Raw genomic sequence first — 71837 nt, 5'->3', positions numbered from 1 at the left:
TGTAACCTCTATCACCATGGTATGTGTGTGGTTCTCTTCACCTCAGAATAAGGTGTGTGAACTTTATCACTTCAATTCTCTTTTACTAACTTCAGATCAAGCTATGCATCAAACAGTCATTACAATGATTGTTGAACACTTTCTTCTGACCGTCAAAATAAAGTTTATTTGGCTTTGACGATGTCTTCCCAATCTCTGTTCCAGTCAAATGATGTCCAACGATGACTTCCAGAACACCTCTGTCCCTGCTCGGCTACCTTCTCTGTTTCTTGACGCCGTAGCATGGTGACCCTCTGCTCCAGCCTCTCTGACCTCTGTCTGTCTTTCGGAGGGTTCGGGAAACAGCAGGTAGTAGTAGTTATATAGTACCTGACTAGGATAGTGTTCACTGAGCACGTAACAGATGAAAAGCGTTTCTAGAACAGGGAGATACTATCTGACCTTGTTGAATAAGAAAGCTCAGTTTCATTTCCTGTTGCGCAACGTGTTGACGGGTTTTGTTTCGGTGTGCCTGACCCAGCACTCAAGTGTTTTGATTTGGTCAAAGGGGCCACTGCTGGATCAAGAGGCTTGGGCATAACTGACACACACACACACTCATTGTATCTCCCTGTGTGACAGGTTCTGAGATGCAGGGGGTTTACCTAAAGTCCTGGGAAGTCATGCTGTGGCTTTTTAAAACGGTCTACAAGCAAAACCACAACATGGACGTCTTCTCTCAGGTAAAGTTGTTTATCAGGATTTCAGTGGTTCCTATGAATCTTAGGGCCAGGTTCCCGGACAGAGGTTACATTTGTCCTTGACTAAGATACACTTTCAATGGAGCTGATCAAAGATGCACAAAGAAACGGAGGGGCGAGAAACGTCCCCATCCACATTGAGCTTCAAGTTCCTCGGTGTCCACATTAGTAGTGTGCGGGTCAGCTGTTTCTTCACCTGCACCCACCTGTAATTGCTAATAACCCATCTGCAACCGTCCAACTATAAAAGTGATAATTTGATGCCCGCAACCGACCCTAACCCACTTATATAGAAATTAGCTGTAGGCTACAGTCCGAGACGGCGGAACAATTTTTTGACAGGGGGTACAGGACTTTTTTTTGCCTGATTTAGATATGTTTCTGCTTATAATTTCCAACATTTTGGAAGGCTATTTGTTAGTCAACTTACATGCAACGTCTCTTCTTTCACTATACAGTGCCTTGACTTTTTCCACATTTTGTTAAGTTACAGCCTTATTCTAAAATGTGTTAAATATTTTTTTCTTCATAAATCTACACACAATACCCCATAATGAAAAAGAAAAAATAAATGTTTTTGACATTTTTGCTAATTTATAAAAATAAAAAAAAGAAATATCACATTACACATACGTATTCAGACCCTTTACTTATCACTTTGTTGACGCACCTTTGGCAGCATTACGGCCTTGAGTTTTCTTGGTTATGACGCTAAGTTTAGCGAACCTATATTTGGGGAGTTTCTCCCATTTTTCTCTGCAAATCCTCTCAAGCTGTCTGGTTGGATGGGGAGCGTTGCTGCACAGCTATTTTCAGGTCTCTCCAGAGATGTTCGATCGGGTTCAAGTCTGGGCTCTAGATGGGCCACTCAAGGACATTCAGAAACTTGCTGGGGGAAATATTGTAAAATATTAACCAAGACAAACGACATGCAAGATTGCAACATCTGTAGCGTTTTAGACATTCTGAAAAAACTCTCTGGTAAAAAAAAAAACGAACTGTATGTTAAGAGAAAAATATATGGTTATTGTTGCACTTTTATTTTTTTGAGCTGCAAAAATATATACATTGTAGCGAGTTTATATTTGCATATTCAGCTGTATTCTTGAAAGTGAGCAAAGGTACTTACATTTCTTAGGTTTAATACTATAGTTTCTTTATACTTCTGTGAATATTTGTTGGTGTATTTTATCCATTAGGATGTTGAGGCATTGGGACATTTCAACAGTGCTCTGGAGCAGGTTTTCATCACGGAGCTCTACGGACAACTCATGGCTTGGATTTTCATGGCTTGGACATGCACTGTCAACTGTGGGACCTTATATAGACAGGTGTGTCTTTCCATATTATGTCCAATCAATTGAATTTACCACATGTGGACTCCAATCAAGTTGTAGAAACATCTCAAGGATGATCAATGGAAACAAGATGCACCTGAGCTCAATTTCGAGTCTCATGGCAAAGGGTCTGAATACTTTTTGAAAAAAATACATTTTCAAAAACGTCTAAAAACCTGTTTTCACATTGTCATTATGGGGTATTGTGTGTAGTTTGCTGAGGAACATGTTTAATTTAATCAATTTTAGAATAAGGCTGTAACTTAACAAAATGTGGAAAAAGTAAAGGGGCTGAATACTTTCTGAATGCACTGTATGTTGACCTAGAAGACGAAATAAACTGCTCACCAGAATAATGTTATAAAGTTATTGAATGAACGCTTCAATCTAGTTGATATCGTAAAGTTTTCTCTGTCATCTCTGCTTCTTTCGCAGAGCAAAGGCGTTTAGGGACTGGGGAGAAAATTCAATAATTTAAAAAAAAAGTAGAAATATTTTCTATGCAAAATGAGAAACAGGTGAAAACAACCCAACATATTTCTGATAAGACTTCAGTTCAGCTTGAATGCATATTTTATGTGGTTGAAATACTATCAGTTGTGATGATGCTGATAAATATAGCACCTCGCATTCTCTCAAGAGGCTGAAAGAAAGAAATCATATTTTTCGACTAGGGTTGGGCTGTATCCAGATTTTCATACCGTCATACCATTTCTGTACCATACCAGGCTATACAGTATAACCAAATGTGCACACAAGGGGAGCTATTTAAACAACAAAAAAATTATACAAATATTTGCTTCTTCTTTTTTTAAACGGTATTAAAAATCCTACCACCGGTATACGGTATAAACGGTATATCGCCCAAGCCTATTCTCCACTCCTTTTCCCAAGTCTAAATGTTGCCTACATTTGGTGAATAATTTTACTGCAAGAAATGCTTAATTCTAGAGGAGTTATTATTAAGGCTATGTGAGAGGTTATAGATCTACAGTCAGTGTCCAGATTTCAGTTTCCATTTAATCCATCTGAACAGTAAGCTATAGTTCCTTTGACGTGCCATAGGCCTATTTGAAGTCCCTGTCTTGTGACACTAGAATTTCTATAGTGCATAACAATCATCACCAAATCTTTCCCAAACATTACTATCAGGAATCAAGGTGAGACACAGATGTAGACTGCCGAAGTAACAATGTTTATTGTGGCAACAGGGGCAGGCAAAGACAGGTCAAGGCAGGCAGGGGTCGAAAATCCAGGGTAAGGCAAAGGTACTGGACGGCAGGCGGACTCAGGGTCAGGGACAGGCAGAGTTCAGTAATCTAGAGGTGGAGCAAAGGTACAGGGCGGCAGGCAGGCTCAGGGGCATGCAGAGAGGTCAGGCGGGTGGGTACAGTGTCAGGACAGGCAAAGGTCAAAAACCAGGAGGACGAGAAAAGAGAGGCTGGGAAATGATATGAGCTGACAGGAAAACGCTGGTTGGCTTGAATGAACAAGACAAACTGGCAACAAACAGACAGAGAACACAGGTATAAATACACAGGGGATAAAAGGGAAGATGGGCGACGCCTGGAGGGGGTGGAGACAAGCACAAGGACAGGTGAAACAGATCAGGGCGTGACAGTACCCCCCCTCTAGGGATGCCACCTGGTGTTCCACCTGGGCGGATACCTGCTTGACTGGGGTGCTGGGAGTGAAAGTAGGCAATGAGGGCCGGGTCCAAGATGTCTTTAGCGGGAACCCAGCACCTCTCCTCCGGGCCATAACCCTCCCAGTCAACCAGGTACTGGAAACCCCTGCTCCGTGGTCGAACCCTCAGGAGGCATCTCACCGTGTACGCTGGCTGGCCATCGATGACACAGGGGGAGGGATGGGCCTAGAAACAGAAGACAAGGGGCAGTCGCCGCTTGGTACGGCATCTGCAAGGCACCCGACCACAAGGCGCTACACAGTGTGGTGAGTACGGCCCAGTACATCACTAGGACCGAGCTCCCTGCTATCCTGGACCTCTATACCAGGCGGTGTCAGAGGAAGGCCCAACATTTTTTCAAACATTCCAGCCACACAAGCCATAGATTGTTCTCTCTGCTATCTCGAGGTAAAGCGATTCCAGTGCACCAAGTCTGGAACACACAGGACCCTGAACAGCTTCTACCCCCAAGACATAATACTGCTGACTCTCTCGACTCTATGCACACACACACATACTGACACCCCGACACCCCAACACACACACAAATACACACACACACACCAGTGGCGGTCGGTGCCGTTTAAGATGAGGGATGATTTTTTTTTTTTTTTAATGAGCATGGCCTTATTTCTATTACAGCATATTGGATGACTGTCATTCATATTCCCTTCACCCAGTTCAATGTAACATTGATAGTTTTAGGCTACTACATGATACTCTAATTTCCCCTGTACCCATCATGAGGTGGCTACTACCGCTGATGATATCTGGAAATGTGCATGTACACCCTGATTTGTGCTCTGATATTTGCTTCACTGATTTGTGCTCTTGTAAAAGCCTGGGTTTTCTGCACGTTAAAACTAGAAGCTTATTACCTAAACTTGATCAATTGAAAGTGTGGGTTCACAGCTCCAATCCAGATGTGTTGGTCATTAAGAAAGAGTGTTTTGAACCTTTCTGGTTATAATCTTTTTCAGCAAGACAGATCTTCCAAATGTGGTGGAGTGACAATCTTTACCAAGGAACAACTTCATTGCTCGGTTGTCTCCACCAAATCTGTCCCCAAATAATTTGATTTGCTGGTTTTAAGCATTACACTTTCAAATAGCTCTTTGTTGACTGTTGCTGGGTGTTATCGTCAACCATCAGCACCAGCCTGTACCCTACCTGCCCTAAGCTCTCTCTTGGCCCCTTACACTAAGTCTGAATTTTGCTAGGTGACCTAAACTGGGACATGCTTAAACCATCTGACCAAGTCCTAAAGTAATGGGAATCCCTAAATCTTAATAATCTCAGATTATTACCAATCCCACAACGTATGACTCCAAACACCCAGAAAAGGCTACTCTCCTTGATGTTATCCTCACAAATAATCCTGATAGTTATCAGTCTCGTGTTTTCTGTGATGACCTTAGTGATCACTGTTTTACAGCCTGTGTTCGTAATGGCTGCTCAGTGAAACAACCTGTTCTGATTTGTCATAGACGCTTGCTAAAAAACTTTAATGAGCAAGCCTTCCTTCATGACCTGGCCTCTGTAAATTGGTGTCGAAGACGCTTGGACCTTCTTATTTAATATTTTCAGTGGTATTGTTAACAAACACGCCCCCATAAAGAAAATGAGAATTAAAAACAGATTCAGCCCCTGGTTCGACCGTGATCTGGCAGAGTTACTCCACCTCAAGAATTCCATTTGGTGAAAGGCTCAGCACACGCACACTCAGGCTGACTGGCAAATGAGAAATAAGTGCACTCAGGCTATGCGGAATGCCAGTTCTCTCTCTGTGGGTCTAACCCCAAGACGCTCTGGAAAACAGTTAAAGACCTGGAGAATAAACCCTCCTCCTCAGCTGCTCATGTCCCTTAATGTTGATGATGTGGTTGTTACTGACAAGGAGCACATGGCTGAGCTCTTTAATCACCACTTCATTAAGTCAGGATTCCTATTTGACTCAGCCATGCCTCATTGCCCATCCAACATTTCCTGATCTCCCTTCTAATGCAACTAATCCTGATGCAGCTCCCTCTTTTTCTCCGCTACAAAGTTTCTCCCTGCAGGCAGTTTTTAACAATGTGAAATGTCACAATAATAGTAGAGAGAATGAGCTTTTATTACTTTCATCACATTCCCAGTGGGTCAGAAGTTTACATACAGTCAATTAGTATTTGGTAGCATTGCCTTTAAATTGTCAAACGTTTCGAGGTAGCCTTCCACAAGCTTCCCACAATAAGTTGGGTGAATTTTGACCCATTCCTTCTGACAGAGCTGGTGTAACTGAGTCAGGTTGGTAGGCATTTTTGCTCGCACACGCTTGTTCAGTTCTGCCCACACATTTTCTACGGGATTGAGTTCAGGGCTTTGTGATGGACTTTGTTGTCCTTAAGCCGTTTTGCCACAACTTTGGAAGTATGCTTGGGGTCATTGTTCATTTGGAAGACCCATTGCGACCAAGCTTTAACTTCCTGGCTGATGTCTTGAGATGTTGCTTCAATATATACACATAATTTTCCATCCTCATGATGCCATCTATTTTGTGAAGTGCACTAGTCCCTCCTGCAGCAAATCACCCCCACAACATGATGCTGCCACCCCCGTGCTTCACGGTTGGGATGGTGTTCTTCTGCTTGCAAGCCTCCCACTTTTTCCTCCAAACATAACAATGGTCATTATGGCCAAACAGTTCTATTTTTGTTTCATCAGACCAGAGGACATTTCTTCAAAAAGTACAATCTTTGTCCCCATGTGCAGTTGCAAACCATAGTCTGGCTTTTTTATGGCAGTTTTGGAGCAGTGGCTTCTTCCTTGCTGATCGGCCTTTCAGGTTATGTCGATATAGGACTCGTTTTACTGTGGATATAGATACTTTTGTACCTGTTTCCTCCCGCATCTTCACAAGATCCTTTGCTGTTGTTCTGGGATTGATTTGTACTATTCGCACCATAGTACGTTCATCTCTAGGAGACAGAACGCGTCTCCTTCCTGAGTGGTATGACGGCTGTGTCGTCCCATGGTGTTTATACTTGTGTACTATTGTTTGTACAGATAAACGTGGTACCTTCAGGCATTTGGAAATTGCTCCCAAGGGTGAACCAGACTTGTGGAGGTCTACAATTTTTTTCTGAGGTCTTGACTGATTTCTTTTGATTTTCCCATGATGTCAAGCAAAGAGGCACAGAGTTTGAAGGAAGGCCTTGAAATACATCCACAGGTACACCTCCATATGACACAAATTATGTCAATTAGCCTAACAGAAGCTTCTAAAGCCATTTTCCAAGCTGCCAACAGCTTGGCACAGTCAACGTATTGTATGTAAACTTCTGACGCACTGGAATTGTGATACAGTGAATTATAAGTGAAATAATCTGTCTGTAAACAATTGTTGGAAAAATGACTTGTGTCATGCACAAAGTAGATGACCTAACCGACTTGCCAAAACTATAGTTTGTTAACAAGAAATTTGTGGAGTGGTTGAAAAGTGAGTTTTAGTGACTCCAACCTACGTGTATGTAAACTTCTGACTTCAACTGGAGCTCAGTCAGTAGGAAGCTCTCTCATCCATTTATATGCAGATGATACAGTCTTATACTCAACTGGCCCCTCCCTGGATTTTGTGTTAAACGCTCTACAACAAAGCTTTCTTAGTGTCTAACAAGCTTTCTCTGCCCTTAACCTTGTCCAAAACAAAGGTCATGTGGTTTGGTAAGAAGAAAACACCTCTCCCCACCGGTGTGATTACTACCTCTGAGGGTATAGAGCTTGAGCTTTTCACCTCATACAAGTACTTGGGAGTATGGCTAGATGGTACACTGTCTTTCTCTCAGCACATATCAAAGTTGCAGGCTATGGTTACATCTAAACTTGAATTCCTCTATGTCACGTTCCTGACCTGTTTTCTGTTAGTTTTTGTATGTGTTAGTTGGTCAGGACGTGAGTTTGGGTGGGCAGTCTATGTTTTCTGTTTCTATGTTGGTTTAATGGGTGACCTGATATGGCTCTCAATTAGAGGCAGGTGGTTTTCATTTCCTCTGATTGAGAGTCATATTAAGGTAGGTGTTTTCACACTGTTTGTGGTGGGTGGTTGTCTCCTGTGTCTGTGTATGTCGTTGCGCCACACGGGACTGTTTTCGGTTTGTTTGTATGTTCGTTCTTTTATATAGTCAGTTTCCCTGTTCATGCGTTCTTCGTGTTTCATGTAAGTTCGTCGTCCAGGTCTGTCTACGTCGTTTATTGTTTTGTAGTTTGTTAAAGTGTTGTCGTGTTTTCCGTTTTGTAAATAAATATTATGTCGAATTCGAACGCTGCATTTTGGTTCAATCCCTGCTCCTCCTCTTCGGACGAAGAGGAGGAGGAAAGCCGTTACACTCTATCGTAATCGCTACTCTTCACACCAGCTGCCAAACTAACCCTGATTCAGATGACCATCCTACCAATGCTAGACCATCCTACCAATGCTAGAAATTGCTAGACGTAATTTATAGATCGACAGGTAAGGGTGCTCTTGAGCGGTTAGATGATCTTTACCATTCGGCCATCAGATTTTCCACCAATGCTCCTGATAGGACAGACCACAGCACTCTATACTCCTCTGTAAACCCGTCGCAAGACCCACTGGTTGATGCTTATTTATAAAACCCTCTTAGGCCTTACTCCCCCCTATCTGAGATATCTACTGCAACCCTCATCCTCCAAATGCATCACCCGTTCTGCCAGTCACATTCTGTTAAAGGTCCCCAAAGCACACACATCCCTGGGTTGCTCGTCTTTTCAGTTCGCTGCAGCTAGGGACTGGAACGAGCTGCAACAAACACTCAAACTGGACAGTTTTATCTCCATTTCTTAATTCAAAGACTCAATCATCGACACTCTTACTGACAGTTGTGCCTGATTTGTGTGATGTATTGTTGTCTCTACCTTCTTGCCTTTGTGCTGTTGTCTGTGCCCAATAATGTTTGTACCATGTTTTGTGCTGCTACCATGTTGTGTTGCTACTATGTTGTTGTCATGTGTTGCTGCCATGCTATGTTGTCTTAGGTCTCTCTTTATGTAGTGTTGTGGTCTCTCGTCATGATGTGTGTTTTTTGTCCTATATTTTTCTTTTTAATTCCATCCCCGCAGGAGGCATTTTGCCTTTTGGTAGGCCGTCATTGTAAATAAAATGTTCTCAACTGACTTGCCTAGTTAAATAAAGGTTAAATAAATAAAATTAAAAAAACCTAGCCTATGAATTAAAGTTTACAACATAGGTGCGCAGGTTGAGACAATTTTTTGTAATCAAGGTGACAGACAGTGACACATTCAATATTGCCTTGCACACTCTTCAAATTAAGTAAAATTTTATTGGTCACATACACATGGTTAGCAAATGTTAATGCGAGTGTAGCGAAATGTTCATGCTTCTAGTTTCGACCATGCAGTAATATTTAACAAGTAATCTAACAATTTCAAAAAAGTGTAAAGGAATGAATAAGAATATGTATATATGGATGGCTGAACAGCATAGGCAAGATGCAGTAGATGGTATGGAGTACAGTATATACAGTATGAGATGAGTAATGTAGGGTATGTAAACATAATATAAAGTGGCACTGTTTAATGTGACTAGTGATACATTTATTACATACAATTTTTAATTATTAAAGTGGCTCGAGATTTGAGTCAGTATGTTGGCAGCAGCTACTCAATGTTAGTGATGGCTGTTTAACAGTCTGATGGCCTTGAGATAGAAGCTGTTTTTCAGTCTCTCGATCCCCGCTTTGATGCACCAGTACTGACCTCACTGTCTGGATTATAGCGGGGTGAACAGGCCATGGATCGGGTAGTTGTCCTTGATGATCTTTTTGGCCTTCCTGTGACATCAGGTAATGTAGGTGTCCTGGAGGGCAGGTAGTTTGCCCCCGGTGATGCGTTGTGGGCGGAGCAGTTGCCGTACCAGGCGGTGATACAGCCCGACAGGATGCTCTTGATTGTGCATCTGTAGAAGTTTGAGTGTTTTTGGTGGCAAGCCAAATTTCTTCAGCCTCCTGAGGTTGAAGAGGTGCTGTTGCGCCTTCTTCACCACGCTGTCTGTGTGGATGGACCATTTCAGTTTGTCCGTGATGTGTACATCGAGGAACTCAACTTTACACCTTCTCCACTACTGTCCCGTTGATGTGGATGGGGGGGTGCTCCCTCTGCTGTTTCCTGAAGTCCACAATCATCTCCTTTGTTTTGTTGACGTTGAGTGTGAGGTTATTTTCCTGACACCACACTCCGAGGGCCCTCACCTCCTCCCTGTAGGCCATCTCGTTGTTGTTGGTAATCAAGCCTACCACTGTAGTGTCGTCTGCAAACTTGATGATTGAGTTGGAGACATGCATGGCCACGCAGTCATGGGTGAACAGGGAGTACAGGAGAGGGCTGAGAACGCACCCTTGTGGGGCCCCAGTGTTGAGGATCAACGGGGTAGAGATATGTAATCATTAGGGTGGAATCATTAGTTCAAAAGTTGCAAATTAGTTTCTGTTGGACAAATTTGTGTGTTTATCCCCTTTTTAAAAACATAACTTTTTAAATGTTTCACTATTTAGATTTTTATGAAATTCACTGAGGAGGATTGTCATCCCCTTCCTCCTCTGAGGAGCCTCCACTGACACCCACACACACACACACACACACACACACACACACACACACACACACACACACACACACACACACACACACACACACACCACATAAAAACTGAGGTGTTGCTTCCCTCTGCAGGCCAACTGAGGCACAGCAACAGAATGACTCTGTGTTTAAAGGTCCACAGCAGCAGGCGCCCCCTAGTGGAGCTACCAGAGCCTCCTCAGCGAGCTCTGTGGTGGGACCTAGAGATCCTAATGGAACCTGCAGGACCTTTTCGGCGAGCTCCGTGAGGGGGCTTAGAGAGAAGCAGCAGGAAGAGAGGTGTCACCAGAGGCTCCACCAGCAGGCCTTCCTGTCTGAGGAGCTGGACGTTGAGCAGTCAGAGTCTCTGTTGTCCTCAAGTAAATAGGTCACATGATATATCCCAGATGATACAGCTCAGATCCACTCAGATGATATAGCTCAGATAGAGCAAAGATGATATAGCTCAGATATAGCAAAGATATAGCAAAGATGATATAGCTCAGATAGAGCTCAGATATAGCAAAGATGATATAGTTCAGATATAGCAAAGATATAGCAAAGATAGAGCAAAGATGATATAGCTCAGATAGAGCTCAGATATAGCAAAGATGATATAGCTCAGATAGAGCAAAGATGATGTAGCTCAGATATAGCAAAGACATAGCAAAGATAGAGCAAAGATATAGCAAATATGATATAGCTCAGATATAGCAAAGATGATAAAGCTCAGATATAGCAAAGATGATATACAGTTGAAGTCAGAAGTTTACATACACTTAGGTTGGAGTCATTAAAACTAGTTTTTCAACCATTCCACAAATTTATTTTTAACAAACTAGTTTTGGCAAGTCGGTTAGGACATCTACTTTGTACATGTCACAAGTAATTTTTCCAAAAATTGTTTACAGACAGATTATTTCACTTATAATTCACTGCATCACAATTCCAGTGGGTCAGAAGTTTATATACACTAAATTGACTGTGCCTTTAAACAACTTGGGACTGTAGCACTTCACAAAATAGATGGCATCATGAGGATGGAAAATTATGTGGATATATTGAAGCAACATCTCAAGACATCAGCCAGGAAGTTAAAGCTTGGTCGCAAATGGGTCTTCCAAATGGACAGTGACCCCAAGCATACTTCCAAAGTTGTGGAAAAATGGCTTAAGGACAACAAAGTCAAGGTATTGGAGTGGCCGTCAGAAAGCCCTGAACTCAATCCTATAGAAAATGTGTGGGCAAAACTGAAAAAGCGTGTGTGAGCAAGGAGGTCTACAAATCTGACTCAGTTACACCAGGTCTGTCAGGAGGAATGGGCCAAAATTCACCCAACTTATTGTGGGAAGCTTGTGGAAGGCTACCCGAAACGTTTGACCCAAGTTAAACAAATTAAAGGCAATGCTACCAAATACTAATTGAGTGTATGTAAACTTCTGACCCACTGGGAATGTGATGAAAGAAATAACAGCTGAAATAAATCATTAGCCGAGAGTGATGAAAATGGTAGAACAACAGTTCTGTGTACTGATTCAAACATCTGCTGTTTACAGTAACTCAATATCCATTGGTACGTGATACTAAGTGAATCTATTGCCGTTTAATAGCAGTTTAGTAATTGGATTAGCATCTGACCTCTATCATCTGAGCTGTATGATCTGAGCTGTTTCATCTGAGCTATATCATCTTTGCAATAGTTACAATAGATATTGAGTTACTGTAAACAGCAGATGTTTGAATCAATACACAGAACTGTTGTTCTACCATTTTCATCACTCTCGGCTACACTTAGATTTCAAATGAAGAATAGAATCTTCCAGATTCTGGATTTCAGAAGTAGTACTATTTCACAGTATTTCACAGTATCTTATTAATTTGATTTATCCCTAAATGTCTATGATGTGTCTTTCCCCAGGCTACCTCCTCCACCTCCTCAGAACCCCAGGCTTAGAGCTCCATCTGTCAGGCTGCCGCTCTAAGCGAGTCCCCTGGCTCGTCGTCGGGGGCCGTCGGGCCTTGTCTCTGTACTGGTGTCCAGCCTGCGTCAACGCGACGCCGTTACAGCCCACGTGTGCTCGCTGGATGGCGTTGACTTTGTGGTCAGTAACCGCATAGCGGTGGATAGGCAGAGTCAATCGGAGCTGGCCGGGATGCCAAACAGCAAACGGTTGGTGGAGAGAGTAACCAGCCTGCAGGGCCTTTTTGATCGTGTATGTCTCATCGTAGAGAAGGACTGCACCAAACTAGGTGAGGGAGGGCACACGTTCACTTTTGAACAGAACCAGTTGGCTGGAATACTTCCTGTGGGTTCAATTCCTGATTTTCTAGATTTCTAAAGTATGCTCACTTTTGTTTGATTGTGACAGTGGGCACTTGACTTGGCTCGCCAGATGGTGCGTATCACAAAAATGTTCACGGAAGTTTGATAAAATAATACATGTAAGAGTAGAAAGATCAGAGAGGGTTCAACATGACCTTTCTACTATCAGTCAAAAGGTCACAGGCAGCAGATGCTGCTCCTCTACCAGACGCTGCCCTGCGTCAGCTGTAAAAACCCTCAACAAATCAAATCATATCAAATGTTATTTGTCACGTGTGCCGAATACAACATGAGCCATAGGTTCAGATTGGTGGGCCACCTGGTCAGCAGGTAGGGGCAGTCAAATGAATTGGGCATCTCTGTAAGCTTTCATTTATAATACATTTGATAACAAAAAAAGTAAACAAAAGACACGTTGAGATTCTCCTCTCGCCCTGGCCAAGAAAAGCAGCACAATACAAACATATTGCTGGTACATCAGTGCATTGACACGTCAAAGCAGCAGTGGATTCTAGTCCATTTCCATTCCAATTACGATTTGTTGAAGTGGAAAGACCATGCAACCAACAGGATAGTCATTCAGCTAAAGTGCCCCAGAATTGATGATAGCAATAATATGAGGAATATTGATACCACCATCAGGAAATCGAACAGAATTGAGCTAAAATAATACGATACTTGGTATTTCTAACAATAGAACTAGAATCCATTCATCCATCCAGATTCTATGGTATAAACACTGCCCCTCCCCTCTACTTGTAGCTCCGTCGAGGAACACTGCCCCTCCCCTCAACTTGTAACTCCATCGAGGAACACTGCCCCTCCCCTCAACTTGTAGCTCCCGTCGAGGAACACTGCCCCTCCCCTCTACTTGTAGCTCCGTCGAGGAACACTGCCCCTCCACTCGACTTGTAGCTCCATCGAGGAACACTACCCCTCCCCTCGACTTGTAGCTCCGTCAAGGAACACTGCCCCTCCCCTCGACTTGTAGCTCCGTCAAGGAACACTGCCCCTCCCCTCGTAGCTCCGTCGAGGACCACTGCCCCTCCCCTCGACTTGTAGCTCCGTCGAGGAACACTGCCCCTCCCCTCGACTTGTAGCTCCGTCGAGGAACACTGCCCCTCCCCTCGACTTGTAGCTCCGTCAAGGAACACTGCCCCCCCCCCTATGTAGGTATGTGTATATATGCAGTGTGTATGTATGTATGTGTATATATGCAGTGTATATGTAGGTATGTATGTATATATGCAGTGTGTATATATGTATGTAGGTATGTGTATATATGCAGTGTGTATATATATATATTATTTTACTGCTCTAGGGATGTAATTATTGTTTGAATAACCTTATTTACAATTATGTATTGATTTACTCTTTCACTCTTTATGTGATGTGCAATGCAAAGAACGCCGGAAGAAGTATTATCATTTAATTACCACAGTGAATTATTGTAATGTTTGTTTATGTGTCAATTAATCCCATAAGGGATGGGTTGCCAATTGACGATTTGACACAAAAATAACATTTCATTCATTGTAGCTCCGTCGAGGAACACTGCTCGTCCCCTCAACTTGTAGCTCCGTCGAGGAACACTGCTCATCCCCTCTACTTGTAGCTCCAGTCGAGGAACACTGCCCCTCCACTCGACTTGTAGCTCTGTCGAGGCTCTCCAGAAGGGGGCGTATGTGAGCTGCCCCAGAGCCGAGGAGATCTACCACTGCCTACGCTACTCCTGTTACACCACCACAGCCAGGAAGTGCAGCCTTTAGCCAGCCATCGCTGCCTAGTTCCCCATTGGCACTGACCTAGGGTCAGTTTTGCCCTTTTTCCTCCCTAATGGTTACTGGTTAGGATTTGTGGAGAGTGAGATGATCCTACAACTGACCCTGAAGGACAATTTCACTCAAACAGGACCTCTAACGGCATCATGGCCTGGAATTGTGGCACCAAATGGAATAAAACAGACTGAAACAGGGAGGGATTATCTGGACTTGTCCAATAAGAAACAGTCATTTTCATTCCCGATTGCAAAATGTTTTCAGTTGTGTTCCCTAATGAACAAGGCCCAGCCTTGCTGTAAATATTTATTGCACATTGAAATAAGACTTGTTTTGTTATTACCATTTCTGTTAAAATAAAGGTTTTATTTTTGTGTTCATATTTTGAAAAGAGATCAAATATATGGTTTCAATTGCAGGAACAAAAAGTCACTATTTTTCTATAACTAAATTGCTTTATTCCAAAACAAATTCACAAGTGTTTGACATGATTCAGTCAAAACACATTGGCAGATATAAGTATACAAAATGAAGTTCATACTCCTAGAGTTCTTAGTGTTAGATTCATATCCTCTTTGTTCAACATTTATAGTTGATTGTATCCTCAATATTTGACTGTAGCAGATAACATGCCATTTCAACCTTATGTCTGTAGTGTCTTCGCACAGCCGCTGTCTTTCCCACACTCTGGGGGTGGAATTCCAGGAGTCTGGCAAGAGAGATTAGTAGTCTGTCTTTCCCACACTCTGGGGGTGGAATTCCAGGAGTCTGGCAAGAGAGATTAGTAGTCCGTCTTTCCCACACTCTGGGGGTGGAATTCCAGGAGTCTGGCAAGAGAGATTAGTAGTCCGTCTTTCCCACACTCTGGGGGTGGAATTCCAGGAGTCTGGCAAGAGAGATTAGTAGTCCGTCTTTCCCACACTCTGGGGGTGGAATTCCAGGAGTCTGGCAAGAGAGATTAGTAGTCCGTCTTTCCCACACTCTGGGGGTGGAATTCCAGGAGTCTGGCAAGAGAGATTAGTAGTCCGTCTTTCCCACACTCTGGGGGTGGAATTCCAGGAGTCTGGCAAGAGAGATTAGTAGTCCGTCTTTCCCACACTCTGGGGGTGGAATTCCAGGAGTCTGGCAAGAGAGATTAGTAGTCCGTCTTTCCCACACTCTGGGGGTGGAATTCCAGGAGTCTGGCAAGAGAGATTAGTAGTCCGTCTTTCCCACACTCTGGGGGTGGAATTCCAGGAGTCTGGCAAGAGAGATTAGTAGTCCGTCTTTCCCACACTCTGGGGGTGGAATTCCAGGAGTCTGGCAAGAGAGATTAGTAGTCCGTCTTTCCCACACTCTGGGGGTGGAATTCCAGGAGTCTGGCAAGAGAGATTAGTAGTCCGTCTTTCCCACACTCTGGGGGTGGAATTCCAGGAGTCTGGCAAGCGAGATTAGTAGTCCGTCTTTCCCACACTCTGGGGGTGGAATTCCAGGAGTCTGGCAAGAGAGATTAGTAGTCCGTCTTTCCCACACTCTGGGGGTGGAATTCCAGGAGTCTGGCAAGAGAGATTAGTAGTCCGTCTTTCCCACACTCTGGGGGTGGAATTCCAGGAGTCTGGCAAGAGAGATTAGTAGTCCGTCTTTCCCACACTCTGGGGGTGGAATTCCAGGAGTCTGGCAAGAGAGATTAGTAGTCCGTCTTTCCCACACTCTGGGGGTGGAATTCCAGGAGTCTGGCAAGAGAGATTAGTAGTCCGTCTTTCCCACACTCTGGGGGTGGAATTCCAGGAGTCTGGCAAGAGAGATTAGTAGTCCGTCTTTCCCACACTCTGGGGGTGGAATTCCAGGAGTCTGGCAAGAGAGATTAGTAGTCCGTCTTTCCCACACTCTGGGGGTGGAATTCCAGGAGTCTGGCAAGAGAGATTAGTAGTCCGTCTTTCCCACACTCTGGGGGTGGAATTCCAGGAGTCTGGCAAGAGAGATTAGTAGTCTGTCTTTCCCACACTCTGGGGGTGGAATTCCAGGAGTCTGGCAAGAGAGATTAGTAGTCTGTCTTTCCCACACTCTGGGGGTGGAATTCCAGGAGTCTGGCAAGCGAGATTAGTAGTCTGTCTTTCCCACACTCTGGGGGTGGAATTCCAGGAGTCTGGCAAGCGAGATTAGTAGTCTGTCTTTCCCACACTCTGGGGGTGGAATTCCAGGAGTCTGGCAAGAGAGATTAGTAGTCTGTCTGAACCACAAGTCGTCACTCTTTCCTTACATACAGAAGAGACTGACTCTAGGACACGTCATTGGTCTACTGCTGTTATCTGCACTTACACTGGTTGCATTCCAGTCTTTATAACAATTTCATATAAGTACACAACCACATTACATAAGTTGACTCTGGGTACGAGCATGCACTATGGATTGATATAGCCCATAACACGGTCTAAATATAACAGTGCTGTGTTTGAGAAACGGATTGTACTTCGACTTGATGGTAACAAAGCCCTATCCACCTACACACGACTCCTTTCTCAAAACCAAACCAGCATTACTGGAGCATTTCAGAAATAATTTCCTTGTTTTGCCCTAGAATTTAAAAAAAAAAAACATTCTTGGACCTTTGTTTTGCCTTCAAAATCTATTTCTGCCTGTCCTAGAGCAGTGCCTGTCACCTTCAGTTTGAGGTGCACCTATACTATGATTTAACATATGGATACGGATATGCACTGATCAACAAGGTATTACATTTAGCAGACGCTCTTATCCAGAACGACTGAGTTTAAGGCATTCATCTTAAAAAAAAAAAAAAATGTAGCTAGGTGGGACAACCACATATCACAATATGTACATTCCTTCTCAACAAAGTAGCTGTCAGTGCTAGTAGGAAAAGACAAGTGTGAGTGTAAGATCATGAAAGGCACTTATTTTTTTTTGGGGGGGGGGGGGGGGGTTCCCAGACTATGAAGTCCTAGCTTCTGGGGGAAGCTGGTTCTACCGTTGGGGTGTCTGGGGCAGAGAAGAGCTTTGACTGGGCTGTAAACGATGAGCAGCGAGTTGTACGCCTTCACATGCTTTTAACGCGTTGAGAATGCCAATTGGCTAATGGCAAACTGTGTCAACCGGAAAGTAAAAGTACAGCTATCACACTCAAACAAATAATGGTCCTCCAAAACTATATTAAAAGATTCTTCATTAATAATATTTTGTTGCTGCTGTTAAGGGCATTTCTTCAGCAGAGGTTAGCATGTGGGAGAAGTAGGGGCTCAGGAAGATAGACTAGTAATTACCAGTTGGGAGGAACATTCAAGTGTATTTTCCCCAGTGGTATGCTGCCATTTACTAGAGGTTTATGAAAAACAGCATCAGGCTTAGCCTTACATGTGCGTAAGGTTGAGATTCATTACGATCGCAGTGTTGACAATGCACCTTTTAAAAGCCAATGTTCAGCAGACCCGTCGCTGCATGTCAGCTCAAATCGGAATTTACCTTAAAATGGCGATCGTATTGAATCCTGGCCTTAGGCAGAAATACAGACAACGGTACTCTCAGTTACTGTGTCTTGAAAAGACATGACAAAGACTCATTTCATATAGTTTTATTCTGACATGTTTTTCCCCCACATATTGATTTGGTTGAAAGACATTACGACCGATACAGAACAAATATGACACGTACAAATTAAGAGTAACTGGCCTTTTCAAGCACTTGTGCTCTTCTGAACAAATTTCTGGCTCTGATTGGTCGTTTTACATGACAGTAAAACAGAAAGGAAGCAGTATTCCATTTAGTTGAGTTGCCCTTGAATGTCTAGGTGCTATAAAAGAAACAAGACGAGGGCGCGAAAGCACTGACCCAAGTTCACAGTATAAATACATCATGAGTAACATCTCTGTACAAGCAGTGTCATCCACCATATAGAAGCTAGTTATGTAACATGTTCTTGTGAACCACACGGTTGCAATTCAATTCAAGGTCTGTACGTGAATGGACGCAATATTCAAGAGATTCCTTTACACATACATATATCATACGTGTAGAATAATTTATAAAATAAAAATCATGAGATGTATAGTCAATATCATGTTTGTTTGTAAAAAATGTACCACTTTTGCCCAAAATGTAACAGAATCAGGCTGTTTTATACTGCTAGGGACTGTGCCGCCTCAAATACAGTACAATGCTATTGTACTAAAAAATGTTTTTAATCAAAACAATTAGAATTTTTTGCTCTGCACTTCGCTCATGACATTTCATGCAGTCATTTCAGCACACATGAGCAAATGTTTCAGTTAATTCTGAATCTTTCAGTAAAATGAGAAAGGTGTCACCTTTACAAGGTCTGAGACAAGACGGAGTTGAAATCCATGACTGTGTTTAACTTTAGGATTATCAAGAAGAACTAAGGCTGCTTTTACCCAGGCAGCCCAATTCTGATCTATTTTGCAATAACTGGTATTTTGAACAAACAGATCAGCTCTTTCACCAACAATTGGGCAAAAGATCAGAATTGGGCAGCCTGTGTAAATTTAGCCAAGAGTAATTTAAATCAGGAACCAGCTAATGCAGACCTCCCACCCGACTCTGGAATATCCAGTGGCATTCTAACAGGGTAGATACATTTTCCTTGAGAGAATATTCACTCGGACCTATGGGTGCATTCACACTGCTCGCCGTAAAAATCTACACAAGGAAGTAATTTCATTGGTCCTAGCCGGCAGAATCATTGATTAGAACCAATGAAATGGCTTACTTTCTGGATGAGTTCCACCCATCAAGCTGTGTGAATGGACCCTTAGTTTGGAATCCCTGGCTAGGACTCTACTAATGAGTATTTTAATAGGAAAGCTGCATGTATCTATACAGTATGTACATACCTTCAGACCAGTGGAGGCTGCTGAGGGGAAAACGGCTCATAATAAATGGCCTGAAACGGAACTAATGGAACGGTATCAAACGCCTGGAAACCATGTGTTTGATACTATTCTACAGATTCCACTCCAGTCATTACCACAAGCCCTTCAGACATACATAAATATACTCAGCTGTGCACACATATACATGTATAAGGGATGACTAGGTCAGCCATTTTTGTGCTTTTTCACTGCTAGTTTCCCCCCCCACGATTTACCAATTAGTTCTCAAAAAGACTAAACAATTATATATAAAAGGGTGCTCTGTACAAAACCAGAGGTCAAAAAGGGACAAGTATTTACAAGCGCGGTTTACCATCTCAACATACATACATCTTGTAAAAATAGCCTTCGTGAAGCTGACGTTGAGTGGTCAGGTCACATCAGCTTATTAGCTGGTGCATTGTGGGCCCACTTCCAACCCAATAAGGGTCACCAGAGCAGAAACACCATCTTCTCCCATTCACAAGCTTGAGGGCTGGGCCTGCTGTGGGCTCACAGTGAGCGAGGAGTGGGCAGGCTGGGGCTCGCAGTCTTTGACGGCGCCCTCATCGTCTCGCATGTACATGAGGAACAGAGTCACGGTGGCGAAGGTTGTGGCGTTGACGGGGAACGCCCGGAGCAGCGTGGAGGTGAGGCCGTGCGTGAACACCCGCCAGCCCTCCCGCTTCAGGCTCTGACGCACACAGTCAGCGATGCCATTGTACTTGTTGTGGCCGCCCACGCCGTCTGCCTGGAGCCGGGACTTTATGACGTCCACGGGGTAGGTGGAGATCCACGAGGCGATGCCCGACATGCCTCCGGCAAACAGCAACTTGAGGATCATGTAGGGGTCATCGGGTTCGCAGCCCAGAGAGCGCGTCAGTACGTCGTAGGTCAGGAAGTAGATCCCGAAACCTGGTGTCTCGCGGACTAGCGTGGTCACCATACCCCGGTTGATACCGCGGAAGCCCTCCTTCCGGTAGATGCGCACCAGGCAGTCCAGAGAGTTCTTGTACAGCTTCTGCTTGGACTTCCTCTCGCCCAGCCCCTGCAGCTGCATGCGCGTCTTGGCCAGCTCCATGGGGCAGCAAATGACGCTCTGCAACGCGCCCGCCGACGCTCCGGCCAGGAACTGGTTGAGCGGCGTGTCGTGGCCCAGCCTGCGCATGGCGTTGCCCTGGACACCGAACACGATGGCATTGATAAAGGTCAGGCCCATCATGGGGGAGCCAATGCCTTTGTACAGACCCGTCATCTGTGGACACACAGCAGAGCGACAGAAAGAGCGAGAGAGAGACAGAATATGGTAATTTAAGTTGAATGAAGCTGAAGAACTTGGCACAAACACACATTAGTAGTAGTTTGCCACAGCCAAATCACACTTTCACCACAATAAATGTTGTGGGCAATACTATAATATCAATCATAAGGCAATACTATCATAAGGCAATACTATAAGGCTAAAATACTAAGCTGCTATTCCACTATGATACTGACAGCCTTACCCTAATACTTAACCAGCTCAAGTGACAAGGTGGTTCTCTTAATTTAGCCATGGAGCTGGCGTAACACCCCGATTGACCTTGGCTACTGATATCTTTCCCAACCTCCTCCCACCCAGACGGGCCAATAGGCTCTCTGCTAGACTGACCTCCGTGTTGAAGCCATAGAGATAGATAGAGGACTCATCTTTATATACAGTATGTGCCATTATAGCGTCTGTGACAGCATTGGGAGCGCCATTGAGGTTACAACCCATAGGAAGTCCCACCCAGTTGACAACTTTAAAATGGTGGAAGCCCTCAATGGAGCTGCCCATGCTAAAACAGCCTTTTGGCCACTATCATTCTCTATGATTGAAACACAAGACTAGCAAGAGACCCTTCTGAGTAGAGCCCTGTTCTAACCAAATGGTACAACAGTAGTTGGCACTGCACAGAGCACATGGCAATGCCTCATGGCGCTGCAGTGGCAACCACCTCCAAAAACAAATCAATTTGAATGAAAGGATTCCACCACTGGTGACTACCCACACACCAAGGTTTCCGTTAAATGGTAATTGCCGGATTTTGACCAAAATAAATTATATGAACAGAAGATTTTTTTTATTTTTAATTGCCGGCCAAATTGACCAGGATAAAAAAAATATATATACCATTGCATAAATAACGCTCTTAATTAATTGAAATATCAGTCAATGTCAACCCATTTGACCGTCATGCTTATAGGTCTATAGGTGTGTTTTCATTAGTCACCATTTATAACACGTGCACAACATACCTAGACTATTTTGAGCGGAATATCACTTGTCAGACAGCGCTAGAAACGCTGCAGCTTCTCAGCTCATTGCTGATGGGAGTGAAACATGCTTTTATAAAAAGGCCAACAATTCTAAACGCAATCGCATGTCAACAGTTTATGACTTGATTCCGTAACGGTAGTGGTCGTACTCACCGACTCTTGCCGTACGATAGACTGGAAGCAGTGATATGTTCCGCGGTACAGAGGTCTGTCCACACTCTGAACTTGGAGTCGTACCTGAAAATGGAAGCCTCAATGTTAGTGAAAAAGCACAGAAGGCAATACAGCCACATTTAATAACAATAAATACATCACACATAAAACACATAGGAAAAGAGAATATACACAACAACAAAAAGGTTATTGTGTAATGTACTACAATATAATAGTTGATTTGGGTGACAAAACAGTAAAATATATATATTTTTTCTTTAAGTATTTTGTGCTACTGGAAGATATTTTTTTTTCTTCACAAAACAAAACACGGGGAGAAAAAGAAGACCTAGTCCGTACTTACTAGCTAGGTCACACATCCATGCAGAGGTTGTATATCCCTCATCTAAAACAGTGACACTTATGCTGTTAAAGACAGCACTCCCTGTTCAGGGATAAAGCAAACAGTGTCCCTCTCTCCACATTTCAGTTCTCAAAATATTTTTTTTAATAAAAAAAATTAAGTTTGACTCAAATTGTCAAAATATCAAGTACAAATATCATGATACATGTGTTGTAACTTGTACGCTTAGAGATTATTACGAGTACACAGCAAAAATATTTCAAGAGTCAGTGTCTGCAAATTACAGCTCTTAGAAGACATTTCAGTATAAACCTCGTAAATTGTATCATTAAAACAATTAAACCTGATTATTTGGCTCAAAATAGCCACTCATGCAAAACTGTATTGCCATGATTGGTATAACTTTACTAGAAATGTACTTTCAAAAATACCTTGCACACTGCCTTAAAAAAATATATGTTTTACCGGCAGGTTGGAAGTAGAATCTTGTATACAGGGGGATCCATAGCATTCAAAAATGCAAACCCCTAAAATGTGAAACGGAAAAACAAACACAGAAGAACACCTGCAGATACACTGAGTGTACAAAACAACCTGACCAGGTGAATCCAGGTGAAAGCTATGATCCCTTGTTTAAAGGGGAGGAGACAGGTTAAAGAATAATTTTTAAGCCTTGAGATCATTGAGACATGGATTGTGTATGTGTGACATTGAGGGTGAATGCGCAAGACAAAATATTTAAGTGCCTTTGAACAGGGTATGGTAGTAGGTAGGTGCCAGGCGCACTGGTTTGTGTCAAGAACTGCAACACTGCTGGGTTTTTCACACTCAACAGTTCTTTCAGTTGACATCTCACTATGGGACACGGCCCCTTTTGCGGGTCTTTATTTGAAGCCTTATTCAATCACGCCTAACAGGCCAATCAGAGCTGTGTGTGTACGCCCCGAGTGTCTTATAACACACTGCACTGGTTTCCTCATTCTTAGCCTCGAGTCTCTGGTTACTAGCCCGTTACACAGCTTTATTCAGTAAACTAGCTCTCAACTTAACAGTTCCTTTCGGTGTGGGTTACTACCCCAACACATAGCATTGAGTGGCTTGTTTTCTATTTTTCAGGAATGCTGCTTACTTCAGCTTCACCTTACTGAGTGAAGTTACCTCAGATAGCAGCACTTTTTTGTCATCGGCTAAATACTGTACACTTGTTGCCTGGCATTCACACAATTGGCGTCGTTAGCTAGCTAGCTCCACTGTTTTAGCATCCTGCTAATAGCAGGTTCCCACAAATTTTAGCTACTTCTACCCAGGGTCTCTAGCTCTGTCGGTTCCCACTTTCGGAGTTAGCTAGCTGAACTTTCGAGTATCTTGGCTAGTTAGTGGGCTAACGGCACCACTGATGTTTTAGCTAGCAATCTCTGGGCTAAAGCCCCATTCAGTTTGCAAGAGCGGTTATGTTTCTTCAGTGTGTTACCCCACCATTGAAGCACCATCCCTTTTTCATTCCCCTGTGAAAGATAACCCAGCCGTTCGTTCTACCTCAAGTTACTTGGTTTACAGACCGAGTCGACACTTTGTATCCCACGCGACAGCTCGGCTAGCTGGCTATCAACACTCAGGTAAAGAAAGCCAGCTAATTCACTACACTGAAAATATAAAGACGGCATTTATTTCTCACCACCCTGGTAAATAAAGCTGTCTGTTTCTGCTTACCTGGCTCAAGCGCACGTTACCCAGTGTCTCTCCCAACTTCCCATTGTAGGAGCAGCGCCTGGAGTGGCTAGCTAGCCCACCGGTAATTCCATTTGCTTTTGTCCGTCCTGCCGAAACGCAATGTCAACAGGCTTACAGGCCAAGTCGTCAGGGAAGGGGGAGAAAAAGCAGCAAAAGCCTATCAACGCTCACCCTGGAAACTGCAGCCATTACATGTCCGGGACAGATTCCCATACGCTCTGTACTACTTGCTTCGGCGTTGAATACGCTATGGAGGCTCCCATCAACCCCGCTAGTTGTGTGCATTGCACTCAGCTGGACTCCAGTGTCCTCCAGTGACGTAGAGTGAAGTACATGGAAAGTATTGGCCAGGCCTCATACCTGTGCGAGGACAACTCCGTTGACAACAAAGTCCCAGAGGAGGGAGAAGCTACTTAGGTATCCCCTCAGTCTGCGCTTCAGGCTGATTCAGAGTATCCACACTTTTACCAGGGGTTGGACCTTAATGCCGACGAATCCGGATGTCTCTTGCCGCATTAGGCAGCACCCTTTGACCAGCTGATGGATTACACCACTGAAGAATTTCTCCTCTGCTCAGTTTTTGCTACCCAGCCAGACTGAAGAGGTAGGGCAGGAGTCAAAAACTCACCTTTCTTCGAGGCAATCAGATGCACTTCCCTACCTGAATGGACAGATCGATCCTAACAGGCTGTTTGGACCAGCCATAATCGTAGATACAGGCCAGGTTAAATTCTAAGAAAAGGAGACTCAAATGCTGGGCTCCCTGTTACCACAGAAACAAGCCCTGAATCCCCAGAAGATCACATTCACCCAGGTCTTCATGAGGAGTCCTCCCTCCCAGAACTGGAGGTTCCCCAAGAAGTCTCAGCCTTCTCCGGCAGCACCGACCCTGGGACAGACACTCCGCTCACCAGCAACGCGGTGCCTCAGGGCATCACTCCAAGCAATTAGCAGTGGAGACCCACATGGCGCCATCCAGAGGGAAGGGGAAGAATTGGCACACCTAGTGCAAGGCGCGGGGGCTCGATGAGCTGGCAGAACTCCTCCGACCTTGACGACCATAGTGTCCTCTGGATTCCTGCTGCAAGTCACACAAGCTCGTTTACACATGGCATAGGTGTAGCATGCCCTCGTTGGGGCGGGTCACCACTAATCCCCAAGTTCAGTTCTCAAATAAAGAGTTCATCGCATCCAGGCCCACGGGCCGAGGGTGATGGCTCAGAATGTTTTCATGGAAAACAATCAACCTCTCGAGGGCGTCCTTGTCCGGCCACCAGGCCTTGCAGGCCATCGCGTCCCCTCCACGGGATAGGTTGCCCACATGCAGAGTTACCCCAGTGTGGCGAATGTCACATGAGTCCCCTGTCCCCCAAAGGGGAGAAGCGGGATCCCTTGCTCCACAGAGAGCAGTGGCGCGCGCATGTGTTCAGTCTCCCCTTGGGTCTTACGCACTGTAGACCAGGGGTACAGACTACAATTCGCAGCCCCCCCCCCCCCCCCCCCCCCCCCAAACCAGTGGTTCACCACAGTAGAGGTCAAGGATGCTTATTTTCCACAGAGTTTATCCTGCACACAGGAGATGTAAGGTTCGCCTTCGAGGGCATAGCCTCCAAATAGCTCACCTTACCAGTCAGTCTGTCCCTTGCCCCACGGATATTTATGAAGTGTGTCGAAGCGACCCTAGCCCCTTTACGGGAGAGAGGCTTAAGAGTCCTGATGTACATCGACGACTGGTTGATCTGCGTGGACACTCTGGCTCAGGCAGCGGAACACACAGCCCAGCTGTTGTCGCACCTGCTTGCTCTAGGCTTCAGGATAAAAGTCAGGCCAAAAGCTTGCTCTTACCAACCCAGCAGAAAATATTTTTGGGATTGTCTCAGTAGCCTGTCAAGCAGCCCTCACCATGGAGAGTGACATTTTCACCACTGCCTCTGTTTTGCACGGCAACATCAGCCACATACTAGATGCGTCTGAGGCTTCCTGGGCTCCATGATTGTAGTGGTTCTGCTTGGTCTCCTTAACTCAGCTATCCAGCGCTGGGTGACCTCACTCTGCTTGAACTAGTCTATTTACAGGTACATGCTTCTCTCAGGAAAGTGTCTATCGGCACTTCAATCCCTCCTGACGCGGGGCTGCCCTACTGGGACAGTCTTCACACGCAAAGTAGTGACAAATAGATGCATCACTATAGGGATGGGAGGGGGAGCAGTCCACGAAGGGCGTACAGTAAACGGCGTATGGTCAGACTACGTTCTAGCTCTAAACTGTTATTAGCCCTCTGGCACTTTTGTCCATTCCTACAGGGCCAACATGTCCTTGTCAGGTCGGACGATAGGTCGATGGTGACATATACATCGGCCCCGTTTCTCGCCTTGGCCTAGCGCGCTAGCAACCTTTACGCATGCTCGGTTCATCCTCGCTTCATCCTTCATGCACTCAGTTTGCACTGCCCCCCCTCGACTACTTCAAGGTTATGATACGTCGCATTCATTTCTAAAGGGCATTCCAATGACTTACAGTATTCAAGCCACTGACCTCTTCCACCCTCTGCAGTGCTCTTCTCCAGAGCAGCGGCGCCTTAACACATTGTGCCCGGTGCGCGCCCTGCACATCTACATGGACAGGACTAGGCCATTATGAAACTATGACCAACTGTTTGCTTTGCCAACCCTGCTCAGGGTAGAGCTTTGTCCGAACAACGCCTCTCTCATTGGAGGCTATCGCCAAGGTGTACAGTTGTTGGGGATTGCAGTCTCCCCTGGGTGTCCGAGAACATTCCACTAGAGGAATTGCCACAATGGGCACTGTTCAGAGGCATCTCCATCTTTGTGCGGTGGCAAGTTGGGCTTCCCCTTGGTGAGGTTCTATCGCCTGGATGTTAACTGCGTCCTCCCTGCGCACACAGTCCTTGGCGGTGGAGCAAAGTAGGATGGATCAGGTACATTACCATGTACCACAACAGGATTCTCAGGAAACGGGCTATTGGCAATCCGGGCATTTTGCAAGTGTTCCATAGTGAGATGTCGAACCGAGTTGACTGAAATAGAATATTTTGTTCTCTGACTTGTGTAAGTTCTTAGAATGAGGAAACCAGATCAGTGCAGGGTGTTATATAGACACACAGGGCATACACTCACAAAGCTCTGACTGGTGTGATTGAATAAGGCTTCAACCAATGACCCGCAAAGAAGGCGAGTCCCATAGTGAGAGGTCTCCCTCGTCTCCTTCAAAGAACTGGGGTTGCATACCATAATCCAAAGTTTCCTGTGTGTATTAAGAATGGTCCACCACCCAAAGGACATCCTGACAACTGTGGGATGCATTGGACTCAACATGGTTCAGAATCCCTGTAGAACTTGAAACCTTGTAGAGTCTATGACCCAATGAAGCGTATAACTCAACTGTTAATTTACAGAGCTTTCCAATGACCTACGCTGTCACAGCTCCAACATATCATGTGGCTTAGGTGTTAGTCAAAACTATATTTGGGTTATGCTTATGATGAGAGTAGGGGTCAGCTGAGCTTGAGGCTATACACTCACTCAAACAAAAAAATGGGAATATCTTGAAATGTCAACTATAACAGACAGAAACCTGGCATGCTTCTGGATAAGTTAATTGTTTGTTGTGTGCACATTGTGAGTCTGATACTGTTGCTCAGCAAGCTTCAACATGCCATGCAGAGACAACAAAACAGCTCTTTAGCTCTGGTCCTAACTAGAAGGGGATGCCTGTTCTGTTCCAAGAACAGATTGGGTTGCAGTAAGACACTGGGTTAAGAATGTTATGCGCTCTACTTTTTAAACAGCAGTGTGTAGATATGACTCTAGGTCAGAAAACGAGCCAAAATACCCACGTGTGTGCGGTCTGGAAAAAAAGTGCAGTTTACCATTTGCAAGTAAAAGCTGAGAAATGCGGTTCCTGAAATGTTTTGATTGGGAGAGAGCATGAATATTTCATACTTTATCAAACACTTTAGGTCATCTCATCTATATCCAAACGTGCCCTTTCGAGGAGCCTTGATAAACCCCACGGTAGCTAAATAGGAATTTCATTTCAGTGTGATTTTTAAGAAAAAAATAACACGTGCCAGGCATTTGCCAACCAGAAAAAACATAAACCCACCTTTACAGTGTCAAAAGGATGCCCGACCAAGACACCGGCAGCACCTTGAAATGACAAAGATGAACAATTAATCAGCACTTTGCTTGTTGGAGAAGGTTGATATGTAATGTGGTCTAAAGCTATGTGAAACAATTACAAAACCTGACAACTTGGAGAAAGAGTGGTAACTAAGTACATGTATAGGTAGAGTAAACAGCATGGAGACACTGTTTAATACTCAGTCTTTGAGCCTAGACCTGATGCAAGTCACAACACGTTCAGTGGTGGTGGGTGCATGTTTGAATATCAAGTGCATTACACAAGAACAAACAGTCTTCTCTGGACTGCCCATCAGCTGTTCACTGTACTGTACACGTGTCCTTGACATTGTTAGCGAGAAGAAAACGCAATACTGTGTGACACCACCTGTACATCACAGGATAAACCCTACCTAGGGCCGTTTCAGGTTAGGGCCACTTGTGTGTTCTGGCTTGGTGTTTGAGTGAGTGAAACAGTGGTGCATTCATGTGATTCTCATGAAACCAGTTTTGTTGTGTACAAACATAAAAATGTCATTGCACCTGCACAATATCATACACAACCAATACCATTTTAGATTTAAGGACTAAGATGTTTCGTTTTTTGGCAAAGTGTAATTGTTTTTATTTTTATATATTTGCCTGAATTATTTTACATTTTCACCCCAAATGTACATTACTGAAATTAATCTAGACTCAATTCGCAGGTCATTTTACTTCAGAAAAACCTAACTTATTTGAATAAAAGAAAATATGTTGCTGTAGTTTGTTCAGAAATAGTTGTAAAAAATTGAGTGTTACTATAATATTTAAGTACAAAGTGTCTGGACATGCATCTCATTTTGGTAACAATAAGTTCCTGTAAAAACTCAAGTTTTTAAATAAATTATATTCACCCATGATGCATCATCTAGGAGTAGTCGTCTTTAGATGAGCACAAGTTAATTTATTTGCTTATATGCTTTCAGAAGGAGGTTCTTATTCTCAAACTCTGCCTTTAGCCACTTGGCCTTCTCAACAAAACAGCTACAAAGCTCAAATTAGGGTTCTGAGGAGTATTTCTGTCTGTAATAAAGCTCATTCTGATTAGTTGGGCCAGGCTCCCTAGTGAGTTGGCCAGGCTGCCAATTGGAGGGCATAGGCCCACCCATCGCTGCCCAGTCATGTGAAATCCATAGATTAGGGCCTAGGGAATTTATTTCAATCGATTGATTTCCTTAAATTAACTTGAACTCAGTAAAATCTTTGAAAATGTTGCATTTATATTTTTGTTCAGTATAAATATATTTTCCCAGTGTTATGTTTAACTCAGGCCTTTTCATTAGGGGAGCAATGTTTAAAAAAATTGAACTTATTACTTAGTTGGACTGTTGCAGTAATGAGAATTGTGGAAATTGTATTTAAATAAAATCTATTCAAAATGCATTAAATTGATCAGTACAGATCCAAAATCTCAGTGATTCAAAAGGACATGAAAAATTACATCTGATAATTATGTCAAACGTCAGTTTTGTAGGAAAGACCCACGTGCTTCTACACCTGCATTGGTTGCTGTTATGGGTTTTAGGCTGAGTTTCTGTACAGCACTTTGAGATATCAGCTGATGTACGAAGGGCTTTATAAATACATTTGATTTGGCAGAAAGATGACCCTAAAGAACATTTGTCTCACCCCCACTTTCAAGACATTATTAGTAGCCGAGACAGTATTGCAATAACGCCCAATCATAGACGTATTTATAAATAAACGTTGGCTAAGCTGACATTCATATTAATTGAGATGAGGTTAACTAAACCAATGATAAATATTGATAGGAAGATAGGAATTTACTTCCTGTGTATAAGAATTTTAACAATGTAGTAAAATCAAAGAAACTGTGGTAAAATGCTCCACGGGTCCTATTTCAAAACGCCCAATCGTTAAAACTACACCTGGTTTAGTTTGGGGGATGGGTATTCTTTGTACCCTGACAAATCTAAAGAATGTACCAATTTCGCTCTTTATATTCATAATTTTGACCATGTGAAGTTGAATGTGTATGTCGCTAATGTAATTGGTGCTTGAGAGGGGACTGCGCCCATTTTTACCACTCAGCACATGGCTTGGAATGAATGGAATTGTCTGGGTGGGAGCATAAAGTTTCACAGAAATATATATTTTGTGATTCTAAGAAACCAAAACAGGTTTAGCCAGCTAAGCACATTTAATATAGGAATTTTCACAACAATGGGGGGCAAGAAAGTGTACTAGACAATGAACAGTACTCGGTAATTTTCCATCTATTAAACAACTAGCTTTGCTAGCCAAACTCATGAATCATTCATTCAAAGCGTTTCCAACCTGATGCATTTTGCAAGCCATTTATATGACTCCGTGCTGCCACGTAGCAAGCATTGAAGCAATCTACAATCTATCCATTGGTGTGCTTTCTAACTAACTTTAGTTAACTTACCTCCTATGCATCCTGCTGCAAAGTCCAATGTAAAGTCCATTCCCTCAAGGAGTCTTTGAATTTGTCAAAAGTTAGCTATCAATGATGCTGTATTTCTCCGTAGCACACGGAGTTATCTAATTCAAAGTTCTGGCTTGGTGAAAAAGCTAGCTACAATCTTGTATTGCTTCAAAATAGACAGATAATTTAGATAACTATCAGTTTCGACCTGTAGTTTGATGGCTGCATCTGTAACGTTAAAGGATAGCTGAATTGCTAGCTACAGTAACGTTAACTAGCTAACTCTCGTCTCCTCTTGAATAAAAGTGAGTTCGCAAAGGGCTGTTAATAACACTACCCACGTGAGCTCTTGAATAAGACAGATAACTAAGTAGCTTAATGTGTATGATTTGATTATTGAATTGAGGCGCTCCCACAGTTCACTACCTAGCTACCCCCACCAGCTGTCTGCTTCCTTCCACACGTTGTTTCTATTTCTGACTGTCTCCCGTGAAATTCAAAGCCCCTTTTAACCAAGCATTTAGCCCAATCAGATCACCGCGATGAAGACAACACCCCTACCGCCCCGCACGCTGATTGGCTCGAGTTGATTTTTCACGGGTTATGATCAAAAGCACTGACCACAGGACTTTCTGATCCAAACAACTGATTTATGATCAGCTATCCCCAACCTAGTCTAACCATTTACTCCTAGTACCCTATAGTACCCATGTATCAAAACAGACCCTAAACCAGATGTTACGGGGGAAATATTGTAAAATATTAACCAAGACAAACGACATGCAAGATTGCAACATCTGTAGCGTTTTAGACATTCTGAAAAAACTCTCTGGTAAAAAAAAAACGAACTGTATGTTAAGAGAAAAATATATGGTTATTGTTGCACTTTTATTTTTTTGAGCTGCAAAAATATATACATTGTAGCGAGTTTATATTTGCATATTCAGCTGTATTCTTGAAAGTGAGCAAAGGTACTTACATTTCTTAGGTTTAATACTATAGTTTCTTTATACTTCTGTGAATATTTGTTGGTGTATTTTATCCATTAGGATGTTGAGGCATTGGGACATTTCAACAGTGCTTGTTTACACCAGACGTGTAATCCTTTTGGCTTATACACCTACAGTAAGACTTCTTGAGTCACTGATACCTGACCCTCTCCTGCTTGCCATGCCCATGTTTGCATAACTGGTATCCAATTTTATCACTTCAGAGAGAGGAAGAGAGGGGGGGATAGACAGAGAGACACAGAGAGAGGGGGGGGGGGGGTAGACAGAGAGAGTGTACCATCACAGCAGCAAGATTTGTGACCTGTTGTCACAAGAAAAGGGCAACCAGTGAAGAACAAACACCATTGTAAATACAACCCATATCTATGCTTATTTATTTTAACTTGTGTGCTTTAACCATCTGTACAATTTTACAACACTGTATATATATAATATCACATTTGTAATTTCTTTATTGTTTTGAAACTTCTGTATGTGTAATGTTTACTGTTAATTTGTATTGTTTGTTTCACTTTTGTGTATTGTCTACGTCACTTGCTTTGGCAATGTTAACACATGTTTCCCATGCCAATAAAGCCCCTTGAATTGAATTGAATTGAGAGAGGAAGAGAGAGGGGGGTAGACAGAGAGACAGAGAGAGAGAGAGAGAGAGAGAGAGAGAGAGAGAGAGAGAGAGAGAGAGAGAGAGAGAGAGAGAGAGAGAGAGAGAGAGAGAGAGAGAGAGAGAGAGAGAGAGAGAGAGAGAGAGAAGAAGAGAAAGAGGGGGCTAGACAGAGAGAGAGAGAGAGAGAGAGAGAGAGAGAGAGAGAGAGAGAGAGAGAGAGAGAGAGAGAGAGAGAGAGAGAGAGAGAGAGAGAGAGAGAGAGAGAGAGAGAGAGAGAGAGAAAGAGAGAGAGAGGGGGTAGACAGAGAGAGAGCGAGAGAGAGATAATGTATTTTATATTATATAGTTTATTTCACTTTTGTTTATTATCTATTTCAATTGCTTTGGCAATGTAAATATATGTTTCCCATGCCAATAAAGCTGTTTGAATTTAATTTAATTAAGAGAGTGAGAGAGAGACCCACTGGGAAAAACCTGGTTGAATCAATGTTGTTTCCATGTAATTTCAACAAAAACATTTAATGTGTGTATATTATCGTGTATGTGTGTATGCATGTTTTGAATCAATGTATGAAAACTGATTGGATTCACACATATCACAAGTCCACGGGGCCAGACGAATTATCAGGACGCATACGCAGAGCATGCACTGACCGCCTGGCAAGTTTCTTCACTGACATTTTCAACCTCTCTCTGACTGAGTCTGTAATACCAACATGTTTCAAGCAGACCACTATAGTTCCTGTACCCAAAAACGCCAAGGTAACCTGTCTAAATGACTTTCGCCCCATAACAATCAGATCTGTAGCCATGAAATGCTTTGAAAGGCTGGTCATGGCTCACATCAACACCATCATCTCAGACACCCTGGACCCACTCAAATTTACATATCTCCCCAACAGATCCACAGATGACGCAAGCTCTCTTGCAATCCACACTGCCCTCTCCCATGTGGACAAGAGTAACACCTATGTGAGAATGCTGTTCATTGACTACAGCTCAGCGTTCAACACCATAGTGCCCTCCAAGCTCACCAGTAAGCTCAGGACTTCCTGACGGGTAGCCCCCAGGTAGTTAGGGTAGGCAACAACATATCCGCCACGCTGGCCCTCAACACGGGGGCCCCTCAGGGGTGTACTCCATGTTCACTCACGAATGCGTGGTAGCGCATGACTCCAACACATCATTAAGTTTGCTGATGACACGATGGTGGTAGGCCCGATCACCGACAATGATGAGACAGCCTACAGGGAGGAGGTCAGTGACCTGGCAGTGTGGTGCCTGGACAACAACTTCTCCCTCAATGTCAACAAGACAATGGAGCTGATTGTGGACTACAGGAAGTCCGAGCACGCCCTGATCCATAATGATGGGGCTGCAGTGGAGCTTGTCGAGAGCTTCGTTCCTCAGTGTCCACATCACTAAGGAATTAATTAACATGGTCCACAGACACCAACACAGCCATGAAGAAGGCATTACAAAGCCTCTTCCTCCTCAGGAAGCTGAACAGATTTGGCATGACCCCTCAGATCCTCAAAAAGTTCTACAGCTGCACCATTGAGAGGATCTTGACTGGCTGCATCACCGCTTAGTATGGCAACTGCTTGGCACCCGACAGCAAGGCTCTGCAGCCACCCCCAAGGCATAGACTGTTCATTCTGCTACCGCACAGCAAGCGGTACCCATGTACCACGTCTGGAACCAACAGGACCCTGAACAGCTTTTACCACCCAAACCATATTAAGACTGCTAAACATTTGACCAAAGAGCTACCAGGACAATTTGCATTGAACTCTTTTGACTCATCACATACGCTGCTGCTACTGCTTATTATCTGTCCTGTTGTCTAGTCACTTTACCTCTACCTATATGTACATATCTACCTCAATTACTTTGTACCCCTGCACGTCGATTCCGGTACCCTGTGTATATAGCCAAGTTATACTCATTGTGTATTTATTCCTCGTGTTATTCTTTTTCTATTCTTTCTCTGCATTGTTGGGAAGGGCCCGTAAATCATCATTTCACTGTTAGTCTACACCTGTTGTTTATGAAGCAGGTGACAAATACAATTTCATTTGATACTTATTATAATGACAATACTGCGTACATTTATTATCCAATATACAGTATTGCAATCGTTTGGTCTACTGTAACAATTGCTTTGTCTAAGCAGGTCCTGATATCCTAACTCATAGCATCCTTGAATCCTGCTAGCCTAAACTCACAGCACCAGTTGTTCTTGAAATATTTTGTAATGTTAGTGTGGGAGAGGTGGAAGAATTATTGTTATCGATCAATAATGACAAACTTCCTAGCGTTGTCAACTTAGATGGAAAGCTACTGAGGATGGAAGCTGACTCTATAGACACTCCTGACATTCATATCTTTAATCTGAGCTGAGAGGAAGGTCTTTGTCCTCAGGCCTCAAGCCAAATTCAATCCTCTACCCAAGAGGGGTAAAGCAGCCTTTACTGGCTCTAACAGCAGACCTATCAGCTTGCTGCCAGCTCTTAGCAAACAGTTGGACAAATTGTTTTTGACAAAATACAATGCTCCTCTGTAAACAAATTAACAACAGACTTTCAGCATGCTTATAGAGAAGGGCATTCAACATTTACTGCACTGAAACAAATGACTGATGATTGGTTGAAAGAAATTAATAATAAGATGATTGTGGGAGCTACACTGCTAGATTTCAGTGCAGCCATAGATTTTATTGACCATATCTTGTTTTAGAGAAAGTGTATGTGTTATGACGTCTGCCATATTGTGGATTCAGAGATACAGCTGAAGTCGCAAGTTTACATGTATTTCAAGGCCTACCTTCAAACTCAGTGCCTCTTTGCTTGACATCATGGTGAAAACAAAAGAAATCAGCCAAGACCTCGGAAAAAAACATTTGTAGACCTCCACAAGTCTGGATCATCCTTGGGAGCAATTTCTAAACGCCTGACGGTACCACGTTCATCTGTACAAACAATAGTACGCAAGTATAAACACCATGGGACCACAAAGCCGTCATACTGCTCAGGAAGGAGACGTGTTCTGTCTCCTAGAGATGAACGTACTTTGGTGCGAAAAGTGCAAATCAATCCCAGAACAACAGGAAAGGATCTTGTGAAGACGCTGGAGGAAACAGGAACAAAAAGATGTATATCCACAGTAAAACGAGACCTATATTGACATAACCTGAAAGGCCGCTCAGCAAGGAAGAAGCCACTGCTTTGAAAGGCTGGTCATGGCTCACATACACACCATTATCAGAGAAACCCTAGACCCACTCCAATTTGCATATCGCCCCAACAGATCCACAGATGATGAAATCTCTATTGCACTCGACATCGCCCTTTCACACCTAGACAAAAGGAACACCTATGTGAGAATACTATTCATTGACTACAGCTCAGCGTTCAACACCATAGTGCCCTCAAAGCTCATCACTAAGCTAAGGACCCTGGGACTAAACACCTCCCTCTGCAACTGGATCCTGGACTTCCGGACGGGCTGCCCCCAGGTGGTAAGGGTAGGTAACAACACATCCGCCACGCTGATCCTCAACACAGGGGCCCTTCAGGGGTACATGCTTAGTCCCCTCTTGTACTCCTTGTTCTCTCGTGACTGCACGGCCAAGCACGACTCCAACACCATTAAGTTTGCCGATGACACAACAGTGGTAGGCCTGATTACCAACAACGATGAGACAGCCTATAGGGAGGAGGTCAGAGACCTGACCGTGTGGTGCAAGGACAACTTCCTCTCCCTCAGTGTGATCAAGACAAAGGAGTTGATTATGGACTACAGAAAAAGGAGGACCGAGCACGTCCCCATTCTCATCGGCGGGGCTGTAGTGGAGCAGGTTGAGAGCTTCAAGTTCCTTGGTGTCCACATCACCAACAAACTATCATTGTCCAAGCACACCAAGACTGTCGTGAAGAGGGCACAACAAAACCTATTCCCCCTCAGGAGACTGAAATATTTGGCATGGGTCCTCAGATCCTCAAAAGGTATTACAGCTACACGATCAAGAGCATCCTTACGGGTTGCATCACCACCTGGTATGGCAACTGCTCGGCCTCCGACCGCAAGGCACTACAGAAGGTCATGGGTACGGCCCAAGTTCATCTTCTTGCCATCCAGGACCTCTATTTCAGGCGGTGTCAGAGGAAGGCCCTAAAAATTGTCAAAGACTCCAGCCACCCTAGTCATAGACTGTTCTCTCTGCTATCACATGGCAGTACCGGAGCGCCAAGTTTAGGTCCAAGAGGCTTCTAAACAGCTTCTACTCCCAAACCATAAGACTCCTGAACATCTAATCAAATGGCTACGCAGACTATTTGCATTGCCCCCTCACCCCCCTCTTCTACACTGCTGCTACTCTCTGTTATTATCTGTGCATAGTCACTTTAATAACTCCACCTACATGTATGTGTTACCTCAATTACCTCGACACCGGTGCCCCCACACATTGACTCTGTACCGGTACCCACTGTACATAGCCTCGGTATTGTTATTTTACTGCTGCTCTTTAATTATTTTTTACTTTTATCTCTTACTTTTTTTGTTGTTGGTATTTTCTTAAAGCTGCATTGTTGGTTAGGGGCTTGTAAGTAAGCATTTCACTGTAAGGCCTACACCTGTTGTATTCGGTGCATGTGACAAATGACATTTTATTTTATTTTATTTAATCAATATGAATTCGGGTATGAAGGCTTCAGTCATACAAAAGTTATACTTAAATCCGAACTGGTTCTCTAGCACCCCATGTTCAAGAATTGCCCTTTTCCCTGTATTCAGATTACAACCTCTCACTTTAGGTTATTTGAAAATGAAATCATCTCCAAAACATTTTTTTTTTTTAAACAAGCCATAGAAAGTTGGTTGAGAATTTCATTTTGATCCACCAGAAAGACAGAACAAAATTGGCAAGTGTGCAAAGCTGTCATCAAGACAACGATGGGCTACTTTGAAGTATCTCAAATATAAAATATATCTTGATTTGTTTAACACTTTTTTGGTTACTACATGATTCCATATGTGTTATTTCATAGTTGTATGTCTTCACTATTATTCTACAATGCAGAAAATAGTACAAAATAAAATAAAATAAAAAACTTGAATGAGTGGCTGTGTCCAAACCTTTGACTGGTACTGTGTACAGTGCCTTCGGAAAGTAGTCAGACCCTTTGACTTTTTCATTATTCTCAAATTGATTAAAAACCTTTCTTCCTCATCAATCTACACACAATAACCCATAATGACAAAGCAAAAAAATTTTTTTTGTTGTTTTTTTTTGTTGCTAATTTATAGAAAAAAGACCTGAAATATCACATATACTTAAGTTTTTAGACCCTTTACTCAGTACTTTGTTGAAGCACTTTTTTGCAGCCTTGAGTCTTTTTGGGTATGATGCTACAAGCTTGGCACACCTGTATTTGGGGAGTTTCTCCCATTTTCCTCTGCAGATCCTCTCAAGCGCTGTCAGGTTGGATGGGGAGTGTTGTTGTGCAGCTATTTTCAGGTCTCTGGAGATGTTCGATTGGGTTCAAGTCCGGGCTCAGGCTGGGCCACTCAAGGACATTCAAAGGCTTGTCCCGAAGCCACTCCTGCGTTGTCTTGGCTGTGTGCTTAGTGTTGTTGTCCTGTTGGAAGGTGAACCGTCGCCCCTAGTCTGAGGTCCTGAGTGCTCAGGAGCAAGTTTCATCAATGATCTCTCTGTATTTTGCTCCGTTCATTTTTACCTCAATCATGACCAGTCTCCCAGTCCCTGCCACTGAAAAACATCCCCACAGCATGATGCTGCCACCATCATGCTTCACGGTAGGGATGTTGCCAGGTTTCCTCCAGACGTGACGCTTGGCATTCAGGCCAAAGAGTTGAATCTTGGTTTCATCAGACCAGAGAATCTTGTTTCTCATGGTCTGAGAGTCTTTAGGTGCCTTTTGGCAAACTCCAAATGTGCTGTCATGTGCTTTTTACTGAGGAGTGGCTTCTATCTGCCCACTCTATCATTAAGGCCTGATTGGTGGAGAGCTGTAGAGATGGTTGTCATTCTGGAAGGTTCTCCCATCTCCACAGAGAAACTCTAGAGCTCTGTCAGAGTGACCTTCGGGTTCTTGATCACCTCCCTGACCAAGGCCTTTCTCCCCCAATTGCTCAGTTTGGCCGGTGGCCAGCTCTAGGAAGAGTCTTGGTCGTTTCAAAATTCTTCCATTCAAGAATTATGGAGGCCCCTGTGTTCTTGGCTAACTTTAATGCTGCACACATTTTTTTGTTACCATTTACCAGATATGTGCCTCGACACATTAGGAATCACAGTTCTCAGATAAATATTATTTAAAGTCACAGAGGGCTATTGCAAAAAAACTACATGAGATCCCTTTTTAGTTAATATCCATCATTGACATTTTTTTGGGAAACACTTTTTTGGAGAGTTTGAAATTGGGATCCTTTGCTCCTGACAAGGGCAGTTCCAGACATAGACTCGACATGGAAATGAATCATATTGAAAGTATTTAGAAAATTCCAAAAACGAATCTTTTCAGTCATAAAATTCCCCTAAATGTAATTTGTAAGCTCAAGTTTGACAGACAAGAATTGTCTCGTTTATCCAGAATCCCTGAAAAGAGACCTGTGAAAATGAAGGTAAAAATAAAATAAAAAATGAATCTACAAACAATCTCTAATTCATAAACAATTATTCTTTATGTTTAAATAATATACTATATTTATATTTTCCAATTAACTCAATATGCCTGTTACAGCTCAGTGATGTTTACTCATTCCCAGAACTTGGCTCAGACTTTTTGTTGCACAACGAGTCATAATTCAATGTGACACAATGCCGGTGTAGCATTTTGATGTTTGACAGCAGCTAGCTACCATAGCTGTGTAGGTCGTCTATGGTCACGTTAGATCTCTATGCAGAAAGCTTTAGTAAACATTTTCTGATGCGACGTATACCTAATTCACCTGAGTGACTAGACGAGGAGAATAATATTAAATTATATTTAGGTCAAAATTGAAGGTCGTGACTTGTGTTATCTAGAAAAACATCATAGCTTAGCTAACTAGCTTAGCAGGCAGACATCTAAATGAATTGAGTTGACCCCCCCAAAGAGGAAAATATGCATTTTGCGGATTTCGTTGCTGGTTCCGTTGGAGGTGAGCTAAATAACGTTACTGTATTGTGTTTTTGTCTGTTTAAAAAACAAACATCTAAATCATTTAACTTATAGTTGTATTGCTGGGAAATTTGGCAACATGCACCTACACAGGCAAGCGAGGCTATAGGCCAGCAGGGTCTGTTTAGCTTACAACGTGAAATAGGTTGAAACATTTTCAGTGAGTTAGTTACATAATGTACAATGTGATGAATATGACTTGTTCCTACAGGAGCCTTTGGAGTGGCTGTGGGGTATCCTTTGGACACAGTGAAGGTACGTTACATATATTTTTATGTGACCAAGCTTCATTAGTTGTCTGTGCTTATTTCACTAATGTTTAACAATGTGCAATTATCAAACTCAATAACTTATGACTCAATTACCCTTTTGCAGGTGAGAATACAGACACAAAGGAGATTCACAGGAGTTTGGCAATGTATTCATACTACATGGAAGACAGAAGGGGTGAGTGTCTAAGTGACATGTTAAAACCCCCATATGAAGCGCTGTAGTTTGGACTTGTGGCTGAAAGCTGTGTCTCTCCACAGGCGAATGGATTCTACAGGGGCATGTCCATGCCAGTCACCACTGTGTCCATCAGCTCCTCTGTAGTGTTTGGCGTCTACAGGAATGTCCTGCAGTGTTTACATCAACTACGATCCACCTCCACAGGTTTGGATTTTCTGCCAGCCAAAGTGGACTTCTTCTTGTCCGGGTTGTCAGGAGGTGTTGCCCAGGTAGTCTACTTATAACTAGTATATTCGTCTATACTGTTACAACGTTACATGACATGGTGCTTGGCATGGCCAATATTGGTAAGTTTCAGTCAATTTAATTAGGGGAACTAAAAAAATTAAAGTTCCCCGAAGCAAAACTGGATCATATTCACTAGGAAGCAAATGGGCCGAAACATGACCCTGATGACATCATACCAGAACACCTTTGAGTACTCTTTCTCTTGTCCTCTTTAAGGTATCTGTGATGGCACCTGCTGACATAGTAAAAGTACGGATGCAGTGCCAGATGGTACACCAAGGCTTGGATGCTCAGCAACCCAAGTATCGCGGCCCAATGCACTGTCTGCTGACCATCGCTCGTGAAGAGGGCTTCCTCGGACTGTACAAGGGAGCTGGTGCCCTCGCCCTGCGAGACGGCCCCTCCTTTGCCACCTACTTCACTATTTACCACGTTATCTGTGAGCAGTTATCCCCACCTGGAAAGACCCAGCCAGGTAAAAATATAGTACCTGGGAACACCCAGCCGGGTAAACACACAGCACCTTTGAACACCCAGCCAGGTCAACACACAGCACCTGGGAACACCCAGCCAGGTAAACACATAGCACCTTTGAACACCCAGCCAGGTAAACACACATCACCTGGGAACACCCAGCCAGGTAAACACACAGCACCTGGGAACACCCAGCCAGGTAAACACACAGCACCTGGGAACACCCAGCCAGGTAAACACACAGCACCTGGGAACACCCAGCCAGGTAAACACACAGCACCTGGGAACACCCAGCCAGGTAAACACACAGCACCTGGGAACACCCAGCCAGGTAAACACACAGCACCTGGGAACACCCAGCCAGGTAAACACATATCACCTGGGAACACCCAGCCGGGTAAACACACAGCACCTGGGAACACCCAGCCGGGTAAACACACAGCACCTGGGAACACCCAGCCGGGTAAACACACAGCACCTGGGAACACCCAGCCGGGTAAACACACAGCACCTGGGAACACCCAGCCGGGTAAACACACAGCACCTGGGAACACCCAGCCGGGTAAACACACAGCACCTTTGAACACCCAGCCAGGTAAACACACAGCACCTTTGAACACCCAGCCAGGTAAACACACAGCACCTGGGAACACCCAGCCAGGTAAACACACAGCACCTTTGAACACCCAGCCAGGTAAACACACAGCACCTTTGAACACCCAGCCAGGTCAACACACAGCACCTTTGAACACCCAGCCAGGTAAACACACAGCACCTGGGAACACCCAGCCAGGTAAACACACAGCACCTGGGAACACCCAGCCAGGTCAACACACAGCACCTGGGAACACCCAGCCAGGTAAACACACAGCACCTGGGAACACCCAGCCAGGTAAACACACAGCACCTGGGAACACCCAGCCAGGTCAACACACAGCACCTGGGAACACCCAGCCAGGTCAACACACAGCACCTGGGAACACCCAGCCAGGTCAACACACAGCACCTGGGAACACCCAGCCAGGTCAACACACAGCACCTGGGAACACCCAGCCAGGTAAACACACAGCACCTTTGAACACCCAGCCAGGTCAACACACAGCACCTGGGAACACCCAGCCAGGTCAACACACAGCACCTTTGAACACCCAGCCAGGTAAACACACAGCACCTGGGAACACCCAGCCAGGTAAACACACAGCACCTGGGAACACCCAGCCAGGTAAACACACAGCACCTGGGAACACCCAGCCAGGTAAACACACAGCACCTGGGAACACCCAGCCAGGTAAACACCCAGCCAGGTCAACACACAGCACCTGGGAACACCCAGCCAGGTAAACACACAGCACCTGGGAACACCCAGCCAGGTTAACACACAGCATCACTCTATAAGGATCTTCCAAAGCGTATGCTTCTATATCTCGTATGCTTCTGTCCTCTTAAGTGTACGTGGTTGCTTTGGCTATTGGTCATGATTCAGGATCATTTAGTGTTGATTATTTGGTGTCTCTTTCCCCCCCAGAGTGGAACGTGGTTCTGCTTGCTGGTGGACTGTCAGGGATGTGTGGCTGGTGCATAGGGACACCCATGGACGTGATCAAATCCCGTTTGCAGGTGGATGGTATGGGCAAGAGGAGATACACAGGTTTCTTCCACTGCATCGCACAGAGCATACGCACTGAGGGGCCGGGCGTTCTCTTCAAAGGCCTGGGCCTCAATTGCATACGGGCCTTCCCTGTCAACATGTCCGTGTTCGCCATGTACGAGGTGGTTGTGCGCCTCCTCCGACCGAAAACTTGAATTTAAAGGCTTGGGTTGTTCATTAGGTGCCGAATGGACTGAAATAGGGAGGAACTACTGGTCTGAGAACAAATTTGGACATGATGTGCACTAATGAATCCAACCTTAACTTTGACGACTTGGGTGATAGGATTCTATTTTAATTATGTTTCTTGTGCCATTTTCCATGACTAGAATAACACTCAATCCGTTGTGTTTATGTTGTATCACTATTCACCATTGCCTCAGTTGCTGCTATGTGATTTTTAAATAGTGCCATACTGCACTATTAAGGGGAAACTCCAATTCCTCAGTAATATTTATTTTAAATATTCCTGCATAGTATTTCAAGGGAAAATGTGAATTGAAAATGAATACTGAGCTAAAACAGTTTAATGGTAGTTCTCAGATTGTTTAGCAATAGGGCCTAATAGTTGTCACACCTTTCAGGAATAGTACTACAGAAACTTACTTCATTATTTTGACTTACCTACTTTTTACACAACATTCCCTCACTGACCTTAGAACATAACAGGGGTGTATTTTACACAGCAGGATCACTTGATTTCAATGGCTAGAACTGAAGCTGACGGACAATGTGGCTTAGAAAATATGAAGTTTTTCTGAATACTGTATTAATGAAAGTTACTTGTCGATCATTACCCAAATAATTATCCCACTGTTCATATCGCTCCTGTCTCAGCTCGGAAACGAGCGTCTTTGAAATAGGGCCACCATCAAGCAAACTGCAGTATACTGGGGGTCGGTCATCAGTATTTAGGAATTGATTAACTTCTGCCACAGGCTTTCACCTCACCTTCGGTATAAAAGTGAGCAAAGCCTGGGAGCTGAGGCTAGGAATTTATCAACTTTGCTCAGAAAATGTAAATATACAACTTTGCTTTGTTACTGGATCCAAGCAGTATCAATTATTTGTCCTTGACTTGGGACAGTATTTTCAATGGTATTGTCTAAACTCCCAGTTCTCAAAATACTGAGTCATTCTCTGTATACCACATGTACTGATGACCCTGTACTTGTGATTTGGTGTTTGAGACAAAACAAACAAGTAGCGCATGTGATTTTGGTGTGAGTGACACGTATAAGGGAGTTTTAACACGCACAAACATTTCAGCAGTGTAAAGTGAAAAAATTAAATATATATATATATTATTTAATGACTGAATAAAAATTCACAAGACAGACATTATTTTATTCATCCAATGGTATTGCTGTTAGCACAAACCAAAATAAAACTTCCTTTGTCAATGCTTAGTGAGTTTGTGTGAAGCCATATCATAGTTGGTTAATCATTAGACATGAACTGTTCAGCATGGGGATATGTAGGTGACACATTTAAGTTTCATGTTTCTAGTATGGCACATTTGACCTGGGCCACATCCAGTAGGAGGTTGTGGAACGTTGCAGATAGAAATGTCATGAATAGACTAGACACGATTCCTTTATTCTACATGTCAGAGGCATATCTATTCTACAAAACATATTTATATCCGAACGTTCCACAACGTTGTGCCTTGCTGAGGTTTGACCTCTAACATTGTGTCAGGACTGAGCACATGAATAAAACTGGCTACGCACGGGCTAGAAACTGAAATTTAGAGGTCTCGGGGTCATGAACTGCTTGACGGTCTCTTCTGTGACCTGCTTGCGTCTCTCCTGATGGGATGAGATCATTGGCTGCAGGGTCTCTATCAGACGCTTCTTCAGCTCACCGGTTAGCAGGGCTCCACTGGCGTAGTCCTGGAGACAGAGATACAATACAGCAATGAGTGGGATTATGATACTTATGACACAATACAGCATAGAATGGCCTTTATTTCCTGGAAATCATTAGCCTGGTGGTCCAGTCTGTTTGTGCTTTAGCCACTCCTCTTTGCCAGGCCAAACATGGCATGACATCAATAGAATAGATGGGAGAGGGACCAGGTTAAAAATCTAGCTTTGTTTTCAGGAAATCTAGACAGTTAATCATTCGGATAAGACTTTGACACACACAAAGCATCATAGTGTTCATTTGGAGAGATTTGCAGAAAACAGACATGAATTTTGTCTGGGACAGTCAAATGTCCCGCTGCGTCCAATAGTTTTGATACCAAATAGAAAACTTAGTTTGCTTATTTCCTATAAAGATCAGGTTATTTTTCAACTTTGAGGGTAGTCATTCATAGTATGGTTGTGTGGGTTAAAAACACCAATTCAAATGTAGGGCTAGGTAAAATAATAAATATACACAATTCAAAATGTAGGACAGTGTGGCTGTCAAAATAACACCAGATCCTAAACCTTGACAGCAATACTGTAAAAATGTTGATCCATGTCTCTCTAATGTTCCAGTCCAAGTGCATTGGGTTCTCTGGCATTTGTACGGCAGCACACTCCCCCTCACCTGTCGGATTTTCTCCAGCTGCTCGTCGTCCTCCAGGAAGAAGGTCAGGTACATAAAGGACACGTCCACATTGGGGTTGCCGCCATATTTCCTGTGCTCCTCTACCGTGTCTTTTCCCCCGGAGAAGGCGTGCTTGTTCACCTAGGTGAGGACAGTAAAAAATGACAACTTTTCTCTTGTTTCCTGTAAACCATTCTCTTATCAATCGATCAAATGTAATATGATTTCCATTTCAGGTGACTGTATTTGACTGCCATGTGGAACTAATAAAGTAAATCTACTGTATTTAGCTATAAAGCCCTGTTTTACATTGTCAAGTGACCTCTTTCACACTACTAAGCTGGGCTGTACTGTGGCAGTCTGGTTAAGCATTCACTATTGATAGAAAGGACGAGGTAAAAATAAAATACCCGAGCCAGTATAGTTGGAGTGGGCAACAGGGTATTAGGAAGCTTTAAGCACCTTATTTTTGATCTGCTTGGGCGTGTCTGTGAGGAAGATGGAGGAGTTGGCGTCGCTGGCGGACATCTTGGTCTGGGCCCCTTGCAGCGCTGGAAAGAAGGTAGAGTGCAGCAGGGCAGGCTTGGGGTAGCCGATCCTGGGGGCCACATCCCGGGTCATCCGGAAGTAAGGGTCCTTAAAGGGGCAGAGGATGGATATATCTTCACAACCGTTATAGTGCTCTAGATGTAAACGCTACATTGAGTCCCAGTCAACTTAAACATATCAGACTCAACTTTACAGTTCTTTACTCTCTCAGTGACATGCTGTCAGACCCTGCTACTCAGATCCTTCTGATTTTAACCTTGCAGGATTTTATTCTGGCTAAATTAAAATAAAGTCACAAGCATACTCTGTAGAAAGAGGGGTTGAGGTTAATCAGTTGCCACAAGTCAGAGCAGTGTAGATGATCAGTCAAAGCATCCAATTTCTAAAATGAACTGTTAAATCTTTAGCAGACAGTGTCCCCTGGTTGTTACAGGTTAGCAGACAGTGTGTCCTGGTTGTTACAGGTTAGCAGACAGTGTGTCCTGGTTGTTACAGGTTAGCAGACAGTGTGTCCTGGTTGTTACAGGTTAGCAGACAGTGTGTCCTGGTTGTTACAGGTTAGCAGACAGTGTATCCTGGTTGTTACAGGTTAGCAGACAGTAATCCTGGTTGTTACAGGTTAGCAGACAGTGTGTCCTGGTTGTTAGAGGTTAGCAGACAGTGTGTCCTGGTTGTTAGAGGTTAGCAGACAGTGTCCCCTGGTTGTTAGAGGTTAGCAGACAGTGTCCCCTGGTTGTTAGAGGTTAGCAGACAGTGTCCCCTGGTTGTTAGAGGTTAGCAGACAGTGTCCCCTGGTTGTTAGAGGTTAGCAGACAGTGTGTCCTGGTTGTTAGAGGTTAGCAGACAGTGTGTTCTGGTTGTTACAGGTTAGCAGACATTGTGTCCTGGTTGTTAGAGGTTAGCAGACAGTGTCCCCTGGTTGTTACAGGTTAGCAGACAGTATGTCCTGGTTGTTACAGGTTAGCAGACAGTGTGTCCTGGTTGTTAGAGGTTAGCAGACAGTGTGTCCTGGTTGTTAGAGGTTAGCAGACAGTGTCCCCTGGTTGTTACAGGTTAGCAGACAGTGTCCCCTGGTTGTTACAGGTTAGCAGACAGTGTCCCCTGGTTGTTACAGGTTAGCAGACAGTAAGTCCTGGTTGTTACAGGTTAGCAGACAGTGTCCCCTGGTTGTTAGAGGTTAGCAGACAGTGTGTTCTGGTTGTTAGAGGTTAGCAGACAGTGTGTCCTGGTTGTTAGAGGTTAGCAGACAGTGTGTCCTGGTTGTTACAGGTTAGCAGACAGTGTCCCCTGGTTGTTACAGGTTAGCAGACAGTAAGTCCTGGTTGTTACAGGTTAGCAGACAGTGTGTCCTGGTTGTTACAGGTTAGCAGACAGTGTCCCCTGGTTGTTAGAGGTTAGCAGACAGTGTCCCCTGGTTGTTACAGGTTAGCAGACAGTGTCCCCTGGTTGTTACAGGTTAGCAGACAGTGTCCCCTGGTTGTTACAGGTTAGCAGACAGTGTCCCCTGGTTGTTACAGGTTAGCAGACAGTAAGTCCTGGTTGTTACAGGTTAGCAGACAGTAAGTCCTGGTTGTTACAGGTTAGCAGACAGTGTGTCCTGGTTGTTACAGGTTAGCAGACAGTGTGTCCTGGTTGTTACAGGTTAGCAGACAGTGTGTCCTGGTTGTTACAGGTTAGCAGACAGTAATCCTGGTTGTTACAGGTTAGCAGACAGTGTGTCCTGGTTGTTAGAGGTTAGCAGACAGTGTGTCCTGGTTGTTAGAGGTTAGCAGACAGTGTGTCCTGGTTGTTAGAGGTTAGCAGACAGTGTCCCCTGGTTGTTACAGGTTAGCAGACAGTGTGTCCTGGTTGTTACAGGTTAGCAGACAGTGTGTCCTGGTTGTTACAGGTTAGCAGACAGTGTGTCCTGGTTGTTACAGGTTAGCAGACAGTGTGTCCTGGTTGTTACAGGTTAGCAGACAGTGTATCCTGGTTGTTACAGGTTAGCAGACAGTAATCCTGGTTGTTACAGGTTAGCAGACAGTGTGTCCTGGTTGTTAGAGGTTAGCAGACAGTGTGTCCTGGTTGTTAGAGGTTAGCAGACAGTGTGTCCTGGTTGTTAGAGGTTAGCAGACAGTGTCCCCTGGTTGTTAGAGGTTAGCAGACAGTGTCCCCTGGTTGTTAGAGGTTAGCAGACAGTGTCCCCTGGTTGTTAGAGGTTAGCAGACAGTGTCCCCTGGTTGTTAGAGGTTAGCAGACAGTGTGTCCTGGTTGTTAGAGGTTAGCAGACAGTGTGTTCTGGTTGTTACAGGTTAGCAGACAGTGTGTCCTGGTTGTTAGAGGTTAGCAGACAGTGTCCCCTGGTTGTTACAGGTTAGCAGACAGTATGTCCTGGTTGTTACAGGTTAGCAGACAGTGTGTCCTGGTTGTTAGAGGTTAGCAGACAGTGTCCCCTGGTTGTTACAGGTTAGCAGACAGTGTCCCCTGGTTGTTACAGGTTAGCAGACAGTGTCCCCTGGTTGTTACAGGTTAGCAGACAGTAAGTCCTGGTTGTTACAGGTTAGCAGACAGTGTCCCCTGGTTGTTAGAGGTTAGCAGACAGTGTGTTCTGGTTGTTAGAGGTTAGCAGACAGTGTGTCCTGGTTGTTAGAGGTTAGCAGACAGTGTGTCCTGGTTGTTACAGGTTAGCAGACAGTGTCCCCTGGTTGTTACAGGTTAGCAGACAGTAAGTCCTGGTTGTTACAGGTTAGCAGACAGTGTGTCCTGGTTGTTACAGGTTAGCAGACAGTGTCCCCTGGTTGTTAGAGGTTAGCAGACAGTGTCCCCTGGTTGTTACAGGTTAGCAGACAGTGTCCCCTGGTTGTTACAGGTTAGCAGACAGTGTCCCCTGGTTGTTACAGGTTAGCAGACAGTGTCCCCTGGTTGTTACAGGTTAGCAGACAGTAAGTCCTGGTTGTTACAGGTTAGCAGACAGTAAGTCCTGGTTGTTACAGGTTAGCAGACAGTAAGTCCTGGTTGTTACAGGTTAGCAGACAGTAAGTCCTGGTTGTTACAGGTTAGCAGACAGTGTGTCCTGGTTGTTACAGGTTAGCAGACAGTGTGTCCTGGTTGTTACAGGTTAGCAGACAGTGTGTCCTGGTTGTTAGAGGTTAGCAGACAGTGTGTCCTGGTTGTTACAGGTTAGCAGACAGTAAGTCCTGGTTGTTACAGGTTAGCAGACAGTGTGTCCTGGTTGTTAGAGGTTAGCAGACAGTGTGTCCTGGTTGTTAGAGGTTAGCAGACAGTGTGTCCTGGTTGTTAGAGGTTAGCAGACAGTGTGTCCTGGTTGTTAGAGGTTAGCAGACAGTGTCCCCTGGTTGTTACAGGTTAGCAGACAGTGTGTTCTGGTTGTTACAGGTTAGCAGACAGTGTGTCCTGGTTGTTAGAGGTTAGCAGACAGTAAGTCCTGGTTGTTACAGGTTAGCAGACAGTGTGTCCTGGTTGTTAGAGGTTAGCAGACAGTAAGTCCTGGTTGTTACAGGTTAGCAGACAGTGTGTCCTGGTTGTTAGAGGTTAGCATACAGTAAGTCCTGGTTGTTAGAGGTTAGCAGACAGTAAGTCGTGGTTGTTAGAGGTTAGCAGACAGTAAGTCCTGGTTGTTAGAGGTTAGCAGACAGTATGTCCTGGTTGTTAGAGGTTAGCAGACAGTATGTCCTGGTTGTGCCGTGATGCTTGACTGACCTGGTCTATGGCACAGGGAATGAGACACTGGACATCTTTTCTGCCCTTGAAGATCTGAGGGAAAGAGCTACTGAACGACGGAGCGGCCTGGATGGCAGGGAAGGCGATCTTTCCTGGGATGGGTGAGAGAGGGGGGAATACTTAGCTTTTAAAAAGCATTCACCTGGGCTGTATTCATTAGTGCACACCATAGTAAAACAACATTTTGCATCAGAAAATTAGCGTTTCTTATTGGACAGTTAGTCTCTCCTTGTTTGAGTTAGTTTTTTCCCCCTTGAGGTTTCTAGTGAATATGACCCTGATCACATTGTAGCAACACTATGCTACCCAGAAAGTGCTTATTCATAATGAAAGTGAAATCCCGGCATTTGTATAATTCCTCAACAGGTGTTGACTCAATTCCTACAAGTCGTCTCTCTTACCGATGCAGTCACTGTCGCCAAATCCAAAGATGCCTTTGACCTGGTTGAAAGTCACATGCTTCTGTACTTTCACCACATTCCTGTAGAAGTCTGGGGACGCCCTGTAGAGACAAAACAATCAGGGTTAAGAACAATCTGCAAAAAAGGAAACATAGCTGACATGCCAACCTCATTATGAATTAGAATGTGTTCTTAACTGACTTGCCTAGTTAAATAAAGGGTAAATATATATATATAAACTCAGCAAAAAAAGAAATGTCCCTTTTTCAGGACCCTGTCTTTCAAAGATAATTCATAAAAATCAAAATAACTTCACAGATATTCATTGTAATGGGTTTAAACACTGTTTCCCATGCTTGTTCAATGAATGATAAACAATTAATGAACATGCACCTGTGGAACGGTCATTAAGACACTAACAGCTTACAGACGGTAGGCAATTAAGGTCACAGTTGACCTTAATGCTGTGCGTTACAGGGAAGACATCCTCCTCCCTCATGTGGTACCCTTCCTACAGGCTCATCCTGACATGACCCTCCAGCATGACAATGCCACCAGCCAAACGGCTTATTCTGTGTGTGATTTCCTGCAAGACAGGAATGTCAGTGTTCTGCCATGGCCAGCGAAGATCCCGGATCTCAATCCCATTGAGCACGTCTGGGACCTGTTGGATCGGAGGGTGAGGGCTAGGGCCATTCCCCCCACAAATGTCCGGGAACTTGCAAGTGCCTTGGTGGAAGAGTGGGGTAACATCTCACAGCAAGAACTGGCAAATCTGGTGCAGTTTATGAGGAGGAGATGCAGTACTTAATGCAGGCTGGCTGTTACTGGCTGTTACTTTTGATTTTGCACCCCCCCCCCCCTTTGTTCAGGGACACATTATTACATTTCTGTCAGTCACATGACTGTGGAACTTGTTCAGTTTATGTCTCAGTTGTTGAATCTTGTTATGTTCATACAAATATTTACACATGTTAAGTTTGCTTAAAATAAACATAGTTGACAGTGAGAGGACGTTTCCTTTTTTTGCTGAATTTATATATAAAAATCAATACGACTAGTAGGAATCAGATGCACTTTAAGTAGGTAAAGTATTTGTCACCGTGAGCTACTTCTATTGAATGATAACCATCAGCCTTTAGTATCTCCCAGTCTCATCAGGCTGTTGAGCATACCCCACACAGAAAATAATGATGGTGAAGAATGATGATGACAGAAGGCTCATGAGAGAGAAAGGTTGAGAGCAATGTAGCCTAATATCTAAATATTATTTAAAAGTTACTGCACTATAGCACCACCTTCTGGGAGATCAGTGAACAGATATGGTATTAAAATATATATTTTTTAAATAACTATTCTTTAGTACTCCCATGATGTATAAATGCAGAAAAGAGCATGATGAGGGAATTCTGAAACAACTAATATTTAATAGTACTAAAACAGACAGTACAGTCCCTGCACCTCTGAGGCCCATGGCCCATTTTCACAAAGCATCAGTCAATCTAGGATCAGCCTTTTAGATCATAACGAATAGCATTAGATGACCAGAGGGGATCTGATCCTTGATCAGCACTCCTACTCTGAGATGCTTCCTGGATAAGTGCCCAGAAACATAGTGAGAAAGGGGTCTGTGGTTTAGTTAAGTACCCCATGTAGTCCAGATCAGAGAAGATGAAGGTCTTGTTGATGTCGAAGCCGCAGGCGATGATGTCCTTGGCGTTCTCTACGGCGTAGCGGTGACAGTCCTCCAGGGACAGGTCCTTCCACAGGTACTTCTCATCATCCGTCAGCTGGATCACCAGCGGGATGTCAAACGTGTCCTGCAGCCATCTGGGAACAGGTGGAGAAAAAACCCTTTACTCTCAACTCTGATCTGAATCCACTGCCATTCGATCGACCTTAAATCACCAAGTCATTCTAACGTAAACCTGACTTGAAACGCTGGGGTTTAGGTTATCTGTTATTATAGGCAGTGTGTTATACAGTATCTGTTATTATAGGCAGTCTGTTATACAGTATCTGTTATTATAGGCAGTGTGTTATACAGTATCTGTTATTATAGAGTGTTATACAGTATCTGTTATTATAGGCAGTGTGTTATACAGTATGTTAATATAGACAGTGTGTTATACAGTATGTTAATATAGACAGTGTGTTATACAATATCTGTTATTATAGGCAGTGTGTTATACAGTATCTGTTATTATAGGCAGTGTGTTATACAGTATGTTAATATAGACAGTGTGTTATACAATATCTGTTATTATAGGCAGTGTGTTATACAATATCTGTTATTATATGCAGTGTGTTATACAGTATGTTAATATAGACAGTGTGTTATACAATATCTGTTATTATAGACCGTGTGTTATACAATATCTGTTATTATAGGCAGTGTGTTATACAGTATGTTAATATAGACAGTGTGTTATACAGTATCTGTTATTATAGACAGTGTGTTACAGTATTTGTTATTATAGACAGTGTGTTATACAGTATTTGTTATACAGTATTTGCTATTATAGACAGTGTGTTTTACAATATTTGTTATACAGTATCTGCTATTAGACAGTGTGTTATACAGTATTTGTTATACAATATCTGTTAACACACTGTATAATAACAGATACTGTATAACACACTGTCTATAATAGCAGATATTGTATAACAAATATTGTATAACACACTGTCTATAATAACAGATACTGTATAACAAATACTGTATAACACACTGTCTATAATAACAGATACTGTATAACAAATACTGTATAACAAATACTGTATATTATAGACAGTGTGTTAAACAGTATCTGTTATTATTGGCAGTGTGTTATACATTATCTGTTATTATAGGCAGTGTTTTATACAGTATCTGTTATTATAGACATTGTGTAATAAAGTACTGCATTTGTTATTACAGGCAGTTTGTTATACAGTAGGTAGGGTCTAGAGTGTTTCCCGGTCTGGGACAAAAGGTCAGGAATGTACCATAGTGTAGGGAGAACTTAGGTGGTTCTTAATAGTGTCAAGTCCCTCCATCTCAGTAATACTAATCAGGGTTGGGGTCAATTCCATTTTAATTCCAGTCAATTCAGGAAGTACACTGGATGTCCAATTCTCTTCTATGCTTTTCACAGAAAAAACTCTGAATATGGTTAACTTTCTGAATTGACTGGAAGGGAAATGGAATTGATCCCAACCCTCGCTACGTATACTGACAGACTCACTTTGTGAAGATGAAAGGGATGAGGTGGCCCATGTGCAAAGCCTCTGAGGAGGGTCCTCTGCCCGTGTAGAGGTAGAAAGACTTGTTCTTCTCATACGCGTCCAGAACCTGGTGCATATCTCTGGAAAAAGGCAAACAACAGAGTTACAGCATATGACACATCCTAAAATGCCCCCAAGACAAGATGAGAGCAGATTAAGACTAGATGTTTACTACGTGGTATCAATTGCTCATGCTTAATCCCAGACAGATAGACATAAAGGCAGATGGACAGACAGACCACCCTCTAGAGTACATTCAAATAACTGACTAGCATAACTGACCTGTGAGAGAAGAAGATTCCTCGGCGTAAAAACCGGTGTGCCTTCTGTCCCGAGACTTTCTCTATTCTGTCCACCAGCTCTTGGTCAATCTTGCTACTGCCAAACCTCACTGAAAAGAAACGTCAGTACACAATTTACCCATACCATTAATTATGCTGACTAAATAAAAAAAAGAGTTGGACATTAGATAACGTCCATGTGTTTGAAGCAAGTTTACAGCAACGTGTGAGATATTTGACATATCTCACATAAAGGCTCATTCATTTTCACAGAGGCCCAACTCCTAACTTGAAGATTCATACATAACTCGGACAATTCTTCCATCAATGCATGATTTACACAATTGTCAAGTGAAGTGTGTGCTGTGTATAAATTCAGATTCTGCCCAGAGATCTAACATTATGCTTTCGCCTCTGACCTATCAGCTTGTCGTAGTCCACTCCTTTAGCGTTGGTGGTGGAGACGTTCCAGGGGTCGACCATGTCCTCCCCATCTGCAGCTGGCCCGTTGTCTTGTGAAACAGAGCATTCTGAGGGTGGACATCCAGTCTTGTAGTCCTGACCTGTTACCTGCTTGTAGTCCACTTTTAGCTTCAGCAGCAACTGTACAGCAGCATCAATATCAGCCTGCAATCCAAAAACAATATAAGATAAAAGGTATTACAATAACATCACGGTGTCTCATTATCATGGTCATGGAATAATTCACTATACGTAGACAATATGACCAGTGTTGTATCGTGACTGTATTGCACAACACTTAGCAACGTATTATGACATGATACAGTATAAGAACACTCTGGTTGTGTTTTTAACTAATAGAAATCATCCCCATGTGAAGATATTTGTAAATATGTATATGTTATAGGTACTTAGTTTTATATTAGTTGTAGCAGTACTTTGTTAGTTTTAGGCCTATTATTAGTTTTACAACTTTTTTTATGCCGTTTTAATTGTATTTCATTGTTATTATTTGACCGTTAGTATATGCCATATTATTCTTGTTACTAAGTATTGTATTTTTGGGGGAACACTTGAAAACGAGATGGTGCATCTCAATTTTATCCTGCAAAAATAAATGGAATAAATAAATCTAAAAGCTCACTTTTGCAGCCTTTTCTGTTTTCAGAGTTCGGACTGTGTCTCCTTGTGATGTTAGTTTCTCATATAGGTCCATTGGGGTCATATCCCCAGACCCGTCTCCCAGACAGTCTGTCATCTTCACCTTGGTCAGAACCTAAGAGATACAAGATTGTGTGACACAATTTCATATACAGTAGTTTACGTCAAGTAGCATACATGCCATTGCATTAGTTAACAAGCTATCTAGTATATCTTGTCATAAGATGACATTTTGCATGGTAAAGATAAGGCCAGGATTTTCATTTCCCTGTGCTAGGGAAAGTAGCTAGCTAATCTTGGTTAACTCAGAACTAAAATCTCCGGAATTTGTTCAGTAGTCTGTCCACTAAAATGACTAGCTACCTAATGTACGGGGTATTTAAAATCAACAAAACACACATTGCTGTCAAGGGTGGTTTGAAGTCATTTCCACAAAGAACAGCAATAGATATCTAGTTTTGCATTGGTCCATGAAGCCACCTGAACAGAAAGGAAGGTTGTTGTGATTCAAGAACCACTCTCTCCACTGCTAAAGCTAGCTTAGCATGGTGGTTAGCCCATATGTTTGCCATAACGTTGTTCTGATCTACTCTACCACGCCATGACAGTGGCTTTCGGGTGATAGGATGTATTTTTAAATAAACACGAGTGCATCAAAGGAAATACTCAAAATATTTTAGATTTTTAAATATTCCAAATGTTTCAAAATAATTCAAATGCACGCACCTTTCAGATTCTATGACACCGGTAAAATCAACTCATGCCACTTGCGTCAGCCTGCTTGTTGGCTGGGAAGTGTTCAGGGCAAATGTATCCCCTAACAAACAAATAGTTGATCTATTCAGTTCCGCTGTGAATTGATTTACCGTAATAAGAGAGGTTATACTATTGTTGTCATGTCAAAGAGAAAATCCAGTTACTTCGAATGAGAAGGACATAAAGAGAAATGCATAAACGACAATGTAAGTCTGTTTAAAACGTCGACGGTGCTTGTCGGAATTGTTTTGGTTCGGACAGATTTCAAAATAAAAGTTGTCAAGCGCTGTGCGCTAAAGTAAAGAGCTTGATATATAATTACAACTTTTATTTCGAAGATGTTGATCAATGGGTTCCTGCACCGGCGTCACACATTTGGAACTGGACAAAATTGATGACCTACATACATTTACTGTACTTTCTCCTGAACCACTGAATTGTAAGTAGCGTTAGCTACTGCGATTATCCCAACGTCATGGTACTAGTGACATATATGTTGTAGTGGCATATCTGCTATAGACACAGGAAGATATTGCTATGCAGCTTCTTGGTTGAGTTACAAAGCGAGCTAACTACTGTGGGTTAGCCATAGAGCCAGAGATGTTTTATAACTAACCCATAGTTCATTGTTCGTCTGTATCTTGTAAAGGGTTGCGTCAATCAAATCTGTTATCAGGATAAAATGTGATTCAGAGTCACCGAATATACTTTAAGTATTTTTATTTAACACAAGCGATAAATGGTAAATGCAATTTTCGTATATACGGGTTCACTGTATCACCACGCAGGGTAAAGCAGAGAACTGACTTGAATAGTACAGACATCTTCTTTTATACTGGTACAGAGGTAGTTCCAACTTCAGAGTTGGCCTGTAGTAGAGGCTCAGCGTGGTTTAAACTTGCTAGCCTATCGGTGGTGCCCAGGCTGGTCCCAGCCCCACAGCACTCAGGATTCAGATGTCCGAAAATGTTGTTGTGAAGATTGAGCTGAGTTGTCGGTTGCTACACATTCCTCAGTTCCTGTTTTCTTGTTATTCAGCATTTTTCCATCTTGTCTCAACCTTGTGGTTTGCACAGTCGACACCCTAGATTAGCAACAGCTTTACTGCAATCCCGCTATGTTTGTGTAACACTATAATAGCTGGGTTAGCAACACACTATGTTTGTGATTAACATGTCCTATTTATATAAGGCATACATTTTTGTTAAAAGGAGAACAAAACCATCCTTCACAATCTGTGATGGAGCTGTTGTGCCTGGCTTCAGAGCGTAGCCAACTTGCGGGTTCATGTTCGCTAATGCTAAGTGTGTAGCCGTAAATGAACTGGGAAATGCCATCAAAACGTCTTTAGAAGCCTTGTGATTGTTTTGCTAGTAAAAAAGTACATTCTTACATCAGCTTATATCTCAAAGGGCTGTACAGAAACCCAGCCTAAAACCAAAAAACAGCAAGCAATGCAGGTGCAGAAGCACAATCAAACGGAAGATGAGCGGAATCCATTTTGTATCAACAAGTTGTATTTAGTTCTTACCATAAACAACTGTGTCACCATGGCTTTCTCTATTTGTTGACAATGATGTCAGAGAGGTGTAGGAAGGAAACTCGGGGATGAGAGTTGCCCACTATCAATGACCTGTTTGACAGTTTTTTTATTTGTCACATGCGCCAAATAAAACAGGCATAGACCTTACAGTGAAATGCTTACTTACAAGCCCTTAACCAACAATGCAGTTTTAAGAAAATCCCTCCAAAAAGTAAGATAAGAATAACAAATAAATAAAGAGCAGCAGTAAATAACAATAGCGGGGCTATATACACCGGGTACCGGTACAGAGTCAAAGTGTCAATGTGCGGGAGGAACCGTGACGGGGTAACTGAGGTAATTATGTACATGTTGGTAGAGTTATTAAAGTGGCTTTGCATAGATAATAACAGAGTAGCAGCAGCGTGGGGGGCAATGCAAATAGTCTGGGTAGCCATTTGATTAGCTTTTCAGGAGTCTTATGGCTTGGGGGTAGAAGCTGTTTAGAAGCCTCTTGGACCTACACATGGCGCCCCGTTATCGATTGCTGTGAGGTAACACAGAGAACAGTCTATGACTAGGGTGGCTGGAGTCTTTGTACATTTTTAGGGCCTTCCTACATTTTTAGGGCCTTCCTTGGATGGTTGGAAACTTGGCCCCGGTGATGTGCTGGGCCGTATGTACTACACTCTGTAGTGCCTTGCGGCCGGAGGCAGAGCAGTTGCCATACCAGGTGGTGATGCAACCTGTCAGGATGCTCTCTATGGTGCAGCTGTAAAACCTTTTGATCTGAGGACCCATGCCAAATCTTGTCAATCTCTTGCGGGGGAATAGGTTTTGTGGCGCCCTCTTCACGACTGTCTTGGTGTGCTTGGACCATGTTAGTTTGTTGGTGATGTGGACGCCAAGGAACTTGAAGCTCTCAACCTGTTCCACTACAGCCCCGTCGATGAGAATGGGGGCATGCTCGGTCCTCCTTTTCCTGTAGTTCACAAACATCTCCTTTGTCTTGATCACGTTGAGGGAGAGGCTGTTGTCCATGCACCACACGGTCAGGTCTCTGACCTCCTCCCTATAGGCTGTTTCATCATTGTCAATGATCAGTCCTACCACTGTTGTGTCATCAGCAAACTTAATGATGGTGTTAGAGTTGTGCCTGGCAATGCAGTCATGTGTGAACAGGAAGAACAAGAGGGGACTGAGCACGCACCCCTGAGGGGCCCACGTGTTGAGGATCAGCGTGGCGGATGTGTTGTTACCTACCCTTACCACCTGGGGGCGGCCCCTCAGGAAGTCCATGGTCCAGTTGCAGAGGGAGGTGTTTAGTCTAGAATTCGACCGATTAATCGGAATGGCTGATTAATTAGGGACGATTTCAAGTTTTCATAACAATCGGAAATCAGTATTTTTGGACACCGATTTGGCCTATTTATTTTATTTTATTATTCTTATTTTTTTACACCTTTATTTTACTAGGCAAGTCAGTTAAGAACACATTCTTATTTTCAATGAAGGCCTAGGAACGGTAGGTTAACTGCTTTGTTCAGGGGCAGAACAACAGGGGCAGAACAAAATATAATAAATAAATACCGATTACCGTTTGTTATGAAAACTTGAAATCGTCCCTAATCAATTGGCCATTCCGATTAATCGGTCGATCTCTAGTATGTAGACAGCTACAAAAAATACAGATGAAAACTCTCGGTAGATAGTGTGGTCTACAGCTTATCATGAGATACTCTACTTCAGGCGAGAAAAACCCTGAGACTTCCTTAGATATCGTGCACCAGCTATTGTTTACAAATATGCATAGGCCCCCGCCCCGTGTCTTACCAGAGGCTGCTGTTCTGTCCTGCCGATAGAGTGTATTACCCGCCAGCTGTAATGTTCTTAATGTCGTTGTTCAGCCATGACTTGGTGAAACATAAGATATTACAGTATTTTAATGCCCTGTTGGTAGGATATACGTGCATTCAGTTTGTCCCATTTATTTTCCTGCGATTGAACGTTAGCTACCACAATGGAAGGCAAAGGCAGATTAGCCACTCGTCGCCTGATCCTCACAAGGCATCCTGATCTCTTTCCGCAAAACCTACATTTCTTTTCCCAGCGAATCACGGGGATCCAGGCCTGGTCGGGTGTCCGTGGTATATCCCTCACCCATTATACAGCTGGACCTTACTTCACGTGAGAACTATGCACCCACCGAAGAGAGACATGACGATCTTTACCGCTACAGGTGCTGTAAGGAGTACTGTGTGTGGACCAGACCAACGCTGTCCCAACACCCCCCGCCTGGTGTATCTTGATGTACACTCAATCTCCAGAATTCAGCCCGTGCCCTTGGTTATCTCTGCTTTCACCTGAGGATATACACTCTGTAACACATGGGTCATTTCCTGACAACATAGACTCTCTTATGGCAAGATCACAAATTTATAACATTTAAATAACTGCACCCCAGTACTCCCATTAGTCTCCCAGTTACCAAGCCATGTGGCATACGTTCTCATAAACTAATATCCCTACAAGGCTACTAGAGTAATCCCTGCTACTACTAACATGGCCCATGCCTATAACCTCCTTCTATTACGGTCCCTTCGGCGACTGCCCTGAGAATAACTACTGCCTGTAATCTGTCAAGTGTTCACCGGCTGTTAGAAATTGGGAAAGAGATGAATGAGTTGGAAGAATATCCAACCTACCTCTAACCCATAACACACTAGTCACTACTCCTAATGCACTTCTACAGTTATAAACATACTGAAACATTCTCAAATCAATTAGTCAATATACATCAATCCCTCCTCTGGAACAATGAGCACTCTCACGTTCCACAAAACCTAAAACACATTGACTTAACAAGAAAAGAGAAAAAATAAATAAATACTTGTTTAATGACTTCCCACTACTCTTAATGCAAATAAAACTGGGGGGAAAAACGTCCATCCGTTACGTTCTATGCCCATGTTATGCTGGTCTACATGCCGTCTCCTTCATCTCCATCATTGGGTGTTATCGCAAAACACAGACTATAAACCTTATATGCAATTAATTATATCATATCATCCAGCCATCTCTATTTATCAATACAATTTAACATAAAAATTCTAATGACATAATAAAACAAAAGAAACAAAAAGCAAAAACCTTTATGTAAACCCAAGCTATCATCCAGTAAGTTCTAACAACCTCTCTATCAAAGGATACTTAGAGAAGGTTTCCAGAGCCTCCCTAGGCCTAATACATTTACACAGTGCCCCCAACCCTCACCATTCAAAAGCAACTCTCTCTTGCTATATCCAAATCATAACTAAAACATTTTATAAATTATCCAACCCAAATTCAGAATAACAGTTCTTAGTGCTTATTTTAACTCAAATTCAACTTTCTCAACTTAGCACACATCCTACCTATTAAAATGTACATTTATAAACAAAACCTTTTAGTACCAGTAATAACTATTCTCATTACAGCCCCCCTTTGTCCCTGTTTTCCTGTCATAAGTGGCCTGATAATGAAAGATCTGTATCTTAATGCATACTTAGTCCAAACTGTTGGCAGTGTGTAGACTCAGATAGAAGTGGTAAAAGTCACTGTCGTATTGCACGCCTTTGTCGCTCTTTCTCCAGCCGGTTAGGGATGGTTTTGAGGTTTACACACACTGTTTGTGGTCAAATTATTCCTACCATGCGTTAAGACACGATCTGACGTCACCTTCCATGATGACTCCTTTATTCTACTGGCGACCTCTCGGAAGAGTTACCAGATCATGAAGTTATCGCCCTAACCCCTCCTAGAATCCCACACACCATAAATCCCAATCTGGTGAAATTTGTATGGAAACAAAAACAAAAAATTAAATCAACAAGACGTACATCACAATCCATTTGGAGTAGCTGTCATCCCTTATTAACATATTTCTTCCCTTCTATATGCAGACTTGTCACACCCTGACCTTAGAGATCCTTTTAATTCTCTATTTGGTTAGGTCAGGGTGTGACTAGGGTGGGCAATCTATGTTTTCTATTTCTTTGTTAGCCGGGTATGGTTCCCAATCAGAGGCAGCTGTCTATCGTTGTCTCTGATTGGGGATCATACTTAGGCAGCCTTTTTCCACCTGTAGTTTGTGGGAACTTGCTTTTGGTACTGTGCTGTTTAGCCCTACTAGACGTTACGTTTCGTTTTGTATTTGTTTTTTTTTCGGTGTTCATTTAATAAATTAACATGTACACCTACCACGATGCACCTTGGTCCGATCCTTCCACCGACGAACGTAACAAGACTGAACAAAGTACATTTGTAGATTTACCCAAAGACCATGACCCCAAGGAACTGGTCATTATCCCTTTGAACACGTGATTCATATACAACATGTTAAATAAAAATAAACAGATTCAAATAACTAATCAACTTTAGAACTACAATTCTTTATAACTCCCTAAGGAAATAATAGTATCTCAAAGTAATGGTACAATTTGAATAGAGACTGTTGTTCTTCATTCATTTTATAATTAGATCCCACCGGTTTCGATCATTTCTAATGAGATTGATCAGGCCTCATCAGAAAGGAAGGATACAGGGCATTCAACACCATTCAAATATTTCCTCTCCCTTTTCTTTCCCTGACCTTCCGAAACCATTTAAAAACCTTTAAAAACATTTCCATCCTACTGCATACCCAATTTAAAACTGAATTGAAAATAAACAATCCCAAAACCCCTTTCCAGTAATCTTATTAGTTTAACCTGTTGCGTTAGGTTAGTAAAATACAAGACTGTTATTTAACAAATGTAGAACCTTCATAAAGTTGGTGCTGTCTAATCAGCTTGACAGTCAATAGTTATTTCATTCTACTTGTATTAGTGGACACTGCTCCACGTAATGGAAACACATTATAATTTTATAATACATTAACTTCCTGCTCTAATTCACTGGTGTTACTTAACTATAAAACCAAGCAACAATAATCAAAAACTGTCAAAGAATGTTTCTCATACCTCTACTTCAAATGTCGCACTACCTGCTTGCTTTCAACCGCAGCTAATCTGTTTTACAATCTCAAGGCTCAATCCCTCTACTCATCCTTGAACCTTGTATTGAAACTTCAGCTTTTCAAAATGACTAAAATATCGCATTGTTAGAGTGCTATAAAAAGGTACTCATAACATGTTACCATTCAGATACTGTCAACACTCATTACGTTTACATCAATCCTCCTTATCAATGTCACGTTCTGACCATAGTTCTTGTGTGTTTTACTTGTTTTAGTGTTGGTCAGGACGTGAGCTGGGTGGGCATTCTATGTTGTGTGTCTAGTTTGTCTGTTTCTATGTTTGGCCTAATATGGTTCTCAATCAGAGGCAGGTGTTTTGCGTTGTCTCTGATTGGGAATCATATTTAGGTGGCTTGTTTTGTGTTGGGGTTTGTGGGTGGTTGTCTTCTGTCTTTGTGTTCTGCACCAGATAGGACTGTCTCGGTTTTCACGTTTGTTATTTTGTATAGTGTTCACGTTGTCGTCTCTTTGTTTATTAAACATGTTGAACACTAGCCGCGCTGCATTTTGGTCCTCTCCTTCACCAACGGAAGAAAACCGTTACAATCAATGACTATATTATGATCACTAACCACAGCTTCACACTTATTAAACATCTATTATTTTAAGATTAACCTGAAAATACAATCAGCCAATTCTTAATCAATCCAAACTATTCAAAATCGAAATTCTTACTTTCCAATTGACTCTCTTTTGTTACCTTCACTAGTCTACATCTCTTCCCTTAAATGAATCAGAGTTTGTTCTGACACTAGAATAGGGAGTGTTGCTGATCTACCGTCAGCTGTTAGACGAACTGGAGCTGTCATTGGAATTAGCTGTGTTTGTCCTGAGAATTCTATATTTTTGGCATATTTTCCAGACATGGGGAGATGAGGCATAATTTGGACTTACACATGTGTAAGTGGCTGCAGTATCTATCATCATGGGTGTGCCTCTGTTCTCTATTTGAACCTGCAGCATAGGTTCTTGATCAGCTCTCGTGGATATCATCGGAAACTGACCCTCCCCTGTAGGATTCTCCGGGCATCCCTAGTATCCCTGATTAGGCCCCGCCCATGGGTTCACAGGGCCCTGTGGTTGTCTCTGATTGTTTTGCCAACCACCACAATGTTCATAAACTAACTAAAACATTTTAGAGTTCATTTTAGGTTTAGTAACCTCTTTGCTAATTCATTGTTACCCCTCCCTTCTATAATACACACCTTCTATTAACTATTTTCCAAGGTTGGGCTACCCACTTCCCCGGATAATAATGAATTAGTCACGGCACTTAATACCTTGTATTAGAACCTATAATATCATGTCTACAAATGTATTGCTGGAGAATACGGATGACTTAATGTCTTATTCCATTAAATCGCCTCAAATATCACTATTATTGATAACCCACGTTACCAAAATCATTCACACTTGTCTTACTATTTCCACATAATCTTTCATAACAGTTAAACTTTTCTGGGTTCCTTCCTGCACCTTGCTCAGTCTCCCCTGTCCTTTTCAGGTCCTTTTCTTTTACCTAAGAGGGGACAGAGGGAGTCTCCTTATCATCTTCCACCTCTATTTCTCTCTTTATTTCCACCACTCCGGACACCAGGGTGTATTACCCACTGGTGTATGGTGGAGGTTTTGTAAACCATTCTACCTTCTTCCTGTCTGACTTATCATTGTCTTTCTTCAACATTCCTCTAGCTTTCTTTATATTTTTCTACAATCCTTCTCCTTTTTCTTATGTGTTCTACCACCTCAAACATGATTATGTCTATGTTTCCCTGTACTGTAAATATTTCTACGTGACAGCTATGTATAAAGGTCTTATAAATCTTTACCGGGAAATTGTAGATCTTTTTTATACACCTGCACATGTGACCTACTATTTCTGCAAGTGGCTTGCAGTGGCTTGCGAAAGTATTCACTCCCTTGGCATTTTTCCTATTTTGTTTCTTTACAACCTGGAATTAAAATTGATTTTTTGGGGGGGTTTGTATCATTTAATTTTCACAACATGCCTACCACTTTGAAGACGCAAAATATGTTTTATTGTGAAGCAAACAAGAAGCAAGACAACAAAACAGAAAACTTGAGCGTGCATAACTATTCACCCCTCCTAAGTCAATACTTTGTAGAGCCACCTTTTGAAGTAATTACAGCTGCAAATCTCTTGGGGTATTTCTCTATAAGCTTGGCACATCTAGCCACTGGGATTTTTGTCCATTCTTCAAGGCAAAACTGCTCCAGCTCCTTCAAGTTGGATGGGTTCCGCTGGTGTACAGCAATCTTTGAGTCATACCACAGATTCTCAATTGGATTAAGGTCTGGGCTTTGACTAGGCCATTCCAAGACATTTAAATGTTTCCCCTTAAACCACTCAACTGTTACTTTAGCAGTACGCTTAGGGTCATTGTCCTGCTGGAAGGTGAACCTCCGTCCCAGTCTCAAATCTCTGGAAGACTGAAACAGGTTTCCCTCAAGACTTTCCCTGTATTTAGCACCTTCCATCATTCCTTCAGTTCTGACCAGTTTCCCAGTTCCTGCCGATAAAAAACATCCCCACAGCATGATGCTGCCACCACCATGCTTTACTGTGGGGATGATGTTCTCGGGGTGATGAGAGGTGTTGGGTTTGCGCCAGACATACCATTTTCCTTGATGGCCAAAAAGCAAAATTTTAGTCTCATCTGACCAGAGTACCTTCTTCCATATGTTTGGGGAGTCTCCCACATGCCTTTTGGTGAACAACAAACGTGTTTGCTTCTTTTTTTTCTTTAAGCAATGGCTTTTTTCTGGACACTCTTCTATAAAGCCCAGCTCTGTAGAGTGTACGGCTTAAAATGGTCCTATGGACGGGTACTCCAATCTCCGCTGTGGAGCTTTGCAGCTTCTTCAGGGTTATCTTTGGTCTCTTTGTTGCCTCTCTGATTTATGTCCTCCTTACCTGGTCCGTGAGTTGGCAGGTTTGTTGTGGTGCCATATTCTTGCAATATTCTTTCCAATTTTTTATAATGAATTTAATGGTGCTCCATGGGATGTTCAAAGTTAATGATATTTTTTATAACCCAACCCTGATCTGTACTTATCCACAACTTTGTCCCTGACCTGTTTGGAGAGCTCCTTGGTCTTCATGGTGCTGCTTGCTTGGTGGTGCCCCTTGCTTTGTGGTGTTGGAGACCCTGGGGCCTTTCAAAACACGTGGATATATACTGAGATCATGTGACACTTAGATTGCACACAGGTGGACTTTATTTAACTAATTATGTGACTTCTGAAGGTAATTGGTTGCACCAGATCTTATTTAGGGGCTTCATAGCAAAGGGGGTGAATACATATGCATGCACCACTTTTCCATTTGGTATTTTTTAAACATTTTTTTAACATATATATTTTTTCATTTCACTTCACCAATTTGGACTATTTTGTGGATATCCATTAGATGAAATCCAAATCAAATTCAATTTGAATTACAGGTTGTAATGCAACAAAATAGGAAAAACGCCAAGGATGAATACTTTTAGCAAGGCACTGTATCATTTACACTCCCCTCTCCTAGTGCAGGATCAAATGCGTCATTCCTGCCAGGCCACACTTAAGTGACGTCCCAGGAAGGGTGTGCAATCCCTCCCCACCAAGGACAGGCAACTTTCACACTCACTTTCACACTTTGACTCACGTTTTTTCCTAAAACGACCTACAAATTCAGCCCCTCCCTGATACACTTCCCCCAACACAAGGAGGCGCTATTATACAGGAATTTTCACTTACCAACACAGACCTTTGCAAAATCGGGTCAGAGCGTTATCATAGGCTACACACTCACCCAGGCAGACCTTCGCTAAATTGAGCTGAAGCGGTATTGTGAGTGACCTACCCATTCAGACCTCCGCTAAATCAAGTCGGAGAGTTATCATAGGATTTTCCTATTAATTTGTGCTGACCATGCAGACAGACAGCCGCCACCCCAAAGTGAATCAAGCAGACCAGCCAGCAGGGCAAACTGATACACCGAACCAGACTGAATAAGTTATCCAGATGAGCGGCCCGGCGAGCCGGATGAACTGAATGACTCACCCATCTCGGACCAACTGATCAAGCTGAATGGGCTGTGTTTGCTCACAAACCCAGACAGATCCTGAACAGACTTGTCCCGCCAGATAGAATCAGGCGAAACAATCCCAACTCAGACAGGCCAATCATGCGGGTAAAATGAACCATCTGAACAGAGCAAGTGAACGGCCCCACCCAACTAAGCCACCTGACACCGATGAAGCACACAACTCCCAATCCACAATGCCCACACAAATATTTATACTTATTCTTTAACTATTGCAACCCCCAAAGCTTTTTCCTTAACATCCATGCATGCATTTATTGAATTCAAAAGCTCCCAATATCTTTCAGTTCGTTTAAATTTGGAGAGACCTCCTTGGTGCTTCTATTGATTAGGCAGGACTCCCGAAGCAAATCACACAAACTTAAACTATAAGTAAGAACTGAGCTTCCCTGATTATATGGTGGCCAACCGTTTGTGAGACTTGTTCAGAAGACCCGTCCTCAGTCACAGAAGTTTCACCATTTACTGGCCCCTTGTAGCCAATCCCAATCCCTTGTAGCCAATATCAAGAAGCTGATTAAACAGCACGATCATTACACAGGTGCACCTTGTGCCGGGTACAATAAAAGGCCACTCTAAAATCTGAAGTTTTGCCACACAACACAATGCCACAGATGTCTCAAGTTGAGGGAGCGTGGCATTGGAATGCTGACTGCAGGAATGTCCACCATAGCTGTTGGCAGAGAATTTAATGTTAATTTCTCTACCATATGCCACCTCCAACATCGTTTTAGAGAATTTGGCAGTACTTCCAACCGGCCTCACAATAACAGACCACGTGCATGGTGTCGTGTGGGCTAGCGGTTTGCTGATGTCAACGTTGTGAACAGAGCGCCCCATGGTGGCGGTGAGGTAATGGTATGGGCAAGCGTAAGCTACGCACAACAAACGCATTCATATTTTATCGGATGGCAATTTGAATCCACAGAGATACCGTGACGAGATCTTGTGGCCCATTGTGGTGCCATTCATCCGCCACCATCACCTCATGTTTCAGCATGATAATGTACAGCCCCATGGGGTGGCAGGTAGCCTAGTGGTTAGAGCGTTGGACTTGTAACCGGAAGGTTGCAAGATCAAGTCCCCAAAATGACAAGGTAATAATCTGTCATTCTGCCCCTGAACAAAGCAGTTAACCCACTGTTCCTAGGCCGTCATTGAAAATAAGAATTTGTACTTAACTGACTTGCCTAGTTAAATAAAGGTAAAATATATATTTTTAAATGCCACAAGGATCTGTACACAATTCCTGGAAGCTGAAAATATCCAACTTCTTGCATGTCCTGCATACACATCAGAAATGTCACCCATTGAGCACGTATGTGGATGCTTTGGATCGACATGTACGACAGTTTGGTCCAGTTCCCGCCAATATCCAGCAACTTCATACAGCCATTGAAGAGGAGTGGGACAACTTTCCACATGCCACAATCAACAGCCTAATCGACTCTATACAAAGGAGATGTGTTGCCCTGCATGAGCCAAATGGTGGTCACACCAGATACAGACTCGTTTTCTGAAACGGATTTTCCCCCAAGTTTTTTTTAAGGTGTCTGTGACCAACTCATGCATATCTGTATCCCCAGTCATGTGAAATCCATAGATTGTGGATTTAAATTGACTGATTTCCTTATATGAACTGTAACTCAGTAAAATCTTTGATATTAGCATGTTGCGTAATGGCACACACACAATCCACGTCTCCATTGTTTCTTAAGGCTTGAAAATCCGTATTTAACTTGTCTCCTCCCCTTCATCTACACTGATTTGCAGTGAATTTAACAGGTGACAGGTGACAGGTGACAAAAAAGGATCATAGCTTTCACCTGGCTTCACCTGGTCAGTTTATTCCATGGAAAGAACAGGTGTTCCTAATGTTTTGTACACTCCATATAGAATATATTTTCGATTGGTGTGCTATACTTCACTCCAGCAGGTGTCACTCTAGTCTTGTCTCTTATAAAGTTATTGCTTATCCAGAGTGGATGGAATTAGAGAGGGAATTGCAGACGAACAGAGTTCGTCTTAGAGCAGGATTATTTGACACGGCTCTCAACCCGTCTCTGTGTTCTTTAATTGACATCTCACAGGGTTCTGGGGAAAGGACAATGACCTCATTAGTGGCCTATGAGGATTCTGACCAGGAAGAGGAGGAGGACGAGGCACTCCCTCCGCTTGCCAACTCTCCAATGGATGATATCGGGCCGTCCCAAAGAAACCAGAAACCGTTGGGTTCTAACTTCCATGGACCATTACACAGCCCCCCACTACTAACAACTTGAATAGGACAATGCGTTGGTGGTGGTGGGACAGTGTTAGAACAGGGAGAATTATCCCCCTCCATTGGGTCTCTCAGCGATGGTGGCTAGCAGTTCAAACTCAAAACCGTATCCTACTCCCCAATTCCATGATCATGTTAATTCGACAACAGGGAAGAGGCATCAGGCTGCAGCACTTGGTGTCAGGCCGTACATTCCCCAGAGGTTGGCCACACCAGGAGAGAGAGAAGAACCAACGTCTTTGGAAACCAACGTCATGTCTGACAGGTCCACTGTCTCCAGGTCACTGACCATCTCCTACTGTCTGCCTCCATGGACAAGACTGTCAAGGTAACTGTGAGGATAAGGATGATGACGATGGGAATGGATGTGGCAAAGTGTGTGTATGTTTGTGTGTGTGTCTGTGTGCGCGAGTGCTCCATGTTTTTGGTCATACGTGTGGTAGCATAAATTGTAGCCGACACACGACATCATTTCAGACTTGTGTCAGTCCAAGGGGCAGGTAAGTGGGTAATCACAGTGTACAGGTTATCTGACATTCAATTGAAGTGGCTCAGTGGCGTTGGTAAGCTGGATGATAACCCCCTTGCAGTGAGATGGAGACAGACAGAGACATGCTACCTTTAGAAACACCTGTGTCACTGTCAGAACAATGTGTGTCAGGACCCATGGGCTATTCTTTCCTGCACTCCTCCATACCACATTTCGCCAGGGCTCTATTCATTAGGCACCAAATGGAGGAAAGCGGAATGAAACCCGGAAGGACTAGCTGAACTTTACCAATAAGAAAAATGAATTTCTGTTTCCTGTTGCAAAACATTTTTCTCCCGGCTTGTGCCATCAAACCCACAAACCCCTGTATCCAGAATGTCACAGCCTGCCTGGTGTTCAACCTTCCCAAGTTCTCCAATGCCACCCTGCTCCTCCACGCAGTCCACTGGCTTTCAGTAAAAGCATCCACTACAAGACAGTGGTACTTGGCTACGGAGCAGCAAGAGGAACTGCCCCTCCCTACCTTCAGGCTATGCTCAAACCCTACACCACAACTTGAGTACTCCATTCTGCCACCTCTGGTCTCTAGGGGTGGGAGGGGCAGCTCCCACTCAGCCCAGTCAAAGTTCTTCTCTCTCCTGGCAACCCAATGGTGGAACCAGCTTCCCCCTGAAGCTAGGACAGCAGTCCCTGCCCATCTTCTGAAAATCGTCTGAAAACCTACCTCTTCAAAGAGTATCTTAAAAACTCCCACAGCCCCTCCCTTTGGAACCACCTCCACCTTTCCCCCATCAAATAAAATTAATAAATAACGCCCTTGCCTTCCGTTAACTAACACTCACACTTTACTTTCCCCCCTACTATCACTGACTTTGCTGGTAGCTACACTACATAGTCAAAAGTGTGTGGACACCTGCTCGTCGAACATTTCATTCCAATGTCATTGGCATTAATATGGAGTTAGACTGCACTTTGCTGCTATAACAGCCTCCACTCTTCTGGGAAGGTTTTCCATTAGGTGCTGGAACATTGCTGCATGGACTCACTTCCATTCAGCCACAAGAGCATTAGTAAGGTTGGACACTGATGTTTGGCGATTAGGCCTGGCTCGCAGTCAGCGTTCCAATTAATCCCCTAGGTGTTCCATGGGGTTGAGGTCAAGGCTCTGTGCAGGCCAGTCAAGTTCTTCCACACCGATCTAAACAAATCATTGCTGTATGGACCTCGCTTTGTGCACAGGGGCATTGTCATACCAAAATAGGAGAGGGCCAACAAAGTTGGAAGCACAGAATCATCTAGAATGTCATTGTATGCTGTAGCGTTAAGATTTCCCGTCACTGGAACTAAGGGGCCTAGCCCAAACCGTGGAAAACAGCCCCGGACCATTATTCCTAATCCACCAAACTTTATAGTTGGCACTATGCATTGGGGCAGGTAGCGTTCTCCTGGAATCCGCCAAACCCAGATTCATTCATCGGACTGCCAGATGGTGAAGCTGATTCATCATTCCAGAGAATGCGTTTCCACTGCTCCAGAATGGCGGCAAGCTTCACACCACTCCAGACGATGCTTGGCATTGCGCATGGGGAGTGTGGCCTACTACTTCGTGGTTGAGCCGTGGTTGTTCCTAAACGTTTCTACTTCAGAATAACAGCTAATTTGGTGGTTTGGTGGAGGAGGAAAAATAGTTTGGGGCTGTTTTTCATGGTTCGGGCCCCTTAGTTCCAGTGAAGGGAAATCTTAACGCTACAGCATACAATGACAATCTAGATGATTCTATACTTCCAGCTTTATGGCAACAGTTTGGGGAAGGCCCTGTTTCAGCATGACAATGCCCCCGTGAACAAAGCGAGGTCCATACAGAAATGGTTTGTTGAGATTGGTGTGGAAGAACTATAATCAAATAAAATGTAATGGTCAAATACACGTATTTAGCAGATGTTATTGCGGGTGTAGTGAAATGCTTGTGTTTCTAGCTCCAACAGTGCAGTAGTATCTAACAGTGCAGTATTATCTAAAAATGATTCACAACAATACACACAAATCTAAATGTAAAAGAATGGAATTAAGATATATATAAATATTAGATTGATTAAAAAAATCTATATATATATATATACAGTATATTTTTATTTTTTAGATTGGCCTGTACAGTGCCCTGACCTCAACCCTATGGAACACCTTTGGAATGAATTGGAACGCCGACTGTGAGCCAGGCCTAATCGCCAAACATCAGTACCCGACCTCACTAATGCTCTTGTGGCTGAATGGAATTAAGTCCCCACAGCAATGTTACAACATCTAGTGGAAAGCTTTCCCAGAAAAGTGGAGGCTGTTATAGCAGCAAAGGCGGGACCAACTCCATATTAATGCCCATGATTTTGGAATGATATGTTTGACGAGCAGGTGTCTACACACTTTTGGTTGTGTAGTGTATGTGGTTGTCCCACTTAGGTAACTGTAAATCACTCTGGATAAGAGTGTCTGCTAAATTACTCAAATGCAAATGTAAATTGTATGAGAGCCCCAATGAATAAGACCCTGGAAGTCCAAAACCAGCTATCTATTCATCTTCTCAAAGGTCAAGTGCTGCAGGTGCAGTCAACAAAATATTTCAATATTTAGAACCAGAGGAAATTGGGTCCCCCGCACAGTGCCAGAGAGCATTAGCTGCCTGCTACCCAATTGGCTCGGTATAATTAACAATTTAAATATTCATGATGAGTCTTTCCTATTCAATCAGGAGTACAAGTATACCGCTGCAAGGCTCCCTCCTCCTCTGGCACCTGGCAGACTAGTTAGAAACAGATGGCACGGCTTGTGAGGTATTCGTGTGTCTGTATCTCGGCATCAAATCAGTTAATGACACTATATTCATATTGGATTCCGTTATCCAATTACTTAAAGAAAACCTATTTGAGGATAGAAATGAATTTACTCAGATCAATATTTATTGTTTGTATGATAAACTGTCTTAAATTGATCAATCTCACAAATGATTTGAATAGGGCACCCAATTGGAATAGGCAATGTGTAAATATTTGAATGTTCATCGAATGAAAGACAAAGGAAAGACATGAGCCAAGCTGAGGAAGGCGGGACATGTCTGTAGGGCACACAGGCAGTGGTGGAAAAAGTAAAATTAATGTTGCCTTATTAGAGAATTACTTGAGTGAAAGTCGGCCAGTAAAATACTACTTGAGTAAAAGTCTATAAAGTTTTTAGTTTTAAATATACTTAAGTATCAAAAGTAAAAGTAAAAGTATAAATCATTTAAAATTCCTTATATTAAGCAAACCAGGTGTTTTTTTTTTTTTTTTTTTGTATTTACGGAAAGCCAGGGGCACACTCCAAAACTCAGACATCATTTACAAACGAAGCATTCATGTTTAGTGATTCTGCCAGATAAGAAGCAGTAGGGATGACCAGGGATTTTCTATTGATAAGTGTTTGAATTGGACCATTTTCATGTCCTGCTAAGCATTCAAAATGTAACAAATACTTTTGGTGACAGGGAAGATCTATGGAGTAAAAAGTCCATTATTTTGTTTAGGAATGTAGTGAAGTAAAAGTAAAGTACCACTT

At 43.1% G+C, this 71837-nt stretch overlaps 3 protein-coding genes and 1 pseudogene across 8 annotated transcripts; 2 read left to right on the top strand and 2 right to left on the bottom strand.

Annotated features, from left to right (window-relative positions):
- Window positions 1-18045: 18045 nt before the first annotated feature.
- LOC129811348 (mitochondrial basic amino acids transporter-like) lies at window positions 18046-30995 on the bottom strand. 6 transcript variants are annotated; one of them, XM_055862574.1, is made up of 5 exons: window positions 28032-28075; window positions 22641-22702; window positions 22176-22217; window positions 21812-21895; window positions 18046-20612 (listed from the first exon to the last, which is right to left on the bottom strand). In XM_055862574.1, the coding sequence occupies exon 5, from the start codon at window positions 20610-20612 to the stop codon at window positions 19839-19841; it is 774 nt and encodes a 257-aa protein (XP_055718549.1). In that variant the 5' UTR covers window positions 21812-21895; window positions 22176-22217; window positions 22641-22702; window positions 28032-28075; the 3' UTR covers window positions 18046-19838. The 6 variants fall into 6 exon arrangements, with proteins under 6 accessions (XP_055718549.1, XP_055718547.1, XP_055718553.1 ...); XM_055862572.1 differs by lacking the exons at window positions 22176-22217; window positions 22641-22702 and adding an exon at window positions 30501-30995; XM_055862578.1 differs by lacking the exon at window positions 22176-22217.
- Window positions 30996-38946: 7951 nt separating this feature from the next.
- Window positions 38947-43561, top strand: slc25a47b (solute carrier family 25 member 47b). The gene is made up of 6 exons (XM_055862571.1): window positions 38947-39278; window positions 39510-39553; window positions 39674-39745; window positions 39829-40017; window positions 40253-40511; window positions 42036-43561. Exons 1-6 carry the CDS (start codon window positions 39242-39244, stop codon window positions 42311-42313), a joined length of 879 nt encoding a protein of 292 aa, XP_055718546.1. The 5' UTR covers window positions 38947-39241; the 3' UTR covers window positions 42314-43561.
- Window positions 43485-54873, bottom strand: LOC129811345 (tryptophan--tRNA ligase, cytoplasmic-like). Its single transcript, XM_055862570.1, has 11 exons — window positions 54766-54873; window positions 54023-54154; window positions 53337-53544; window positions 52919-53027; window positions 52597-52716; window positions 51017-51199; window positions 49370-49470; window positions 48948-49060; window positions 45162-45335; window positions 44700-44840; window positions 43485-44053 (listed from the first exon to the last, which is right to left on the bottom strand). Exons 2-11 carry the CDS (start codon window positions 54134-54136, stop codon window positions 43895-43897), a joined length of 1422 nt encoding a protein of 473 aa, XP_055718545.1. The 5' UTR covers window positions 54137-54154; window positions 54766-54873; the 3' UTR covers window positions 43485-43894.
- Window positions 54874-67466: 12593 nt separating this feature from the next.
- On the top strand, window positions 67467-68101 carry LOC129811222 (uncharacterized; annotated as a pseudogene).
- The last annotated feature ends 3736 nt before the right edge of the window (window positions 68102-71837 follow it).

The sequence above is a fragment of the Salvelinus fontinalis genome, chromosome 15, assembly GCF_029448725.1.
Source record: "Salvelinus fontinalis isolate EN_2023a chromosome 15, ASM2944872v1, whole genome shotgun sequence".
NCBI lineage: Eukaryota > Metazoa > Chordata > Actinopteri > Salmoniformes > Salmonidae > Salvelinus > Salvelinus fontinalis.
The sequence above is the reverse complement of the archived record's forward strand: the minus strand, read 5'-3'. Positions and strand labels throughout refer to the sequence as shown.

Excerpts from the sequence above, each read along its gene's own strand:
- LOC129811348 (XM_055862572.1), bottom strand. The coding sequence starts at position 30,540 with ATGGACTTTACATTGGACTTTGCAGCAGGATGCATAGGAG. Across the intron at positions 28,076-30,500 it reads TGCAGCAGGATGCATAGGAG|GTGCTGCCGGTGTCTTGGTC; the intron begins GTAAGTTAACTA and ends TGTCATTTCAAG. Across the intron at positions 20,613-21,811 it reads CTATCGTACGGCAAGAGTCG|ATGACGGGTCTGTACAAAGG; the intron begins GTGAGTACGACC and ends GTGTGTCCACAG.
- LOC129811345 (XM_055862570.1), bottom strand. The coding sequence starts at position 54,136 with ATGACAGACTGTCTGGGAGACGGGTCTGGGGATATGACCCCAATGGAC. Across the intron at positions 49,471-51,016 it reads TCTGATCTGGACTACATGGG|GGCGTCCCCAGACTTCTACA; the intron begins GTACTTAACTAA and ends TTGTCTCTACAG. Across the intron at positions 49,061-49,369 it reads TGGCGACAGTGACTGCATCG|GAAAGATCGCCTTCCCTGCC; the intron begins GTAAGAGAGACG and ends CACCCATCCCAG.
- slc25a47b (XM_055862571.1), top strand. The coding sequence starts at position 39,242 with ATGCATTTTGCGGATTTCGTTGCTGGTTCCGTTGGAG. Across the intron at positions 39,746-39,828 it reads CTACATGGAAGACAGAAGGG|GCGAATGGATTCTACAGGGG; the intron begins GTGAGTGTCTAA and ends GTCTCTCCACAG. Across the intron at positions 40,018-40,252 it reads TGTCAGGAGGTGTTGCCCAG|GTATCTGTGATGGCACCTGC; the intron begins GTAGTCTACTTA and ends GTCCTCTTTAAG.